The 72,089-nt window shown below is 44.2% G+C and overlaps 1 protein-coding gene and 4 non-coding genes across 5 annotated transcripts; 3 read left to right on the forward strand and 2 right to left on the reverse strand.

Annotated features, from left to right (window-relative positions):
* Positions 1-925: 925 nt before the first annotated feature.
* On the reverse strand, positions 926-1,032 carry LOC147919924 (small nucleolar RNA R71). The gene has a single exon (XR_015594245.1). It is a non-coding gene; the product is annotated as a small nucleolar RNA R71 (small nucleolar RNA).
* A 20,642-nt stretch (positions 1,033-21,674) lies between these two features.
* Positions 21,675-21,781, forward strand: LOC147919925 (small nucleolar RNA R71). The gene has a single exon (XR_015594221.1). It is a non-coding gene; the product is annotated as a small nucleolar RNA R71 (small nucleolar RNA).
* A 7,158-nt stretch (positions 21,782-28,939) lies between these two features.
* On the forward strand, positions 28,940-29,398 carry LOC147919926 (uncharacterized). The gene has a single exon (XM_087504170.1). The coding sequence runs from the start codon at positions 28,940-28,942 to the stop codon at positions 29,396-29,398; it is 459 nt and encodes a 152-aa protein (XP_087360296.1).
* A 3,027-nt stretch (positions 29,399-32,425) lies between these two features.
* Positions 32,426-32,532, forward strand: LOC147919927 (small nucleolar RNA R71). Its single transcript, XR_015594275.1, has one exon. It is a non-coding gene; the product is annotated as a small nucleolar RNA R71 (small nucleolar RNA).
* Positions 32,533-57,820: 25,288 nt separating this feature from the next.
* On the reverse strand, positions 57,821-57,927 carry LOC147919928 (small nucleolar RNA R71). Its single transcript, XR_015594324.1, has one exon. It is a non-coding gene; the product is annotated as a small nucleolar RNA R71 (small nucleolar RNA).
* Between the last annotated feature and the right edge of the window lie 14,162 nt (positions 57,928-72,089).

Below are 72,089 nucleotides of genomic sequence, written 5' to 3' on the forward strand. Positions count from 1 at the left end.
ACAACTGCATAAGGGGAATTGAAACACCTTGCTTTCACCATTGTTCATCATCATATCATAACATTCACATTTCATTTCACACACCAAGAAAAATACTAGTTTCAATTTGGCGCTGTTGCCCATTTGAGTGTTTATTTGTGACAATTAGGATCAATAGAAGTCTAAGATTAAGTTCCTTTATCCCCTTGTTCGCTACTGATCTTGATTCTTCTACTGCTTGTTTGTGATTGAGTTTCAGGTACCAACTCGACCTCCAACTCGACCTCCACTCGACCGAGTGAGTGCTCGAGTTCGTGATCGAGTCAGAAGTCAGATACAAATAGACGTCACTTTCCAGTCAACTCGACCATCCACTCGAGCCTGCGCTCGACCGAGTGCTTGTCCGAGTCTGTACTCGAGTCTGTTGATGCAAACAAGATCCAAGGGTCATCACAATATTCAGAGACTCCTTGATCACATCAACCGACCACCAAAGGACCTGAGACAGCAGAGAACAAGAATCAATCAGGAACAAGAACAACAAGTGCTAATGGAGCAACAAGATCAACAAGCTCCAAGGGCAAGGAACATTGGTGCTGGGGATGCACCTAACACACACAACCAAAGAGCTGGTATTCTACCTCCTGTAGTTGCCAATAATAATTATGAAATCAAGAGTGTATTGATCTCCATGACACAAGCCAACAAATTTCATGGGTTGCCAATGGAGGATCCTCTAGATCACCTTGATGAGTTTGAGAGGATATGTGGACTCACAAAAATCAATGGAGTAAGTGAAGATGGCTTCAAGTTAAGGCTATTCCCATTTTCCATTGGAGACAAAGCTCATCTCTGGGAGAAGACTCTTCCTACTGGAGCAATAACCACATGGGATGCATGCAAGAAAGCTTTTCTGGCCAAGTTCTTCTCCAATGCAAGGACTGCTAGGTTGAGGAATGAAATTTCTGGGTTTGCTCAAAGGAATAATGAGAGCTTTTGTGAAGCTAGGGAGAGGTTTAAAGGATTCTAGACTCAGTGTCCTCACCATGGCTTCAGCAATGAGTCCCTTCTAAGCACTTTGTATAGAGGAGTGCTTCCCAATATTAGAATGCTACTTGATACAGCCTCCAATGGAAACTTTCTCAACAAGAATGTGGAAGAAGGCTGGGAGTTGGTAGAGAATCTTGCTCAATCAGATGGTAATTATAATGAAGATTATGATAGAACCATAAGGATCCCCTCCACTGATCAAGAGGACAAGTACAAGAAGGATTTAAAGATGGTCAATGAGAAGCTTGACAAGATTTTCCTAAGCCAATCAAAAACCATTCACTTCATTGGTGAAGAAGAAGCTCCAGTCCAAGAAGGAGATAGGGAGTTTGCTGAGTTGTGCTACATGCAAAACCAGGGTGGATTCAAAGGTTACAACCAAGGAGGATTCAAGAATAATAATCTCTCTTATAGGAGTAACAATGTGGCTAACCCACAAGATCAATTCTACCCCCCTCAACAGCCTCAAAAACCTCAACAACAACAAAACTATATACCCAAGCAGCAACAACAGGCGTTCCAGCCCCAATTGTCTCCCCCACCAGGGTTTCAGACTAACAAAGGCCAGGAACAAGACCTAAGAGCAATGATACAACAGCTGGTTATTGGGCAAACCAATGGGAAGATTGAGGCAGCAAACAGAATTGCTGAGTTGAACAAGAGGATAGAAGATATTTACAGTGAAGTTCATGCCAAGTTTGACACACTGACTTTCAGGATTATGACTATGGAAAATCAGCAAGCTTCTGCCCCAAAACATGACCATCACAAGGGCAAAGCTATTGTGCAAACTACTGAATTTTCCAATGATATCAATCTTCGCAGTGGAAGAGTCTTACCAACACGACGAGGAGCACATCCCAACACTGAGGATAGTGGAATTCAGGAAGGGGAGGGTTTCCAACAAGAAGAGACTCAGAATGAAAACACCGTTGAATTCGACGTACCACTCGACCACTCACTCGACCGAGTAGGTGGTCATGTACCCGATCGAGCAGCTTCTTAGGAGAAAATCAATCCATTTACTTCCAAAGAAAAAGAAGTCTGGTTCATTCCTCCTCCTTACAAGCCTCCACTACCTTTCCCAGGAAGATTTAAGAAACAGATGGTTGAAAAATACAAGGCATTGTTTGACAAACAAGTTAGAGAGATTGAGCTTAGGATGCCTCTAATAGATGTCTTTGTAATGATCCCTCCTTACCAAAAATTCTTGAAAGATGCTGTGATGGAAAGGATCAAAGAAGTTCAATGGATGGTGATTCTCAGCCATGAGTGTAGTGCCATAATCCAAAAGCAAGTGAACCCTCAAAAGCTAAGAGATCCTGGTTCCTTTACTCTACCTTGCTCTATAGGGCCCTTAACCTTCAATAGATGCCTTTGTGATTTGGGAGGTTCAGTAAGCCTAATGCCTCTATCATTTGCTAAGGGCCTAGGGTTTACAAGGTATAAACCATGCAACATCTCCCTGATCTTAGCTGATAGATCAATAAGATTACCACATGGTGTTTTGGAAGATCTACCAGTTAGAGTTGGAGCAGTGGAAGTCCCAACAGACTTTGTAGTCTTGGAAATGGATGAAGAACCAAAAGATCCTTTGATCTTGGGGAGACCTTTCCTGGCTACAGCAGGAGCAATAATTGATGTGAGACGAGGGAAGATTGATCTCAACTTGGGAGAAGACCTCAGAATGACATTTGACATTGTAGAGGCTATGAAGAAACCAACAATTGGAGGACAAGTCTTTAGGGTTGAAGAGTTGGACAAATTATCAGGAGAATTGATGGAAGAGCTAGCAGAACAAGATCACCTTAGAACTGTTTTGACCAAAAGTGGAAAGGAAGGGTTCATCCATAAAGAAACCAAGGCCTATGAAGATATATTGGACTCCTATGGAGAATCACACCATCCAGAGGTTTTTGAGGGGTTACCAACATTAAGAGAGGAAGTCTGGTCAGTTCAAACAACAAATACAGATAGCTCGACCACCTACTCGAGCATACACTCGACCGAGCACCAACACTACTCGACCGAGTGCACTGCCGAGTCCTCCACAGACGATTGGTCTGAACTGAAAGCACCAAAAGTAGAGCTAAAACCTCTCTCATCTGGGCTAAGGTACGTTTTTTTAGGTGAGAACTCTACTTATCCTGTGATAGTAAATGCTAACTTGGGTAGGGAAGAGCTTGATTTGTTAGTTGTTGAGCTAAGGAAGTTTAGAAAAGCTATTGGTTATACTTTGGATGACATTAAAGGAATTCACCTAATCTCTGCATGCATAGAACCTCAAAGAAGGCTTAACCCCAACCTAAAGGAAGTAGTCAAAAAAGATATTCTAAAATTGCTTGGATCTGGTGTGATCTATCCTATTTCTGATAGTACTTGGGTCTCACCAGTCCATTGTGTCCCTAAAAAGGGAGGAATCACTGTAATAAAGAATGATCGTGATGAGTTAATTCCCACTAGAACCATAACAGGACATAGAATGTGCATTGATTATAGGAAGCTTAATTCTGCTACTAGGAAAGATCATTTTCCTCTTCCATTTATTGATCAAATGTTGGAAAGATTAGCCAATCATACCCATTACTGTTTCTTGGATGAATATTCTGGATTTTTCCAAATTCCTATTCATCTCAATGATCAAGAGAAGACAACATTCACATGTCCATATGGTACCTTTGCATATAGGAGGATGTCATTTGGATTATGTAATGCTCCAGCTACCTTTGAAAGGTGCATGATGTCAATCTTCTATGATCTTATTGAGGATGTGGTTGAAGTTTTTATGGATGACTTCTCTGTCTATGGAGATTCCTTTTCTTCTTGTCTTACTAATCTATGCAGGGTTTTAAAGAGATGTGAGGAGACAAATCTAGTCTTGAATTGGGAAAAGTGTCACTTCATGGTTGAAGAAGGGATAGTTCTTGGTCATAAGATTTCAGAGAAGGGTATTGAAGTTGACAAAGCAAAAATTGAGGTCATGGTTCAACTTCAACCACCAAAAACAGTCAAGGACATAAGAAGCTTTCTTGGTCATGCTGGATTTTATAGAAGGTTCATCAAGAATTTCTCAAAGATAGCTAGGCCATTAACAAGGTTGCTTTGCAAGGAGACTGAGTTCAACTTTGATGAAGATTGCTTGAAGGCTTTCAAGGAGATCAAGGCTGCTTTGATATCAGCTCCAATAGTCCAAGCTCCAAACTGGGATCTTCCATTTGAGATTATGTGTGATGCTTCAGACTTTGCAGTAGGAGCAGTTCTGGGACAAAAGAAAGATAAGAAGCTGCATGTTATTCACTATGCAAGTAGGACCTTGGATGAAACTCAAGGAAGATATTCAACAACAGAGAAAGAGCTTCTTGCAGTGGTCTTTGCCTTTGAAAAAATCAGAAGTTACTTAGTAGGGTCCAAGGTAATTGTGTACACTGATCATGCTGCTTTGAGGCACATCTACTCAAAGAAGGACACAAAACCAAGGTTGTTGAGATGGATTTTGCTTCTCCAAGAGTTTGACATGGAAATAGTTGATAAGAAAGGGATAGAGAATGAAGTAGCTGATCATTTGTCCAGAATGAGGATAGAGGAGGAGATTCCAATCAATGATTCAATGCCTGAGGAGAAACTGATGCAAATTGGGACAACTCGGCCTCCAACTCGACCTCCTACTCGAACAAGCACTCGGCCGAGTATGTTTGGGCACTCGATCGAGCAGGATGAGATGGAGGAGTGGATGGCACTTGAAAGTGAAGATCTACCTTGGTATGCTGACATAGTCAATTACAAGGTGTGTGAAGAAATCCCAGCAGATATGGACCCTTATAAGAAGAAAAAGCTCCTCAAGGACATCAATGGATACTATTGGGATGAACCTTACTTATACAAAAAGGGATCAGATGGGCTGTTTAGGAGGTGCATAGCAGAAAATGAAGTTGAAGGAGTGCTAGGGCATTGTCATGGTTCTACTTATGGAGGCCATTTTGCAACTTTCAAGACAGCCCATAAAGTCCTACAAGCTGGTTTATGGTGGCCTACATTATTCAAAGACACTCACAAGTTCATCACAAAGTGTGATGCTTGCCAAAGAATGAGGAATATCACAAGAAGGAATGAGATGCCCCAAAATCCAATTCTTGAAGTTGAGATATTTGATGTGTGGGGAATTGATTTCATGGGACCTTTTAATCCTCCTTCAAATGGGAATGTCTACATATTAGTGGCAGTGGACTATGTTTCCAAGTGGGTAGAGGCTATTGCCAGCCCTACTAATGATCACAAAGTGGTTCTTAAACTTTTTAAGACCATAATCTTCCCAAGGTATGGAATTCCAAGGGCTGTGATTAGTGATGGAGGAACACACTTCATCAACAAGATCTTTGAAGGAATGCTAAAGAAGTATGGAGTTAAACACAAGGTGTCTACAGCCTACCACCCTCAAACAAGTGGGCAAGTTGAAGTGTCAAACAAACAAATCAAGGCCATTCTATCAAGAATAGTAGGAGCAACAAGAAAGGATTGGTCTAGTAAACTTGATGAAACACTTTGGGCCTATAAAACAGCTTTCAATACACTTATAGGAAGAACCCCATTCCAACTGGTCTTGGCAAGTCTTGCCATCTCCCAGTTGAAGTTGAGTACAAAGCCCTGTGGGCAATCAAACTTTTGAACTTGGATCTAGAGACAGCACAAGCTAAGAGAAGCCTTGAATTGCATGAGCTTGAGGAAATCAGATTGGAAGCTTATGAAAACTCCAAAATCTACAAGGAAAGAACTAAAGCCTTCCATGATAAGAAGATTCTCATCAAATACCTACATGCTGGAGACCAAACTTTGCTTTACAATTCAAGACTCAAGTTATTCCCTGGGAAGTTGAAAAGTAGATGGGGAGGCCCTTTTGAGATAAAGGAGATCCTACCATTTGGAGCTGTCACACTTCTCAACAAAGATGGTAGTGAGTTCACAGTCAATGGTCAGAGAGTTAAGAAGTATTTGGGAGAAAAGGAAACACCTGAGAAGTGCACAATGCTTCTCCAGGATGCTCCTCAAGCCTAAAAAGGCATTAAAAGTCAAGCTTAGTGACTTTAAACAAGCTCACTAGGGAGGAAGTCCCTAAGGTATCTTTGTTTATATTGCTTAGGATTTGTTTTGGTATTTTGATTTGTGTTTTGGTGTTTTCATGGTCAGGGAAGCAAGGGAGTTTAATTAGAAGAAGAAAAGGAGACTCGCGGTCCAGCTCGACCCCCCCCACTCGAGCACGTACTCGACCGAGTCCCAGTCGGTTCCCATCGTCGAGCTGCCCCAATCACCTTCTCCAAGTCGCCAACCATACCCCAACTACACATTTGACAGCATGAATGAGGATGTGGACAGTTTCTTCTCTAATCCTTGAGGTACCACTATCACCTTCACTTGTAAATATCATAGCATTTGACATTGTGTTTTGTTTTTGGTCTTGAATCCTCTTACAAATTTCTTTCACACAGAGAACTGTGTGATTTAAGTTTGGGAGAGGGTTTGAGATAGCATTTGACATTGTGTTTTGTTGTCTTATTTCAAATTTTTAGCATAATCATGTTAGTATTTGCATATCATCTAATGCATAGAAAACCCCTAAAAATTTGAAAATTTTTGCAAAAATCTTTATAAAAAAAGAGTGTTCATGTAGTTTGCATTGCATAATAGCATCTTGTTTAGCATGTTTCATGTAGGACTGTTAATTATTTGCATTAGGGATCTATGATGAGTTTTGCCTTGTTAGCTTGTTTAATTCACTAAACTAGGATCAATGCCCAAGTTAATAGTACTTTGATGCTAGTTGAGTAGTTAGAAGCATAAAATTGAACCAAGCCTTGAATTCCTGCATTGCATTTGGTCTAAATTGAAGCATGTTGTGATTTGATGCCATTTCCTATTTATAAAAACCTAATATTGACTTGTAATTATCAGTTTGTGCATTGCTTTAAACTCATGGATACCATATACATATTTGGATCATCTTTCTCCTTTTTACCAGTTGATCCAAGTAGCTGATTGAATCATTAAAATCAGTTTCCAATACCCTTAACCAACCCTTCTTTCAAGCCATGTTTATTCTTGAGTGTGTAAGGCCTATTTTGGGATTGAGCTTGGTAGAAAGTGTTAGGTTTGAACTAACAAGAATAATGCCTTGTGTAGTTCTAGTTTTCATTTTCTAAACTAGATAGGACTAGGTGATTTCATTGTTGGGTTTGGGATTTGGTTGTTTGAAAAAGAAAGAAAAGAAAAGAGGAAAAGAGAAAGAAAAGGTTAGAGTCTTTAGGAGGGGAATGTGTTTAAGTAAAATCAAAGTCTAGTGAAAGAATGGGAAGTATGATATTGTTTAAAGATGGTTTCAGTCAAAGAAAAGAAATAAAGAAAAAGAAGAGTATAGCAAAATGCTTTTATGTCTTAAGAATAAAAAGCAAAGAAAACCATAGCAAAAAAGTAAGAATCTCCCATTCCACTAGAAAGATCAAATAAGAAACCTCTCCTAAGACTTTAAAATCAAAAGAGAAAAGGGTGAAAGAGAAGAGAAGAAGTTAAAGGATAGCACTAGGATCAATTGGGTTTAGATTGATAGGATAAACACTTAGGGTGCCTTTGGGTAGACAAGGTTTTGTTCTTGTATGTATCTAAGTGTTCTTACCTTTAGCATTCTTCTAAAGCTCAATCCATTTTTATGAGAGAACCTTGATATTGATAAGCCCCACTCTAAAGAGAGACCATCATTGTCTCTAAACCTTTTACTACCAAGCCAAATGAGATTAAGCATTGCATAGAATTGATTCATGTTCTTGATTAATGAATGTTAAAGGAAATGGTTGATTTGAATGCATGTGGACATCTAAGGCTCAAATCAGTAAAGATTGTGATATGCTTGTCTAAAATCTTTAAGTACAGCTCATTCAACTTGCATCATAGTACTAGTAACTTGGACATTGATTCTAGATGGTCTATTCGCAAGCTTTAGGAGTTGAGATCCCACTTTCAAACCTCACCTACCTTCTTATGTCTTGTTCATTTGCTTGAGGGCAAGCAAAGACTAAGTTTGGGGGTGTTGATGTTCATATATTTTACCCTGTTTTCCCTTAATATATTCACATATTTTGCATCTTTTGCTATCCATTTGACCATTATTGCATAGCTTTAGGACTGTTCTTGCATTAGAGTTTAGTTGCATTGCATATGCATCTTTTCATGCATAAACAGGTGATTTTGGAGCTTAAGGAGCATGGAAGCAATGCTGAGGAGAAGTGAAGCAATCATGAGGAGAAAACAAGAGAGTTAAGGCTGAAGAACCAAGGTCCGGAGTCCCACTCGACAGCCCACTCGACCAGACACTCGACCGTGTGCAGAGAGGGACTCGACCGAGTGGAAGGAGCATAAGAGGAGCCAACTCGACCGGTCACTCGACCGAGCACCGGGTCGAGTTGGCCGAGCCGCCTAGCTATTTTGTCTTTTAGCATTTTTAGGGCTTCCACTACTTTTTCTATTTAAAGGCCTTGTACCAGCAGCCACAAAAGAGTCCAGCTTTTTAGAGAGTCAAAAACCTAGTTTTTAACCTTTTGGGGATTATTCCTTTTGCACTTTTATTTTTAGATCTTGTACCTCCTTGAAGGAGAAAAACATAAGATTCTTGGATTTTGTTGGTTCCATAACTTTCAAGATATTAAGAATTCGTGTTTGTTTCCTTCTTCAATATTGTAGATCTTTCCTTTATCTTTCGATTGATGCAAGTTTCGGTTTTTTCTTGGTTTATTACTTTGTTGTTCATCATGTGTTCTTGTGAGTAGTTGCTTAGGATCTTGAGGATGGATTAGGCTGGGTTGTGTTTGAGGTTTGTTTGATTTGGTCAAGCTTGATTGTTGTAGATCTCTTCTAGGCTAGATGTTCTTAATGCTGGTCCTATAACCGAGAGGGTAGGATCTGATCTCAAACATCTTAGCATCACACCAATGTCTAAGGAGCATAGATAAGGCTAGATCTAGAGACTATCATTAGGCTTGCTAAGAGATTAGAACTCTTGTTTGGTATTTGACATATTGTTTAATGCCTGCTTGTGTAGATTCTTTACTTTGTGAGAACAAGTCTAGAGATGCATGAGTTTGATTGTTTCTTGCCATGATAGTGGATTAAACATGTCTTAGAAATATATGTCTAGAGATTAGCTCAAGTTGTTTGAGATTTGTTGACCAAGTTAGATGACCTCAATCATTAGTCCAGCCCATGAATCCCTCCTCAAGACCTTCCTTGTTTATTGATTTCCTAACTTAAATCCTTTCTTGGTGTGTGAAATGAAATGTGAATGTTATGATATGATGATGAACAATGGTGATAGCAAGGTGTTTCAATACCCTTTATGCAGTTGTAGTATAAGAGGTGTCAATCCAATCTGAGTGTTTGCAAGCAATCAGGATGTGCATAAATGTCTAAGTCAAGCCAAATGTAAAGGATGTTTGTCACTAACAATCCTATTGATGAAATGTAAAATGCAGAAAGTAAAAACTACTAAGATAGATGCTAAATGTAAAGAGAACAGACTAATCAAAGATATGATGAACCAAGAACAGAAATAGAACTATGATAATGCAAGTAATGAACTAATGCAAGACAAGTAATGAACAGGACACTAAGTGAATGCAGCAGAAATGCAACTAAAATGAAACAGGAAACATGACAGGACAACTACAAAGCATAAACGAGAATTCTGGGGATGAACTCGAGCAAGCACTCGATCGAGTGTAGATCGAGTGCAGGGTCGAGCTGGACAAATACGGAAAACAGAGCAATGCAAGAAAAACAGAGCAATACAAAAGCGAATCAAACAACGATCAACAACAAGATTTAAGCTAGGAAATCAATAAACAAGGAAGGTCTTGAGGAGGGATTCATGGACTGGACTAATGATTGAGGTCATCTAACTTGGTCAACAAATCTCAAACAACTTGAGCTAATCTCTAGACATATATTTCTAAGACATGTTTAATCCACTCTCATGGCAAGAAACAATCAAACTCATGCATCTCTAGACTTGTTCTCACAAAGTAAAGAATCTACACAAGCAAACATTAAGCAATATGTCAAATACCAAACAAGACTTCTAATCTCTTAGCAAGCTGATAGTAAGATTTTACTACTCTACTGAAGTTCAATTCCCTAAGCACTTAAAATGTCATTGTAGTACAAAGGGTGTCAAACCAAATGGGTGAGCTATTAACCACAAAAGATGCAATCAAATCTAGCTAAGTCAAGCGAACCTTAGTTTTGATTTTCTAACAACCTAAGTGAGCAAGCAACAAAAGAAAAGGAGAACTAATAGCAAAACTAAGCAGTGACTAACAAAGCTAAGCAGTGACTAACAAAAGTAAGCAGTGACTAACAAAGCTAAGCAGTGACTAACAAAAGCTAAGCAGTGACTAACAAAAGTAAGCAAGCTAAGCGAAACAAGCAAAACGTAAACTGATGCAAACAGATGATAAAAGAGAGCTCGTGAGGCTGGGTATCAATGATCCATGAAGTAACTTAGTCTTAATACAAAGATTCGATAAAACTTTAAACAAAGCTATCCCTAGACGAAAGATTCAACAACAGTTCAATCCACTCTCGTGACAGAGACCCTCAAGCCAAGTTACCTCCAGACCTAAATCTCTTTAGCGAAGCATAACAAGGCAGGCATTAACAACCAATCAATCAATGTCAATAAACACCCTAGACAACTAATCTCTTAGGCTAGGCACGTAAATTTCTGGTATTAGCTAGATCAGACATTTCACCAAGCCCTCTCGGGTGGAAATGCCTCGGGTCAAGCTTCAGATGATCAGAAAGAAGCTAGCATGAAGAACACTAATCCAGAAGGGATCTAAAAGATTTAAGCATCAAAACCCTAGAAAAGACTAAGAAAACCTCATGGATCTCATCCAACCTCAAGAACTCTAAGAACACTACTCAGAAATCATGAAGCTCAAGAACCCAAACCCAGAAAATTCAATAAGCAACATTATGAAAAGAGATTAAAGAGAGATTAACAAGATTATATAAACTAAAGCATAAAAGAGAGATGTAAAACTATAAAAACTTGAAAGATTAAAAGAGAATTTGAATTACAAAGCCTTAAACACGTTTTGTTTCTTGAGAGAAGTTCTAGAAATAGCTAAAAAGGAGATTTTTTAGCCTAAACAAATGAGACATATTTATACTAAACTTGTGAAAACCCTAGTCAAAGTCAACGATTTGTAAGTCGGTTGATGCTTAGCACGATCTCGCTCTCCTCTGCTTCCAACAGCTCGATCGAGTTATGCTTTCTCCTCTTGTCCAGCTTTGGTTTCACGTTCTACTTCAGCTCGATCGAGCTCTTCTTTGTCTCAGACAGCTCGACTGTCTTTTCTTTCAGTCAGCTCGATCGAGCTCTGCCTCTTGTGTCAGTCGCTCCGCCTTGTCTTCTGCTCTGCATGCGTTAGGCTAGATTCCGCTTCAGTTGGTCATTCTGCCTTGGTTCGACTTCCTCTGCTTCACTTCGTCTTCCCAGCTCGATCGAGCTCTCTTTCGCCTTGCACTCTGCTCAGCTTCGTGTTCCCAAAAGCTCTCCAAAACCTGATAACAACTCCATATGCAACAATGTATGCAATGCTAATGGAAAACTACTAAGTGAGTGAATTTATGCAAGAATGAGACGCAAATGCTACAAACACAGGATAAAATGATGCTAAAGTGAATGCAAATGAGGATCTAAAACAAGTAAAATGCAGATACATCAACTCCCCCAAACTTATTTCTTGCTTGCCCTCAAGCAAATAATCAAGATTAAGCTTGAAGAAGAGGTTTGAAAGTGGGGGCTCAGAACCAAAACATGCTGAGAAAATAGGTAAAATCAATGTCCAAGTTAGTAATTGTAAAACGCAAAGAGAGAGAGAGTCCTACTTAAAAACTTTAGCCATGCTCTTCCTTACGCACCTTAGCCTCTGTTTCAACTTTGACATGCATTCAAATCAACCTATCCCTTTAACATTCATTGAATTGGAACCGTGAATCAAGCTTAAACACTGCCTATGAACTCATTTGATTTGGTAAGAAAAGGATGGAGATAAAGGTGATCTCCTTTAGAGTAGGTTCATCGTTTTTGATCAGGGTTCTCTCAAGAAAATGGATTGAGCTTTTGGGAGAAGGCTAAAGGTAAGGACCAACAAATGCATACAGGAATAAAACCTTGTCTACCCGAGAGTACCCAAGCGTTTGACTCCTAATTCTCTAAACCCAGATTGTCCTAACTCTACCCTTCAGCTTTTAGCTCTTTTCATCATACCCATTCACCTTTTTGTACCAAATCTCAGGAGAGGTTTCTTTTTGATTTTGCCTAGCAGATTTGGGGTTTCTTTTCTAAGACACTATGGTCCTCTTTTCCTTCTTATTTCTTAAGACTTCAAAAGCTTTTGCTATACATTCTTTGACAACTTTCTTTTCTTTTCTTAGAACCATCTTTTTTTTTTTTCTATACTTTGCATTCCCCAAATCCTTTACTAGACTTTCATATTTAGAGACAGATTACCCCTCCTAGAGACTTTATCCTTTCTTTTCATTCTTTTCTTTTCCTTTCTGCACACATTGAATCCCAAACCCCTGTAACAAGTTCCCACCTAGTCCTATCTAGTCCGGATAACGCGAACTAGAACTACACAAGGTTCCATTCCTGTCGGCTCAGACCTAACACTTTCTACCAAGCTCAATCCAAAAAATAAGGCCTCACACACAGAGATAATTTTGGCTTGAAAGGAGGGTAGGCTAATGGTGGGGGAAACTGTTCCAACAATGGGAATCAGCTACTTGGATTAGCCAAGAGTGGTATAAAGGTGAAAGAAAATCCAAGTATGTATATTGGTATCCATGAGTTCAGATTCAGTGCTTAAAACATGATAATTATGAGTCAAGATTAAGTTCAAGTAAATAGGGAAGGCATCAGATCGCAACATGTTTCCATCTAGACAAGAATGCAGAGTTGTGAATTCTAAACATGGTGCGGTTTTAATTCAGGTTCGCTAGATCATGCGTTAGACAACTAATAACTTGGGCATTGAATTTATCTAGTAAATCAGCATGTCTACGAGGCAAACTCATCACATACCCCTAACACATATGCACAAACTACTGCATATGTACAAACTACTAAAAAGAAAGCAAGACTTAATCTAAAATGCAACTACAACTATATGAACACTCTTTTTCTTTTTTTTAGAAAATTTAAAAATTTTTCAAAATTTTGTTTGGGTTTTCTATGCCTTATATGTATGCAGACTCAATGATGCAAAATTTGAAAATAAGAGACAAAGAAAACAAGTTATATACATCTCAAACCCTCCCCCAAACTTAAATTACACAGTCCCTTGTGTAACAAAAATTTGAAGGAGAGTTCAAAAGACAAAGAAAACAAACTAAATGAAATGCAATGGTATAAACAGATGAGTGAGGAGTGTTACTTGGTCGTTTAGGAGAACTGGGAGTCAAGGTAGGCCTCCATGCTCTCCAGGGTGTAACCAGCGGTGGGAGGGTAGGATGATGGATCGTGTTTGGTCGAGCTGGCGTGTTCATCTTCGAGATCCAGTGGAACAGGAAAGCCTCTCTTCAAGCTTGATGGTGGTTTAGCTGCTCTGCGCTTTCTCTGGTTTTTCTCAAAGGAACTGGTTCTAGCAGGTTCGAAGGAACTAGCTCGAGCAGGTTCAAAGGTACTAGCTCTGGCTGGCTCAAAAGAACTAGCTCTAGCGGGTTCAGCTGGGTTGGAGCCTCGCCTGAGTAGGCTTGCAGAGTTGCTTCTCGGGAGCACATTACTCAATGAGGGTGGAGGTGGAGGAGTTCTTCCCTCTTCAAGTTTAGTGACCCGAAGCGTCAATCCTTTCACAGAATTTGTTAACTCCTTCACCGTTCCTCGCAGAGCTTTGTAAGATTTATCCTGAAGTTTGTTCCATCGCTGCAGAAGGCTGATATTCCTGTTGGTGCCTTTCATGTGCCTGCTCTACTTAGGAGAAGGAGGCTGTGTGAACCAGAACTGCTGAGGTGACTCTTTTTCAGATATGTCCATAGGCTACGGGTCAGGCGAGTTAACAGCTTCTGCCGTGTCAGGTTGAGTGCCTTCAGGGTAGTGGAGATCCGCAGGGTTTGGGAGGAACCAGATGTTGTGAATGTCCTCCAGTGTAGTGAGAGTTGGGTTAGGAAGTAAGACCCTAGCGTCACCAATGCGTGGGTGATGGAAACGAAACATAAGCTTGTCTTCATGCACTCCATGGTCAAGAAACAGTGCTTTCTTCAGATACCCCATATCCAACGAGCGAGGTTCATGAAGATCTGAGCGCAAGGGGACACCACGATTGGATAGGATAGGAGTGATTATCCCGCCAACAGTCAACGTGTTATTCTTCTTCCCCCAGTTTTTGACTACCCAATCGCGGTAGGCTAGGAACTGCCTTAACAAATATACGGAAAGAGGTGTGTCTGAACCGTCTCCCCGAAGCACAGTGCCATCTGTTGTGGTTGGGAGGAGGCTCTGAAGAGCAAGATCAATCATCTGAAGCTCACTCTCGTTGACTGTCCCGGTAGCTTGGCGCGCAAAGAAAGTGCTTGCAACACATTTGTGAAAGTATCTGATGGCCGGACTCCTAATTTCGTTCCTCTTGCTTCTCGAGGATGTGTAACCACCATTGCTGATAGTTTTCCAAAGTGCCTTCAACTCTTTCTGGTCAAAGTCAGGGCAGGTTTCCGTCCCGCTAGGGAAACCAAACAACTTCTCTAAGTTGGTGATGCTGCAAGAGTAGCGCTTTCCGTGGATCGTGAATGTAAAATAGCCTAGCCCAGACTTGTCTTCATCGCTTTCTTCATAGTAGTACACGTTGAGAGAAGCGAGGAACTGGCAGGTTTCATCTTTGTATGCTTCACGGTTACACCTCATAAAATTTCCAAGACCACAGTTTTTGAATAGGAGCTCAACGTCCTCTTTAATTCCAAGCTTGCGCATGGTAGAGCGATGCGGGTATCTTGTTGCAGCGAAATCGCATTCCATGAAGAGGTTATAGTATTCTTGTGGAGTGAGCTGCTCCCCTGACGGTGTGGCTGGCGGTGTGTATTCCTCTGAATCTGTTAAATCCTCCAGAATCTACCTTACTCACCCCACTGGTCTTTTTCCTTGAGCTATTTCAGCTCTCCTACATGACGACTCCCCAGAGCTAACAACTCGATCCTGAGTTTGTGGGTTTCTATCGTGAGACAGTGACCGCCGTGGATGGATTGTTCGTCGAGCTGTTGTATCCAGTGATCTCCTAGAAGGTTGCAATGGCTCCACGTTTTGTACGTCGTCTACTTGAGGTTCGGCTGAAGCGCGTGACCCTCTAGCTTTGGCAAGCCTTATTACTTTCGCTGCAACTTCCTTTCGTGTCAGACGCGAACCCTCTGCTTCTTCTTCTGCCTCAACCACTGGTGGTTCCTCCTCTTCTTCCTCTTCTGCCTCAATGTATCTCCGCCTCTTGTCAGTGATGCTTCTAGCTAGCTCAGCATCAAGTGGCTTGGTACTGCAATGCGAAGAATAGGAATGAAAAAGTGTTAGAGCTGTTAAGGTGGAGCTCGATCGAGCTCCTCTATGCGAAAACCAAAACCGCTTCTTCTATCAACCTAGCGGCGATTCTCAAGCTTTCTCTTCTAAATGCTATTTCAACCGAGCTTGTAGACACTAATTGCAACAAAACAGAGCTCAAGCTTAAGAAACAGAGAAACATGGCACGACGAAAATAATACAGCTCGACCGAAACGCGAAGCCAAAAAGATGAGCTCGATCGAGCTCTAAAAAAAAAAAAAAAAAAATTGCGAATCATGGTTTCTTTCATCCCTAGTAATTTATCTCAAGCTTTTTCTCTCTAAGTGTGAAGTTAAAACAAACTTAGAAGGGACTTAACAAGAACTTGAGCTTGATCGAAAATAAGAACAGAGAAACGCGTAACCAGAAATAACGAGCTCGATCGAGCTCTTAATTTCCGCCAATGAAGCGAAATCATCTCGCAAGGAAAGTACCTGGGTTTCCATCTAAGCTTGTTAAACATGGTGAGAAACAGAGATGAAGCTTAGAGAACTTGAGAGAGAGCAAGAATCGCAAAAGCTAAGGTTGATGAAATGTATGGCTAAGCTTAAACGATTTAGAGAGAGAGATGAGATATGCAAAGTTGAGTGAAGAAGAGTGTGACTTAGTCTTTTGTTTATAGTGGAGAGATGATAGAACTTGACTTGATGGGTGAGAGGAGACAGCTTTGTGTTGTCTTGTGGGAGACATGGTGGAGTTGGAGGAGACATGTGGTGGGACCGAGCTTGAGTTTGGTGGACAAGATTTAAAACGTGTTTTACCCACTTTTAGGAGCTGTGCGAAAATGGGAAGGAATCCAATGCTGCTCTGTTGACTTGTGTTGACTCCGTCTCCAGCTCGATCACCACGCTGCGTTGGGCAAGCTACATAGTGTACGAACTTGATTTTTCTTTTAAAAACCTGAGAAAATCATAAAACTAACAAAAACAACCTAAATAGCAATAAAAAGATATATATACAGGGATAAACATGGGACTTCCTCCCAAGTGAGCTTGTTTTAAGTCTCTAAGCTTGACTTCCTGTTTCTTTTAGGCTTTTGGAGGATCACAGAGAGGCACAGAGGACCCCTCCGGAATCGTTTGATCTGCAAGGTACTTCTTGACCCTTTGTCCATTTACTGTGAATTCACTACCATCCTTGTTCAGCAGAGTTACTGATCCGTATGGCAAAACCTCTTTAATCTCAAATGGTCCAGACCATCTTGACTTGAGCTTGCCAGGAAACAACTTAAGTCTGGAGTTGAAAAGCAAGACTTGATCTCCAGACTTTAGTTCCTTCACAACAATCTTCTTGTCATGAAAAGCCTTGGTTCTCTCCTTATAGATTTTGGAGCTTTCATAAGCATCAAGTCTGATTTCCTCAAGCTCATGTAGATCAACAACTCTCTTGGCTTGTGCTTTGTCAATGTTCAGATTTAACATCTTAATATCCCAAAGCGCCTTGTATTCAACCTCCACAGGAAGGTGACATGCTTTACCATACACCAACTGAAACGGTGTTCTTCCAATTGGTGTCTTGTAAGCTGTTCTGTAAGCCCAGAGAGTCTCATCCAGCTTCATAGACCAATCCTTCCTAGACAACCCAACAATTCTTGACAGGATCCCCTTAATCTGCTTGTTGGAGACTTCTACTTGCCCACTGGTTTGGGGGTGATAAGCAGTCGCTACTTTGTGTTTCACCCCATACTTCTTCAGCATACCATCAAAGACCTTGTTGACAAAGTGACTTCCTCCATCACTGATTACAGCTCTTGGTACTCCATACCTTGGGAAGATGATGCTTTTGAACAGCTTCAAGACAACCTTATGATCGTTGGTGGGACTTGCAATAGCTTCAACCCACTTAGAAACATAGTCAACTGCCACTAAGATGTATTCGTTGCCATTTGATTTAGGGTTGAAGAGACCCATGAAGTCAATCCCCCAGACATCAAATATTTCCACTTCCAAGATTGGGTTCTGAGGCATCACATTCCTTCTTGTGATATTACCCATCCTTTGGCAAGCATCACACTTGGTGATGAATGTGTGAGCATCCTTGAATAGAGTAGGCCACCAGAGACCTGCTTGTAAAACTTTCTGGGCCGTCTTGAATGCAGCAAAGTGTCCTCCATACGTTGACCCACAGTGCTCAAGCACACCCTGCACTTCCTCTTCTGCTATACACCTTCTGAACAGACCATCAGACCCTCTCTTGAACAAGTAAGGCTCATCCCAGAAGTAGTGGTTGACATCTCTGAAGAACTTCTTACTGTTGTAGCTGTCCAAACTCTTGGGAGCCTCTCCACAGATCAAGTAGTTGGCAAGGTCTGCATACCATGGAAACTTGTCTTCCTTCAGTGACAGTGCTTCAACCATCTCCAACTCTAACCCGGTGTATGTACTCTTATTCAAAGTCTCAAACACCATTAGTTGCTCTTCAGGCATTGAGTCATTAATGGGGACCATGTCTTCAATCCGCATTCTTGAGAGGTGATCAGCGACTCCATTCTCAATCCCCTTTTTATCGAGGATCTCCATATCAAACTCTTGCAAAAGAAGTATCCATCTCAGAAGTCTAGGCTTGGTGTCCTTCTTTGCGTAGATGTACCTCAGTGCAGCATGGTCCGTGTAGACAATCACTTTTGAACCAACCAAGTAGCTCCTAAACTTCTCAAATGCAAACACTACCGCCAGCAACTCCTTCTCAGTGGTGGCGTATCTTCCTTGTGCGTCGTCAAGGGTCCTGCTTGCATAGTAGATGACATGCAACTTCTTAGCAATTCACTGTCCTAGAACAGCTCCAATTGCGTAATCAGAAGCATCGCACATGATCTCGAAAGGATAGTCCCAGTTAGGTGCTTGGACTATTGGAGCAGATATCAGAGCTTCCTTGATAAGCTTGAAGGCTTCCAAACATTCATCATCAAAGATGAACTCTGTCTCCTTGCAGAGCAACCTGGTAAGAGGTCTGGCTATCTTGGAGAAATCCTTGATAAACCTTCTGTAAAACCCTGCATGCCCAAGGAAACTTCTGATATCTTTCACATTGGTTGGGGGTTGCAAGTGCATCATAACCTCAACTTTGGCCTTATCAACCTCTATCCCTTTCTCGGAAATCTTGTGCCCAAGGACTATTCCTTCTCTGATCATGAAGTGGCATTTCTCCCAGTTCAGCACCAAGTTTGTTTCCTCGCACCTGGTAAGTACCCTGCACAGATTCAACAAACAGGAGGAGAAGGAGGAGCCATACACAGAAAAGTCATCCATGAACACCTCCACCATCTCTTCTATCGAATCCAAGAAAATAGAGGTCATGCACCTCTGAAAAGTAGCAGGTGCATTACAAAGACCAAAAGGCATTCTCCTGTAGGCGAATGTGCCATAAGGACAAGTAAAAGTGGTCTTTTCCTGATCATTTGGATATATAGGGATTTGAAAGAATCCACTATACCCATCAAGGAAACAATAGTAAGGATGATTAGCCAATCTTTCTAACATTTAATCAATGAAAGGCAATGGGAAGTGATCTTTCCTAGATGCAGCATTCAACTTCCTATAGTCTATGCACATTCTATGCCCTGTAATGGTCCTAGTGGGGATGAACTCATCTTTTTCGTTTTTCACTACAGTTATCCCACCCTTCTTAGGAACACAATGTACAGGTGAAACCCATTTACTGTCAGAGATAGGATAGATAATACCAGCATCTAGCAACTTAAGGATTTCTTTCTTGACTACCTCCTTCAGGTTTGGGTTTAATCTACAATGGGGTTCTACACTAGAGTATGCTTCATTTTCAAGATGAATCCTATGTGTGCATAGACTAGGAGAAATCCCTTTAATATCATCTAGTGAATACCCTATTGCCCTTCTAAACCTTTTCAGTTCAGTTAACAACATTTCCAATTCATCATGGCTAAGCTCAGCATTTACTATGACAGGGTAAGTAGAGTTAGGGCCTAAGAAAGCGTACCTTAGCCCTTTTGGTAGAGGTTTGAGTTCTACCTTTGGTGCTTTGAATTCAGTCCAGTCATCAGGCGCAGGACTGCTTGTAAAGCTTTGCAGGTCGAATGAAAGCATCAAACCTTGATTTTCTGCTTGGTCTGCACTCTTGACATTCACTGCTTGTAGAGCTTTCAAGTCCTCAAAGACTGCAGATCCTTCTTCCTCTTTGTGAGAGTCCAAAGTCTTCTGATAAGATTCAGTTTCCAAGTGTAGGTACCCATCTTCACCATTCTTTGTCAAAGCACTTTGAAGATGATCCTGTTCATTGAGCTCTTCAAGTAGCTCATCTGCCAACTGATCCATCCTTTCTATGTAGAACGGTTGCCTTTCTATGGTAGGCTTCTTCATGACATCTTTAATGTCAAAGTTCATCTTGAAGTCCTTACCGAGGTTCAGCTCTATCAGACCTTTCTTGCAATCAATGATTGCTCCAGCTGTTGCCAAGAATGGCCTTCCCAAAAGCAGAGGATCCTTTGGTCCTTCATCCATCTCCAATACTACGAAGTCAGTAGGAATCTCCACATCTCCAACTCTGACAGATAAATCCTCTAAGATACCATTAGCATACCTCACAGACCTGTTAGCCAAAATCATAGCGATATTGCATTGTTCAAACTTCGTGAATCCTAATCTTTTAGCCAAGGAGAGTGGCATCAAGCTGATAGATGCTCCAAGATCGCAGAGACAATTATTGAAAGCGAATGGACCAAGGGAGCATGGCAGAGTGAAGCATCCTAGATCACCGAGCTTTTCCATGACAGCCTTCCTTTGTATGAGAGCACTACACTCATGAGTTAGTACCACCATCCCCTGAGTCTCCTTGATTCTTTCATTTACCAGATCTTTCAAAAACTTGTGGGACTGAGGTATGAGAGCAATAACATCGAGTAAAGGCATTTTCACTTCGATCTCCTTCATTTGTTTATCAAAAAGCGCTTTGTACTTCGCCACCAACTCTTTCTTGAACCTTCCTGGGAATGGAAGTTTAGGCTTGTAAGGAGGTGGGATGAACACTGGCTTCTTTGCTTCAGGAACTGTTGCTTTTTCAGTCGAGGGTTTAGCTTGTAACTCTGGTTGAACTTGGATCTTGTCTTCCTCTTCCTTCTGCTCAGCTTGAATCTCTGGTTCACATAAGTCCTCCCCATCTTGTTCATCATTGTCCACAGTGATTGCAGTAGGTCCTATTTGAGATGGGAGTTTTCTGCCACTGCGAAGGGTAATACTTTGAGCTTGGTGGTACTCTTTCGGGTTTTGGATAGCTTTTCCTGGAAGTTGGCCTTGAGGCTTTGCAGAAGAAGTTGTAGCGTGGTTGCTCTCTAGGTACTTCACTTTAGAGTTCAGTGCCTCAACTTTGGTGTTCAAATCGTGAAAATTATGTTGCACTTCAGAGAACTTCTTGGCAACATCCTGAGCACCAGCGGCTTGTCCTTGAAGAAGTTGCTGAAGCATAGTTGTCATATCGGGAGGTGGTGCCTGAGGTGGAAAACCTGGAGGTGCACTCATGTTGCTCTGCTGCTGTGGTTGAAAGTACTGCTGCTTCGGAGCAAAATTCTGATTCTGGTTGTAAGGAACGAAGGGCTTGTGCGGCTGCTGCGCCTGCTGTTGTTGAGGTTGTTGTGCTTCTGTAGGAGAGATTCGGGTTAGCTCTGTAGTTGTTGAAACCTCTATTGTAGCCACCTTGGTTCTGCATATAGCATAACTCCTCAGTTGGATCAACCTCCCCATCTGGGACCTGTATCTGCTCAGCTTTACAGACAGAAATAACATGCTTCTGTTGACCCAACAAAATCCTGTCAAATTTCTCATGAAGAGCCTTGATTTCCTTCCTGGTGTTGTCATCAGTATCGTTGTTGCTCCTAACAGTCCTATCATAATCCTCATTGTAGTTCCCGTCAGATTGAGCTAAGTTCTCAACAAGCTCCCAACCATCTTCAACATCCTTGTTCAGGAAGTTGCCATTGCTTGCATTGTCAAGCATCATCCTGAACTTAGGCAGAACGCCCCGGTAGAGAGTACTAAGGAGGGATTCCTGACTGAAACCATGGTGAGGACATTTAGTAGTGGAGCTCTTGAATCTTTCCCAAGCTTCACAGAAGGTCTCACCATTTTTATGAGCAAAGCTGGAGATTGCATTGCGGAGCTTAGCAGTCCGCGAGTTAGAGAAGAACTTCGCAAGAAAAGCCTTCTTACAATCATCCCAAGAGGTGATGGATCCCTGAGGTAAAGCTTTTTCCCACTGATGTGCGTTGTCACCGAGAGAGAATGGGAACAAGCGCAGCTTGAATGCATCTTCGCTGACACCATTGATCTTTGTGAGGCTGCAGAGCCTGTCAAACTCGTCCAGGTGATCAAGAGGGTCTTCCATCGGCAAGCCATGAAATTTGTTGCCTTGAATCATAGAGATGAGACTACTCTTGATTTCAAAATTATTGTTTGGGATGGAAGGAGGCACAATTCCCTGACGCTGCGTGTGGGTGTTAGGAGCATCACCAGCGCCAATGTGCCGTGGTTGGCGTGGCATATTGTTTTGTGCACCAGGTGCATGAGGGTCGTGTTGTTGGTTATCCATACCAACGTGATCTTGTTGATCTAATCCGACTTGATTCCTTTGCTGTCTCAACGCGCGGGGTAAATGATCGATGTCGTCACAGAAAAGGAGATTATGACTGCCTTGGGAGCATGTTTGCATGCAAGAGAGAACTCAACAGCACTGCTCGAGCTGTGTGTCGAAGGAGTGTTCCTGAAGCAAACAGATAGACAGCCAACAAGTCAGTAAACGAAAATAAAAGAAAAACAGCTTGATCTTAAGAGATCTGAAATCTTAAATGTAACAGACAAACACCCAACTGGCAACGGCGCCAAATTGATAGTAAGATTTTACTACTCTACTGAAGTTCAATTCCCTAAGCACTTAAATTGTCATTGTAGTACAAAGGGTGTCAAACCAAATGGGTGAGCTATTAACCACAAAAGATGCAATCAAATCTAGCTAAGTCAAGCGAACCTTAGTTTTGATTTTCTAACAACCTAAGTGAGCAAGCAACAAAAGAAAAGGAGAACTAATAGCAAAACTAAGCAGTGACTAACAAAGCTAAGCAGTGACTAACAAAAGTAAGCAGTGACTAACAAAGCTAAGCAGTGACTAACAAAAGCTAAGCAGTGACTAACAAAAGTAAGCAAGCTAAGCGAAACAAGCAAAACGTAAACTGATGCAAACAGATGATAAAAGAGAGCTCGTGAGGTTGGGTATCAATGATCCATGAAGTAACTTAATCTTAATACAAAGATTCGATAAAACTTTAAACAAAGCTATCCCTAGACGAAAGATTCAACAACAGTTCAATCCACTCTCGTGACAGAGACCCTCAAGCCAAGTTACCTCCAGACCTAAATCTCTTTAGCGAAGCATAACAAGGCAGGCATTAACAACCAATCAATCAATGTCAATAAACACCCTAGACAACTAATCTCTTAGGTTAGGCACGTAAATCTCCGGTATTAGCTAGATCAGACATTTCACCAAGCCCTCTCGGGTGGAAATGCCTTGGGTCAAGCTTCAGATGATCAGAAAGAAGCTAGCATGAAGAACACTAATCCAGAAGGGATCTAAAAGATTTAAGCATCAAAACCCTAGAAAAGACTAAGAAAACCTCATGGATCTCACCCAACCTCAAGAACTCTAAGAACACTACTCAGAAATCATGAAGCTCAAGAACACAAATCCAGAAAATTCAATAAGCAACATTATGAAAAGAGATTAAAGAGAGATTAACAAGATTATATAAACTAAAGCATAAAAGAGAGATGTAAAACTATAAAAACTTGAAAGATTAAAAGAGAATTCGAATTACAAAGCCTTAAACACGTTTTGTTTCTTGAGAGAAGTTCTAGAAATAGCTAAAAAGGAGATTTTTTAGTCTAAACAAATGAGACATATTTATACTAAACTTGTGAAAACCCTAGTCAAAGTCAACGATTTTTAAGTCGGTTGATGCTTAGCACGATCTCGCTCTCCTTTGCTTCCGACAGCTCGATCGAGCTATGCTTTCTCCTCTTGTCCAGCTTTGGTTTCGCGTTCCACTTCAGCTCGATCGAGCTCTTCTTTGTCTCAGACAGCTCGACCGTCTTTTCTTTCAGTCAACTCGATCGAGCTCTGCCTCTTGTGTCAGTTGCTCCACCTTGTCTTCTGCTCTGCATGCGTTAGGCTAGATTCCGCTTCAGTTGGTCATTCTGCCTTGGTTCGACTTCCTCTGCTTCACTTCGTCTTCCCAGCTCGATCGAGCTCTCTTGTGCCTTGCACTCTGCTCAGCTTCGTGTTCCCAAAAGCTCTCCAAAACCTGATAACAACTCCATATGCAACAATGTATGCAATGCTAATGGAAAACTACTAAGTGAGTGAATTTATGCAAGAATGAGACGCAAATGCTACAAACACAGGATGAAATGATGCTAAAGTGAATGCAAATGAGGATCTAAAACAAGTAAAATGCAGATACATCACAAGCCTAATGATAGTCTCTAGATCTAGCCTTATCTATGCTCCTTAGACATTGGTGTGATGCTAAGATGCTTGAGATCAGATCCTACCCTCTCGGTTATAGGACCAACATTAAGAACATCTAGCCTAGCAGAGATCTACAACAATCAAGCTTGACCAAATCAAACAAACCTCAAACACAACCCAACCTAACCCATCCTCAAGATCCTAAGCAACTACTCACAAGAACACATGATGAACAACAAAGTAATAAACCCAGAAAAAACCGAAACTTGCATCAATAGAAAGATAAAGGAAAGATCTACAATATTGAAGAAGGAATCAAACACGAATTCTTAATATCTTGAAAGTTATGGAACCAACAAAATCCAAGAATCTTATGTTTTTCTCCTTCAAGGAGGTACAAGATCTAAAAATAAAAGTGCAAAAGGAATAATTCCCAAAAGGGTAAAAACTAGGTTTTTAACTCTCTAAAAAGCTGGACTCTTTTGTGGCTGCTGGTACAAGGCCTTTAAATAGAAAAAGTAGTGGAAGCCCTAAAAATGCTAAAAGACAAAATAGCTAGGCGGCTCGGCCAACTCGACCCGGTGCTCGGTCGAGTGACCGGTCGAGTTGGCTCCTCTTATGCTCCTTCCACTCGGTCGAGTCCCTCTCTGCACACGGTCGAGTGTCTGGTCGAGTGGGCGGTCGAGTGGGACTGCGGCCTTGGTTCTTCAGCCTTAACTCTCTTGCTTTCTTCTTATGATTGCTTCACTTCTCCTCAGCATTGCTTCCATGCTCCTTAAGCTCCAAAATCACCTGTTTATGCATGAAAAGATGCAAATGCAATGCAACTAAACTCTAATGCAAGAACAGTCCTAAAGCTATGCAATAATGGTCAAAATGGATAGCAAAAGATGCAAAAGATGTGAATATGTAAAGGGAAAACGGGGTAAAATATATGAACATCACTGTCCATTTCCTTGAAGAGGAAGCACATGACTGGTGGGTGACAGTTATGAAATGGAAAGGTGGACAAGTCATAACCTTTGCGAACTTTGAGAGGGAATTCAACAAGAAATTCTTTCCTCCGGAGGCTTGGGACCGACTGGAAAGTGCGTACCTTAACCTGGTACAAGGGGATATGACGGTACGTGCATATGATGCTGAATTCAGTCGCCTTAGGCGCTTTGTTGGGAAGGAGATCAAGGATGAGAAAGCACAAGTCCGTTGCTTTATCCGCGGACTAAGGGTGGACATCCGCAACCATTGCGTGAACGGTGTTTGTAACTCGATCGTGGAAGTGGTAGAAAGGGCAGCCATGATTGAAGCTGGGCTGGAGGAAGAGAGACAGCTTAGACGCGAGAGGGTTACTTCGCGTTCGACCCACCTAGCCAAAACCATCGACCGAAAAAGGAAATGGGACAAGGTGGATAACGCAAGGTCCTACGCAAGGTTTGGGGAGTGCAGGACTTGCGGAAAACACCACAATGGTACTTGCTGGAAGGACGTTGGTGCATGTGGTCACTGTGGAAGCAAGGACCATGCGATCCGGAACTCTCCGAGGATGGAAAATGGCGATGGGCCAAGTTCTTGCTACTTGTGCGGAAAAGAGGGACATTTTAAGAGGGAATGTCCGAAGCTTGATGAGGGAAGACAGAACCACCAACGTGGGAACCGGAGTGAGTAATCTTTACCGCCACTACCAAAGAGACAGGTCGTTGCACCATGCGTGTACGAGCTATCCGAGGACACTACAGCTGGAAATTTCAGGGCGATTACTGGTATGTTACGAGAACCTTTGTAAATTCAATTTGTGCATTACATAAATAATAATGCATGTGAAAGGGGGATATGGGTACTTATCATTCTAGAGGAATGTGTAGGGACCTTAAGTATAGGTGGTGTGGAAACGCACACCTTGTTTGATTCGGGGGCCACACACTGTTTTGTGAGCCCTGAAATGATAGGGAAAGGTGGGTTCAGGCAGGAACCAAACACCGGATATGGAACGGTCCGAGCAGCCGGCGGGCAGGCGATGTACCCGTCCGGAATGGTTCGAAGAATCTCGGTCATTGTCAATGGTGTTGATATGCCTACTGACCTGATCATTGTTCCACTCATGAAACACGATGTTATCTTGGGAATGGACTGGTTGGGAAAGTACAAGGCTCACATTGACTGTCACTGAGGGCGAGTAAATTTTGAGAGAAAGGAAGGAACGTTGAAATTCCACGGAATAAGATCAACTTCAGGAAGTTTGATTATCTCAGAAATCCAGGCGGAAATGATGCTGGAGAAAGGTAGTGAGGCATACTTAGCCACAATAACAACAAAGGAAGTTGGGGAAAAGGCGGAATTGGATGATATTCCAATAGCCAACGAATTTGCCGATGTGTTTGAAGCGGTACGGAGAGTGCCGCCGGATAGGTCAGATCCGTTCACCATCGAGCTAGAACCGGGGATGACCCCTATATCTAAAGCACCTTACCGGATGGCACCAGCAGAAATGGCGGAGTTAAAGAAACAATTGGGAAAATTGTTGGAGAAAGGATTTATCAGACCAAGTAGTTGTTTGTGAAGAAAAAGGATGGTAGCTTCAGGTTATACATTGATTACCGTGGGCTGAATGGGTTACAGTGAAAAATAAGTACCCATTGCACTAGATAGACGAGTTGTTGGATAATCTCTGAGGTGCAAAGTGATTCTCGAAGATAGACTTGGCCTCAGGGTATCATCAAATTCCGTTAGATCCAACGGACATTCGGAAAACAGCTTTCCGAACGAGGTACGGCCACTTCGAGTTAGTTTTCATGCCGTTTGGACTAACCAATGCACCGACAGCCTTCATAAAGATGATCAATGGTATATTCCAAGAATTCTTGGACAAGTTTGTCATCATCTTCATCGATGACATACTTGTCTACTCGAAGGATTAGGAGACTCATCAGAATCACTTAAGGGCAGTCTTGGAGCGGTTAAGGGAGTATAAGCTTTTCGCGAAGTTAAGCAAATGCTCGTTTTGGCAAAAGAGTATCTCGGATTCCTTGGACACATTGTCTCGGACAGGGAGTGTCCGTGGATCCGGAAAAGATAAGGTCGATAAAGGACTAGCCACGGCCGAAGAATGCCACCGAGATAAGGAGCTTTCTCGGGTTGGCTGGATATTACCGAAGGTTTGTCAAAGGCTTTGCAAGTATGTCTCAGCCAATGACACAGTTGACGGGAAAGGACACTAAGTTCCAATGGTCGGAAGAATGCGAGAAAAGTTTCTCGGAGTTAAAGGCGATGCTCACAAGTGCTCCGGTACTGGTGCTGCCGAAAGCAGTCGAGCCGTACGTGGTGTACACTGATGCCTCAATAACGGGGCTAGGCTGTGTGCTGATACAAAAGGGTGCTGTAATCGCATATGCTTCAAGGCAATTGCGTAAGCACGAAGGGAATTACCCTACGCATGACTTAGAGATGGCCGCGGTGGCGTTCACATTGAAGATTCGGTGTTCATACCTCTATGGAGCCAAAGTTCAAATCTTCACTGACCACAAGAGTCTAAAGTACATATTCACCCAGCCGGAGTTAAATCTAAGGCAAAGGAGATGGATGGAGTTTGTCGTGGACTACGTCTTAGACATTGCGTATCACCCGGGAAAGGCAAATCAAGTCGCAGATGCCTTAAGTAGGAGACGTGGTGATGTGGAAGCCGAGAAAAATCAAGAAGCTTTGGTTTACATGATTGGGACTTTGCATTTAAATGCACTGTCTAAGGAGTTTAAGCCACTAGGCCTGGGAGCGGCTGATCAAGCGGATTTACTTAGTAGAATTTGCTTGGCTCAAGAAAAGGACGAGGAACTTAAGAGTTGGGCGGAGAATAATAAGACGGAGTTCCAGACATCGAACAATGTTACCATTGTGGTGAATGGACGAGTATGTGTGCCGCAAAACAAGGAGATAAGGGAGGAAGTTTTAAAGGAGGCGCACCAGTCTAAGTTCTCGATCCACCCTGGTTCGACCAAGATGTATCGCGACCTGAAAAGATACTATCACTGGAAGGGAATGAAAAGAGATGTGGCCGCATGGGTTGCCAAGTGTAAAAACTGTCAACTCATCAAGGCCGAGCATCAAGTGTCGAGTGGATTGGTCCAAAGTCTGCCCATGCCAGAATGGAAATGGGATCATGTGACGATGGACTTTGTGACCGGATTGCCTATGAGTAGACTAAAGCATGATGCGGTTTGGGTTGTCGTGGATAGATTAACCAAATCTGCACATTTCATCGCAATCGCGGAAACAGATGGTGCCGAGGTAATCGCGAACCGATACATCGAGGAGATTGTACGATTGCACGGAGTGCCAGTGAGCATTGTCTCGGACCATGATACGCGGTTTACCTCACATTTCTGGAAAGCTTTTCAAAAAGCGATGGGGACAAGGGTGAACCTAAGTACGGCCTACCACCCACAAACTGATGAGCAGTCCGAGAGAACAATTCAGACACTTGAGGACATGCTGCGAGCTTGTGTCCTGGATTGGGGCGGCAGCTGGGAAAAGTACTTGGTGGAATTCGCATACAACAATAGCTACCAAGCTAGTATTGGAATGTCGCCTTATGAAGCGCTTTATGGCCGGGCATGTAGAAAGCCATTGTGCTTCACGCCGGTTGGTGAATGGACGCTATTCAGCCCGAAGATTGTGGACGAGATGGCCAAAAAATTGAAGTTCTAAAAAATCAAGCTGAAGGAAGCCCAATACCGACAGAAAAGTTATGGGGACAAACGTCGGAAGGAAATTTTGTTTGAATTGGGCGACCTAATGTATCTTAAAGCGATGACATACAAGGGTAAAGGTCGATTTACCAAAAGGAAAAAGTTGAGTCCAAGGTACGTTGGCCCGTACAAGGTGATTGAACGAGTAGGTGCGGTGGCTGACAAACTGGACTTACCACCGAAGTTGGATGCCTTTCATAAGGTTTTCCATGTATCACAATTGCGGAATTGCCTAAGTGAGGAGGACGAAGTGGTCGAGGATGTGCCACGTGAATTGCGAGAAAACCTGACGGTGGAAGCAACGCCTATTCGAATCATCGATCAAATGGAAAAGGGAATGCACAGGATAAAGATTAACATGGTGAAGATCTTTTGGAACGGCGGTGGACATGAAGAAGCTACTTGGGAGACTGAGAACAAGATGAAGTTGGATTATCCTAAGTTGTTTAAGGAGATGAGTGAAGACCAACTTGATCCGGATTCGGGGACGAATCCCTTTCAAGGGGGGGGAGACTTGTAACGCCCGCGATCCTGAATAGGATCGTAGGCTGTGGCTTGATCCGGGATGGTAGGGAGATCTCGGACAAGTCGGGGAGAGCTACTCGTTAGCTCGGTCAACGGGAAAAAAACGAGTCAAGTATGGGACAAAGATCGATCAGCTTCGGACAGCTCTCGGCCAGCTGCGGACAGTTTCCGGTCAGTTGCGGACAGCTCGACCAGCTAGTGTCAGTTAGACTAGCTGCCAGGGAGCTCGACCCAGCTCGACCCAGCTCGACCGAGCTCGACCCAGCTCGACCGAGCTCGACCCAGCTCGACCAGCTGGACGGTAGTGGACGGTGAACAGGTCAGCTGGGGAAGCTCGTGACCGAAAGGGCACGGCCGAACGGCCATGGCCAAACGAGTATGGCCGACCGTACACAAGCGAACATGAGCGATTGAACGGATTCGTCCGAAGGGTGCCTTTTGGGGCCAAAACCGCGGCCCAGGACCCTATATAAAGAGGGCATCTTTCTCATTTAGAACACACCATCGGAAACAGAAAATCATACAGTAAACTCGAGAGTGCAAGTATAATATCAGGAAGATAGTTCCGAGAGATAGAGAGTTCAGCGAGTAAGACCTAAGGGTCGGAGGTATGGTACAGTACCAACCTTATGGTTCTGGGAAATGGGAAGTTGCATCTGCATAAGCATATATAATGCTATGGATGGTCCAGTTGTGCGGAGGAAAGGGGGTGCGGCTCGGTCTTGATACGGCTGAACTGATGCGCATGCTACCTGCCTACCGATCAGCGTACCATCCAGGGTGTTCGAGTACGGACGGTTCGGACGGAGAAAAGTAAACACGGCTCGGCGGCTGGACGGGGATCTGTACAGATACCTTGGTACACCATCCAACTGATGCGCGGGATAACTCTCTACCGGCCAACCATTGTACTGGGCGGTTATTATGATCTTGCGTGCATTGCATGATACTGTATGGCCTAAGGGAAAGGTTATTGATGGTTACTTGGATTTCAGGAAGGGAGGGTGATCGCGGAAAGGGAACTACTTAGGCGCGAGACACATGGCCGGGAAGATGAGTTGTGGTGATATGGGTAGCTAGGATCGATTATACAACTTGTACTAGCTTATTATACAAACTCATAAGTTGTATCGAATCCTTTGATTATTTAATACAATACTCGAATGTTTGCTTTACTCTAAGTTACCATATAGACTCTAATTATTGAATCACAGAATGCGAAAATGAACCTTGTTTAAAGAATGGATCCTAAAATATGACTAAGTAGAGAGTAAAGGAAGAGAGAACCTCACCCGCCATTGTATGTCCGGGGTCGGGGTCTTTCAGTTTCCAAGAATGATCTTCCTAGGATAAATGGATCTTTTGGTTCCATATCCATGTCAAGGATCATGAAATCGGTAGGGATCTCCACTCTTCCAATCCTAAGAGACAAGTTTTCAAAGATACCAATTGGGTGCTTGATTGTCCTATCAGCTAGGACCAAATACAGGCTGCTTGGTTTATAACTGCTGAAACTCATCTTGTTGGCAACTGAAAGTGGCTTGATACTGACCGAAGCTCCCAAATCGCACAAGCAATCGTTGAAGATCTGGAAGCCTATTAAACATGGCAATGTGAAAGAGCCAGGATCCTCCAATTTCTCATTGATCCTCAGTTCAGGGTCTAAACACACTCCACTCCTCAAGATTGCATTCCCAATTTCTTTAATAGTTTCCTTCACCTCAATCTCCAGCTGAGCTGTTTCTTTGACGATTTCCTCTCGAAGAGCGTATGGAGGCAAGAGTTTAGGAGGTGGGGATTTTCGTTTGGAGATACGCTCTGCAAGCGAATCTAATTGGATATCAAGTGCTGCTCTGAATTTTTCCTCTAATTCCCCTTCTTCAGCTTCAGGAACTTGTGGTTGATCTGTCATCTGAACATCTACCTGATGGATCGCCCGATCACCATCGTCGGGTATGTCATCGGGTGCAGCCTCGAGTGGTGCATTGATTAGCGAATCTCGAACCCATGCTCGATTATCAACTCGATCAGTCTCCTCGAGTGGGGGAACGAGTTCATACTCTCATAAGTAGTACTAGTGCTCATACATCCCACTGTGGTCCATATCCTCCCCATCTTGAACATCATTGCCCTCAGTGAGGTAGTCATCAACATCTTCAAGAAAGATTGACTGGGCAGTAGCATAGTCTTTTGGGTTCTGAACAGCTTTACCCGGAAGTTGGCCAATTTTTGGTGTTGGTTGGGCGTTGTGATGGCTTTATAGGTATCTCAACTTAGTATTGAGAGAATGATACTTAGCGTTCAAGTCATTGTACCCATAATCGATCTTGTTGCTTATCTCTGCGAATTGTTTTACGTTATCCATTGCCGCCGATGCTTGACTCTGTATCACCTGCTGGATTAATCTGCGTAAGTCAGCCTCCTGAGATTGGTTATGTGATCCTTGTTGTTGTGGGAATCTAGGTGGTGCAATTGGCTGGTGGTAATTGTTGGGGTATTGCTGCTTAGGAGCATAACCTTGATTGTATTGGACAAAAGGCTTTTGCTGTCCCTAGTTACCTTGGACTGCGGATGGATAGATTTGGTCTTGAGGATTTACAACATTAAGGTTACGGTATGAGAGATTCGGGTTTGTTTTGTAGTTTTTGTACCCTTTATTGTAACCTCCTTGATTGTTGATGTAGTTCACATCCTCTAGCTGAGCATTCTCCCCATCTTGTTGCTGAAACTAGTCTTCCTCGAAGAAGGAATGAACATGTTGTTGCTGGTTGAGGAGTTTGTCCAATTTGTCATTTAGGGCTTTCATGTCGCGCTTGTACTTGGCATCATCCTCTTTAGAAGATCGTATTGTGCGATCATACTCCTCATTGTAGTGCCCATCAGATTGAGCTAAGTTCTCCACTAGATCCCAACCTTCATCAACATCCTTGTTGAGGAAATTACCATTACTAGCGGTGTCTAGCAACTTCCTTATATTAGGGACTACACCACAGTAAAGTGTACTTAACAATGAAGCATTGCTGATCCATGATGCGGGCATCTGCTGGTGTATCCCTTGAAACGTTCCCAAGCTTCACTGAACGTCTCATTGCTTTTCTGAACAAAGCTGGAGATGTCATTTTACAGCCTTGCAGTTCTGGAGTTGGAGAAGAATTTGGCGAGGAACGCCTTTTTGCATGCTTCCCAAGTGGTAATAGATTCCTTGGGAAGTGATTTCTTCCAAATGTGTGCTTTGTCACCCAAAGAAAATGGGAAAAGCCGGAGTTTGAATCTATCTTCACTAACTCCGTTGATCTTTGTTAGGCTACAGAGCCTATCAAACTCATCTAGATGGTCCAATGGGTCCTCCATTGGCAGTTCATGAAACTTGTTGCTCTGTATCATCTGGATGAGACTACTCTTGATCTCAAAGTTGTTGTTTTGAACAGCAGGTGGCACAATCCCATGTCTTTGAGTGTGAGTAGATTGAGCATCTCCTGCTCCTATGTTGGTCCTCTCTTGAGGAGCTGGTGGATCATTCTAATTATTCATGACCTCCTCAATTGTTGTTTGTTGCGGTTGTGGTACTTGTTGTTGACGGAGTAACCTTGGTATGTCGATGTTGTTGATGAAAGGACTCAAGTGTTGGCTACCATTGGATCATGTTTGCATGCACAATCTGTTAACCGAGTGAGTACACAAAGGTCTGCTTGATCCAGGTGATCGAGTGACGGGTCAGGTGGTTACTCGGGTTGTACCTGAAATGCAAAACAAACAAACACGAAAGTAAAAAAGTCAGTTCCGAACCAAAGTATAGAAAATAACTTGATCTAGCAAGTGCTGAAATCTTAAACGTAGCAAACAAAATTCAACCAAATGGCAACAACGCCAAATTGATAACAGGATTTTCACCTAGGTTGGGATGATCGGATCAAGAAGCCAAGGATGAACAGCTCGAAGATATACACGAAGCTGGTGATCGAGTACCAACTGGTGAGTGTTTGCGGCGTGCTAGGGAGAGAGGAAGAAGAGGGGGAGTTTATATATGGAAATCCTTTTAACCTAGTTGCTCAGTCCTTCCCACGGGTCTGCTCGAGGCGGTGCACGAGGTTGAAGTCAAGTAGTTCCTCGGGTAGGTCTTTGGGTTGTTCTTCCTGCTCTTAGATCCTCTTTGATTGGGTACCTGAACCTGATACAAGGGGATATGACGGTATGTGCATATGATGCTGAATTCAGTCGCCTTAGGCGCTTTGTTGGAAAAGAGATCGAGGATGAGAAAGCACAAGTCCGTCGCATTATCTGGGGATTAAGGGTGGACATCTGCAACCATTGCGTGAATGGGGTCTTTAACTCGGTCGTGGAGGTAGTTGAAAGGGCGGCAATGATTGAAGTCGGGTTGGAGGAAGAGAAACAGCTTAGACGTGAGAGGGTTTCGTCGCGTTCCACTAACCCAACCAAAACCATCGACCGAAAAAGAATATGGAACAAGGTGGATAACTCAAGGTCCGACGCCAAGTTTGGGGAGTGTAGGACTTGCGGAAAATACCACAACGGTTCTTGCTGGAGGGCCGTGGGTGCATGTGTTCGCTGTGGAAGCAAGGATCATGCGATCCGGAACTGTCCGAGGATGGAGAATGGCGATGGGCCAAGGTCCTGCTTCTTGTGCGGAAAAGAGGGACATATTAAGAGGGAATGTCTGAGGCTTGACGAGGGCAGACAGAACTATCAGTGTGGGAACCGTGGCGAGGAATTTTTACCACCACCACCAAAGAGACAGGGCGATTACTGGTATGTATGAGAACCTTTGTAAGTTCAATTCGTGCATTACATAGCATCATAATGCATATGAAAGGGAGGATATGGGTACTTAGCATTCTAGAGGAATGTGTAGGGACCTTAAGAATAGGTGAAGTGGAAACGCACACCTTGTTTAATTTGGGGGCCGCACACTGTTTTGTGAGCCCGAAAATGATAGGGAAAGGTGGGTTCAAGCGTGAACCAAACACCGGATATGGATTGGTCTGAGCAGCCGGCGGGAGGTGATGTACCCGTATGGAGTGGTTTGTGGAATCTCGGTCATCGCCAATAGTGTCAATATGCCTACTGACCTGATCATTGTTCCACTAATGAAACACGAGGTTATCTTGGGGATGGACTGGTTGGGAAAGTACAAAGCTCACATTGACTGTCACGGAGGGCGAGTAAATTTTGAGTGAAAGGATGGGACGTTAAAGTTCCAGGGAATAAGATCAACTTCGGGAAGTTTGATTATCTCGGCAATCCAGGCGGAAAGGATGCTGGAGAAAGGCTGTGAGGCATATTTAGCCACAATCACAACAAAGGAAGTTGGGGAAAAGGCGGAGTTGGACGATACTCCAAAAGCCAATGAATTTGTAGATGTGTTCGAAGCGGTACAAGGAGTGCCGCCGGATAGGTCAGATCCGTTCACCATCGAGCTAGAACCGGGGACGACCCCTATATCTAAAGCGCCTTACCGAATGGCACCAGCAGAAATGGCGGAGTTAAAGAAACAATTGGGAGAATTGTTGGAGAAAGGATTTATCAGACCAAGTAGTTCACCATGGGGTGCACCGGTCTTGTTTGTAAAGAAAAAGGATTGTAGCTTCAGACTATACATCGATTACCGGGAGATGAATCAGGTGACGATGAAGAATAAGTACCCATTTCCCCAGATAGAGGAGTTGTTGGATAATCTCCGAGGTGCAAAGTGGTTCTCAAAGATAGACTTGGCCTTGGGGTACCATCAAATTCCGATTGATCCAGTGGACATTCGGAAGATGGTTTTCTGGACAAGGTACGGCCACTTTGAGTTTGTGGTGATGCCGTTCGGACTGACCAATGCACCGACAGCTTTCATGAAGATGATGAACGGTGTACCGAGAAGTCTTGGACGTTTTTGTTATCATCTTCATTGATGACATACTCGTTTACTCGAAGGATTGGGAGACCCATCAAAATCACTTGAGGGCAGTATTGGAGCGGTTAAGGGAGCAAAAGCTTTTTGCGAAGTTAAGCAAATGATCGTTTTGGCAAAAGAGTGTCGGATTCCTTGGACACATTGTCTCGGACCAAGGAGTGTCTGTTGATCCGGAGAAGATTTAGTCGCTAAAGGACTGGCCACGTCCGAAAAATGCCACAGAGATAAGGAGCTTTCTCGGGTTGGTTGGATATTACCGAAGGTTTGTCAAAGGCTTTGCGAGTATGTCTCAGCCAATGACACAATTGACGGGAAAGGACACTATGTTCCAATGGTTGGAAGAATGCGAGAAAAGTTTCTCGGAGTTAAAGGCAAATCACGAGTGCTCTGATACTGGTACTGTAACGCCCGCGTCCCGCGATCCGAAAGGAGGGGCAGTTTATTTTAAGGAAATCGATAGCTATATGAGCTTAAGTAGCTAAGCTACTAGCTCAAATAGCTGGAATACGAGCTGAATGAGCTGAACAAGCTCCATAAACAAGTAGTTCAGCTGCGGACAGCTATTGGCCAGCTATGGACAGCTATCACCAGCTACGGACAGCTATAGGCCAGCTGCGGACAGCTATGGACCAGCTGCGGACAGCTAGGCCAGCTAGTATCAGCTCGTCCAGCTAGCGTCAGCTCGACTAAGCTCGGCAAGCTGGACGGTGGTGGACAGTCTCCGGGCCAGCTGGGGAGCTCGTGGACGAAAATGGGACGGCATAACCGAACGGGCATGGCCGGACAGGCACGGACGGACAGGCATGTCCGAACGTGCACGAATGAAGGGCCTTGATGGACAGGTGCCTTTTGGAGCCTAGACTTCGGCCAGGGCACTATAAATAGAGGGCAAGGCCTTCATTCTAACACACCATCATCCTTCCATCGTCCATTTAGGCCTAAGAAGAAAAGGGGGTGCGGCTCGGCGAGTTTGCTCGTCCGAACTGATGCGCATGCTACCTCTCTATCGAAGGTACGATGAGATGAGCGGTGGTTCGGCAAGCACGCCGATCCGATCGTAGGATAGGCGGCGGTTTGTCCGGGAAGACGAACTGATCGCAGGATGATCGACGGTTCGATCATAGAGTCGGACTGATCGAAAGGTCATCGATGATCCGCATCAATGGACGGATCGATCGAGAGTTGACCGGTGATTCAATCGCTAGTCGGATCGGGTGATCAAAGGATCGACGATACGAGCCGTAGGTTGGATTGATCGGTCGGGTGGTCAAGTGGTCGACAAGTCAGTCGGAAGTATCGGCCCAGGTGTGTGGTTGATCAGCGATTCGATTATGGGGTCGTATAGTTGATCGGACCTGGACCAGATACCAAGACCGATGAGTTAATCGGGGTATTAATGGTATGACCGATGGGTCATTTAAACGGTACGTCTGATACCGAGCTTTGGGTACGCGAGTGGTTCGGGAAGCCGATAGAGCAACCGTTCACCGTGCACCGAAGGGACTATATGTCCCCATCCCTAATATGTGCAAGCCAGTGGGGTTGGTTGGTTGTATGGCTAAACACAAAGGGATGGGTCAAGGTTAAAGTTATATTCCGCTGCGTAAAGGGGTCTACGAAGCAAGGCCATGAGCCAAAGCTTAGTGACCGAATCAAAGGATATTCGGCCGGGAATGGGGCCGAATGGAAGCCATGACCGCGGACGCTGGGACGTCCGGGTCGGGGTCTTTCAAGTTGGTATCAGAGCATGCGCGATCCTGTGAGGACGTATGCAATTATGCTATGTGTTCGGACGAAATGGAAATCTCTGATAAGACCGAAGACATGCTTGGGAACGGGAATGTGTTCGCCAAGATGTGCTCGTAAATCGAGTGATTGTTCAAAACATCGAACACATAGCATGTCGACCAGATGGTCGGGAACTACGATCCTGTTCAGGAAGGACCAGGGTCGGGAACTACGACCGCGTCCGGGAAGGACCAGGGTCGGGAACTACGACCGCGTCCGGGAAGGACCAGGGTCGGGAATTACGACCACGTCCAGGAAGGACCAAGGTCGGGAAATTGTCCTAGTTGGGATGAAACTAGGACAGGAACAGACTTGATCTATTCAGAGATTGTCCAAGATCAAGGGGAAAAGATTGCGTCGGGAAAGACGTAGATCTAGGAAAATGACCAAGTCCTAAAAAGAGCAAGATCAAGAATAGATCAAGTCTCAAGTGGACGAAGGTCGAGAATATCTACACCCACTGAATTCGAGGACGAATTCATTTTAAGGGGGGTAGACTTGTAACGCCCGCGTCCCGCGATCCGAAAGGAAGGGCAGTTTATTTTAAGGAAATCGATAGCTATATGAGCTTAAGTAGCTAAGCTACTAGCTCAAATAGCTGGAATACGAGCTGAATGAGCTGAACAAGCTCGATAAACAAGTAGTTCAGCTGCGGACAGCTATTGGCCAGCTATGGACAGCTATCAGCCAGCTACGGACAGCTATAGGCCAGCTGCGGACAGCTATGGACCAGCTGCGGACAGCTAGGCCAGCTAGTATCAGCTCGTCCAGCTAGCGTCCAGCTAGCGTCAGCTCGACTAAGCTCGGCCAGCTGGACGGTGGTGGACAGTCTCCGGGCCAGCTGGGGAGCTCGTGGACGGTAATGGGACGGCATGACCGAACGGGCATGGCCGGACAGGCACGGACGGACAGGCATGTCCGAACGTGCACCAATGAAGGGCCTTGATGGACAGGTGCCTTTTGGAGCCTAGACTTTGGCCAGGGCACTATAAATAGAGGGCAAGGCCTTCATTCCAACACACCATCATCCTTCCATCGTCCATTTAGGCCTAAGAAGAAAAGGGGGTGCGGCTCGGCGAGTTTGCTCGTCCGAACTGATGTGCGTGCTACCTCTCTATCGAAGGTACGATGAGATGAGCGGCGGTTCGGCAAGCGGGCCGATCCGATCGTAGGATAGGCGGCGGTTTGTCCGGGAAGACGAACTGATCGCAGGATGATCGACGGTTCGATCATAGAGTCGGACTGATCGAAAGGTCATCGATGATCCGCGTCAATGGACGGATCGATCGAGAGTTGACTGGTGATTCAATCGCTAGTCGGATCGGGCGATCAAAGTATCGATGATACGAGTCGTAGGTTGGATTGATCGGTCGGGTGGTCAAGTGATCGGCCCAGGTCTGTGGTTGATCAGCGATTCGATTATGGGGTTGGATAGTTGATCGGACCTGGCCCTGATACCAAGACCGACGAGTTAATCAGGGTATTAATGGTATGACCGATGGGTCATTTAAACGGTACGTCCGATACCGAGCTTTGGGTACGCGAGTGGTTCGGGAAGCCGATAGAGCAACCGTTCACCGTGCACCGAAGGGACTATATGTCCCCATCCCTAATATGTGCAAGCCAATGGGGTTGGTTGGTTGTATGGCTAAACACAAAGGGATGGGTCAAGGTTAAAGTTATATTCCGCTGCGTAAAGGGGTCTACGAAGCAAGGCCATGAGCCAAAGCTTAGTGACCGAATCAAAGGATATTCGGCCGGGAATGGGGCCGAATGGAAGCCGTGACCGCGGACACTGGGACGTCCGGGTCGGGGTCTTTCAGGTACTACCGGAGGCGGACGAGCCGTACGTGGTGTACATTGATGCCTCCATAACCGGGCTAGGTTGTGTACTAATGCAGAAGGGTGGTGTAATCTCATATGCTTCAAGGCAATTGCGTAAACACGAGAGAAATTACCTAACGCACGATCTAGAAATGGCCGCGGTGGTGTTCACATTGAAGATTTGGCGTTCATACTTCTATGGAGCCAAAGTTCAAATCTTTACCAACCACAAGAGTTTAAAGTACATATTCACCCAGCCGGAGTTAAATCTAAGGCTAAGGAGGTGGATTGAGTTTGTCGCAGATTATGACTTAGACATCGCCTATCGCAGATTATGCCTTAAGTAGGAGACACTGCGATGTGGAAGCCGAGAAAAATCAGGAAGCATTGGTTTACATGTTGGGGACTTTGCATTTAAATGCATTGTCTAAGGAGTTTGAGCCACTAGGCCTGGGAGCGGCCGATCAGGCGGATCTAGTTAGTAGAATTCGATTGGCTCAAGAAAAAGACGAGGAACATAAGAGGTGGGTGGAGAAAAATAAGATGGAGTTTCAGACATCGAACAATGGTACCATTGTGGTGAATGAACGAGTATGTGTGCCGCAAAACAAGGAGTTAAGGGAGGAAATTCTAAAGGAAGCGCACCAGTCTAAGTTCTCGATCCACCCTGGTTCGACTAAGATGTATCGCGATCTAAAACCATACTATCACTGGAAGGGAATGAAAAGGGATGTGGCCGCGTGGGTTGCCAAGTGTAAAACCTGTCAACTCGTCAAGGTCGAGCATCAAGTGCCGAGCGGACTAGTCCAAAGTTTACCTATGCCGGAATGGAAATGGGATCATGTGACGATGGAGTTTGTGACTGGATTGCCTATGAGTAAGCTTAAGCATGATGCGGTTTGGGTAGTGGTGGACAGATTGACCAAATCTGCACACTTCATCGCAATCCCATAAACAGATAGAGCCGAGGTAATCGCTGTCAGGGACATCGAGGAGATCATTCGGTTGCTCGGAGTGCCGGTGAGTATTGTCTTGGACGTGATACACGGTTCACTTCACATTTCTGGTAGGATTTTCATAGGGCGTTGGGAACAAGGGTGAACCTAAGTACGGCCTATCACCCACAAACTGATGGACAATCCGAGAGAACAATTCAGACACTCGAGGACATGTTGCGAGCGTGTGTACTGGATTGGGGCGGAAGCTGGGAAAAGTACTTGAACTTGGTGGAATTCGCGTACAACAATAGCTACCAAGCTAGTATTGGAATGTCGCCTTATGAAGCGCTTTATGGCCGGGCATGTCGAACGTCGTTGTGCTGGTCGCCGGTTGGGGAACGGACGTTATTCGGACCCGATATTGTGGACGAGACGGCTGAAAAGTTGAAGCTCTTGAAAATCAAGTTAAAGGAAGCCCAAAACCGACAAAAAAATTATGGGGACAAGCGTCGGAAGGAGTTGGAGTTTGAAGTGGGCGATTTGGTGTATCTTAAGGCGATGACCTATAAGGGAAAAGGGCAATTTACCAAAAGGAAAAAGTTGAGCCCAATGTACGTTGGTCCGTACAAGGTGATCGAACGGGTAGGCATGGTGGCTTACAAGTTGGAGTTACCACCAAAGCTAGACGCCTTTCACAAGGTTTTTCATGTATCACAATTACGTAAATGCCTAAGTGAGGAAGACGAAGTGGTCGAGGACATACCACCTGAGTTGCAAGAAAACTTCACGGTTCGAGCCACGCATATTCGAATCATTTAACGAATAGTAAAGGGAATGCGCAGGAAAAAGATTAACATGTTGAAGATCTTATGGAACTGCGGTGGACACGAAGAAGCTACTTGGGAGACTGAAAACAAGATGAAGGCGGATTATTCTAAGTGGTTTAAGGAGATGAGTGAAGATCAACTTGATCCGGATTCGAGGACGAATCCCTTTCGAGGGGGGAGACTTGTAACACCCGCGATCTTGAATAGGATCGTAGGTCGTGGCCTGGTCCGAGATGGTAGGAAGATCTCGGACAAGTCGGGAAAAGAGCTATGCATTAGCTCGGAAAAGGAGGGAAACAAGCCAAGCATGGGACAAAGATCGGTCAGCTTCAGAAAACTCTCGGCCAGCTGCAGACAGTTCTCGGTCAGCAGCGGATAGTTCTCGGCCAGGTACGGCAGCTCTCGGGCAGCTGCGGATAGTTCGGCCAACTACGTCCAGCTCAACCAGCTGCCAGTCAGCTCGATCCATCTCGACCCAGCTCAGCCAGCTGTACAGTAGTGGACGGAGTTCAGTTCAGCTGGGGAGCTCTGGACCGAACGGGCATGGCCGAACAGACATGGATGAACAGGCACGGCCGAATGGACATGGCCGAATATGTGCGATCGGACGGATGTGTCTGATAGGTGTCTTTTGGGGCCAAAACCGCGGCCTGTACCCTATAAATAGAGGGCGTGGCTCTAATTTCGAATACACGATCGGAAACAGTAAAATAGAGTAAAACTCGAGAGTACGAGTATAAGATAGGGAAGAAGGTTCCGAGAGAAAGAGAGTTCGGCGATAAGGCTTAAGGGCCGGAGGTCCGGTACAGTACCGACCTTATGGTTCTGGGAAATGGGGTTGGTTCGGTTGGTCGGAGGAAAGGGGGTGCGGCTCGGCCGGGATACAGCCGAACTTATGCACATGCTACCTCTCTAGCGACCAGCGTACCATCCGGAGTGTCCTAGTACGGACGGTATGGACGGAGAAAAGTAAACGCGGCTCGACGGTTGGACAGGGATCTGTACAGATTCCTCGGTACACCGTCAAAACTGATGCGCGGGATAACTCTCTACCGGCCGACCGCTGTACTGAATGAATATTAGAATTTAGCGTGCATTGCATGACATTGTACGGCTAAGGGGAAGGTTATTGATGGTTACTTGGATTTCAGGAAAGGAGAATGATCGCGGGGAAGGAAGTGCTTAGGCGCGAGACCCATGGCCGGGAAGATGAGTGGTGGTGATATGGGTAGCTAGGATCGATTATACAGCTTGTACTAGCTTATTATGCAAACTCATAAGTTGTATCGAATCCTTTGGTTATTTAATACAATGTTCGAATGTTTGCTTTACTCTAAGTTATATCATATAGACTCTAGATATTGAATCACAGAATGCACGAATGAACCTTGTTTAAAGAATGGACCGTATAATACGACTAAGTAGCGAGTAAAGGACGAGAGAACCTCACCGGCCATCGGATGGCCGGGGTCGGGGTCTTTCAGTTTGCCCTAATCCTTTTTATTACTGCTCTCTCTTGCACTCTCTCAAACTGAACTGACTCGTCACTCCTTGGTTGAATCTTCTTCGAACTTCTTCATTTGTCTGATCGCTCTTTGTGGTGTCTTACATGAATCATCAATCAATCATGGTAATCCATTGCAAGTTAATTAATAAAAATTAACTATGCAAACCTACAAGATGCTAAAGCAATCAAAGCAAGCAATTAAACAAGCAATGATTAGCAAGCAACACACAAACAAGTAGATAACCACGGCTAGGATATTAACACAAGTATTTTACACCCAAAAGATAAAATAAATGATTTCTTCCTTCACCTAGCCTTCTACTACAAAGGGTTCGGATCTGCCTAGACAAGATACACAACTAAGGGTTAAGTCTAGCGGTTAAACAAAAAGAAAAACCTATCTCACCCTTACATAAGCCCCAAAAGAAAACTTCCCTTTCCCCAAACATCCTATTGGTTTTGGCGGCTCCTACACTCCTCACACGTGCACACGCATAGCCTAGTCAGCTCCTCAGCAGACGATGAAGTTCTGGCTTGGTCCAACGGGTTCTCCTGTACGCACGACTTGGTCTAACGGATTCACCTCCGCTTGGACAACTTGGTTTGGACAGCGATAAGCAAAGTTTCCACGCACTCCACACTCAATGCACACGACATGCTCTGGGGATAACAATTTTGGGAGCGTCGTCCTCCAACATTCTTTGGTTCGGTGTCCTAGTCCTTCACACACGTCACTGCAGTAACTGTTCCTGATTTGAACGCGGTCTGGGCAAGTCACCCTCTTTCGAGCGGTAGCTCTGGTCCTCAGACGACCTCTCGGCTGCATAGTCACGGTCTGCGTTCCATGGTTATCTGTCCTTCGCCTCTTGGTACTACTCTCTCCTACCTCAAATTTGACACAATCTCGGTTCAGCCTCCTTGCTTCGTCCATCTTGTCTGTCATCTACATCATCGGGTCCCTTGGTACTTCCTCCATCTACCTTAAGCGGTTTAGCGACCTCTCATTACTTAGGTCCTCCTCCAGCATTCCCGGATCCCACCTTCCATAACTCGGAAACTCTCCTTCCTCTTGATCGGTTTACGGCTGCGGCAACACCATCCGCAATGCTATGGCTCGAATCGGACTGATTCGCTCTGGTACAACTCAGTCTGAACTGCTTTGCTCCTGCACATCTTGGCCTGAAAGGTCTTGCTCCGACACAACTTGATCTGATCTGCATACTGGACTAACATTGTCCATTGGCTCAATAGTTGGTTCGGTCTCCGGTACTGGGTCTTGCAGCACATAGTCTTGGTTACTCCTCAGCTCGGTCACTAGTGTCGGTATGTCATCCATATCGTCCAATGATATAACGATCACCTCCACATGGTCTTCCTCCTCCGATGTTGGCTCATAGGACTTTGTGTTCCCATCGCTTGAGTTCCGGTCTCTCTCGGTCTCCGGTACCACTTCATCACCACCAGCTTTGTTTATTGAATACACCTTAGACATAAAGTCGAGAATTCTATCGATCGCCTCTGGGTGTGCTCTCAAATAGTCCAAGGCACTTGTGTCGTCAATCTGATCTTCTACAAGGTCCAACAGCAGATGTTGCAACTTATCAGCGATCTCGGCATCTTATCTCCATGGTCGTCAACTGGAACAGTTTGAAAGTTTCCTTGCGCGTTCATCCTGACTTGGATACGACTCGACTCTCCAATCTCCAACACCATTGTCTGATCGTCTTGATCCACTTCCATCTCCTCCGATCCTTCTAGATATTCTGGTGGATCAGACTCAATAGACGGGTTAACATCATCTTCATCAAGTAAACCTTCTAAGCTCCAAGTATCTGGGTTACTGCTCTCTGATTTGGTCGACAAGTAACCGTTGTGATTCTCTTGATCCCCACGTCTCGGCCACTCTACTCCTGAACCATCCCCATGTCTCGGCCACCCTCCTCCTGAACCATCCCCGCAACCTGATTCACCTGAAGACATATAACACACACAAGGGTAGGTAAGTTGCTAGTCAATTCTAAGGTTTACACTCAAAACTAGACAAGCAAACTACCGGAATCTAATTTTTGTTTTTGCGACGCAGTTACTCGATAGAACATTGAAAAGCACAAGTTCCCGTGGGTTCAAAACACCGCTCTGATACCACCGTTGTAACGCCCCCGAACCGTCCTATGGCCCAGATGAGGACACGGACAGCCCGCGAAACGCTACGTATGGGAGATCGCACCGGGGTGGTCAGACCGAGGGACGGAAGCTGCAGCTTTCTGACCAGTCCTCCTTGGCACGACTCCGCCCGCGGCCGAGTTTTGCTTAGGCTTTGCAACCCTCGCGGTCCTGTCGCGTTGTGTTTGCCCGAACAAGGCCAATGTATCAGATGCAACTTGCCTTGTTTCCCCAAAAACCGAATATATTACTTTAATAAATTATTACATTGAAAAATAAGTTATCAAAGCAATATACATAAATAGTCGGATACTTTCAAGAATACATCTTAGGATAATATAGGGTTTTACAAAAACACAGAAAACAATCCCTATCCGGCACCCTAAAGTTTGCTCCAGCTCTAGACTCTTCCTAGAATTCCTGCAAGACAAATAATTATCATGAGTAATCTAAGATTACTCAGTGAGCCTGGGTAGCCCTTTCCTAAACATGCTTCTACTATTCCCCACCCCGACTACCCCAACAAGGAAGGAAACAAGCAAGGCAAACAATCAAAGCTACGCAGCAGAAACCATAGCGGAAGCAAATAACAAACAGGCAAGCAAAGAGGGTTAGTTCAAGCAAGACTTGACTCGATTAACCTAGACTCTTTACTCCTATGCAGCGAACAAAGACAACTAGAATACAACAAGGGTAACTTGAATACTCTAGACTATTTCACCTAAACAACACAAGACGACTAGAATAATCAAGGATTACTCGACTACCCTAGACTCTTCACCTATGGGCCCTCGATAATCTGTTCCTTCCTTACCTCTGCCGATGCGGAACCACAAAGGTAACCCGCATGAACCATCCAATGCTACGACGTCAAGTAGCTGTTGCTCTAGTAGCTAGCTAGACACGACCGGTGTAAGTGGTCGTTGAGAACTTCCCACAAGACAACCTTTCAACAATTGGAACTGAAGATAAACTACTCTATCCTAGCTACGACTCAAGAAAGATAACGAATATAATTCAAGAGACTAGCTAAAAAAAGTACTAAACTTCTAAGAGTAAAAACGCAAAGAATTTAGTACTAAAGCAAGCAATTCAAGCATAACAAGCAAAAAATCAAGCAAGAAAATCACACAACAATCAACAGGAAACGAGAATAATAATTAAAGCAACCTAGATTGTTCTACATGCATGCAACCATTTTAATCCGTTTTTTAAGCAAGAAATATTGCAATTAAAAATCCACCAATTTAATTATGCATGCAAGTCCATGGTCCAAATTTTAAGCAACTCAAATTGCTACAAATGCATCAAGTTCATCATGAAAATATGCAGTTCAATTCTCATCAATTCTCAACATGCATGGTGATTCCGAGCATAATTCTATGTGACTTAAACATGAATTCTAGCATGAATCCTACCAATTTATGCATGCAACATTTAACTGATCGTACCATGATCCTAGTCTAAATGCAACACACAATGGGTAGGTACATGGTCCATAGGAACCATGCAGCATCCCACACAAAACTACCACAGAACTCACAGTGATTCAGCAGATTGATGATCGGACTTCACAGCACCAACAGCGTCCGACTGCGTCTCTGAACTACGACTCTGACAGCATCCAACAGCGTCCATGAACAGCATCTCTCCTCGACCCGAACAGCGTCTCTCCTTGACCCGAACAACATCTCCGATAACGTCCAACTCCGGTCTCCCTCTCCGTCTTTGAGAGTACAAACACTTAGAGAGAATTTTGAGTTTTTCTTTGAGTTGAGAATGTCGAAAATGAGAAGGGAGAACTTCATTATATAGAGGTTTTTGGGCGGTGCTACTCGCCAATGCATGGCGAGCACACATTTGCTTTCTCTTCCACTACTTTTAGGCAACACTTGGCGCGCAAGTCACTCTAGATCAAGAGAATATATCCTTTTCTCTTGCATGTGTGCGGATTGGCTGATGGAGAAAATAGAATCTCCTTTTGTCTCCCACTTTTGGTGCATGAACTCCCATTAGCCAACTTCCTTAAGACACAATGATTATGTCTCTTTTTTGTGTCTTCAACAACACAATGATTACTCCTCAAAGTTGCATGAAATTCCATTGGTTGATTCAAGAGAAAGAGGAAATTTTCTCTTTTGCGCCGCCAGACAAATGCTCCGCAAAATCCAGAATGCTGTCGGCTCTGGGCACTGCGTCCGTCTATCGTCCACTACATCCGCAATTTCTCGGTCTCGTCTGCAACTCCTTCATCAGTACCGCAACTTATCGTCAGTACCGCAACTTATTGTTCTTTACCGGCTATACTCGTCCTTTACCGTCTCCACTCCGCATGCGTCCGTCCTTTCCGTCTTTACTCGGTCCATGCCGTCTTCGTCCGTGTACGTCTGACCTGTGCATATCGTCTCCATCCGCATACGTCTGATGTGTCTGTACCGCCTCCAACCATGTACGTCTGTCCGTACCGTGTCCGACCATGTACGTCCGATGTGTCCGTACCATCTCCGACCATGTACGTCTGTCCGTACCGTACCTTGGCCTTTTTCTGATTTTTGACTTGGCCATTCTTCTTCTTCGACTTCCTATTGAACTTAGCCTCTTGACCACCGGCCATTGGCCATCTTTCGACTTGTTGATTTTTCTTTGGACTTCTTTCGGTCGTTCTTCTTATTTTTCCGGGTCTTTTTCTCCAAAATTTTAATTTAGATTTTTACTCTTAGTGAGGGTCATTATAACTACCGTCCAACTGGCTGAGCTGGGTTGAGCTCCATGGCAGCTGGTTGAGCTAGTGGTAGTTAACTAGCAGCTGGCCGAGCTGACGCTAGCTGACCGGCAGCTGATTGAGCTGTCTGTAGCTGGCCAGGACCTGGTCGAGAGTTCGTCGATCCTAAGTCCCATACTTGGCAATTTTCCCTCAATTTCCAAGCTATCGAATAGCTCCTTCCCGTCCTGTCCGAGATCTCCCTGCCATCTTAAACCAAGTCACGGCCTATGATCCTATTCAGGATCGCGGGCGTTACAAGTCTCCCCCCCCCCCCCCCTTGAAAGGGATTCGTCCTAGAATCCAGCTCAAGTTGATCTTCTCCCATCTCCTTAAACCACTTAGGATAATCTGCCTTCATTTAATTTTTCGGTCTCCCAAGTAGCTTCTTCGCGTCTATTGCAGTTCCACAAGATTTTCACTATGTTAATCTTTTTCCTGTGGATCCACAGACACTCCTTGATCCGAAACAATATGTCCAAGGAATCCTATGCTCCTTTGCCAGAACGAGCATTTGCTTAACTTTGCAAAAAGCTTGTGCTCCCTTAACCGCTCCAAGACTGCCCTCAAGTGACTTTGATGGGTTTCCCAATCCTTCGAGTAAACAAGTATATCATCAATGAAAATGATGACAAACTCATCTAGGAATTCTTGGAATACACCATTCATCATCTTCATGAAGGTTGTCGGTGCTTTGGTCAGTCCGGACGGCATCACCACAAACTCGAAGTGGCCGTACCTCATTCGAAAAGCCGTTTCCGAATGTCCGATGGCTCTATCGGAATTTGATGGTACCCCGAGGCCAAGTCTATCTTCGAAAAGCACTTTGCACCTTGGAGATTATCCAACAACTCGTCTATCCGGGACAATGGGTACTTATTCTTCACCATCACCATATTCAGCCTCCGGTAATCGATGCACAGCCTGAAGCTGCCATCCTTTTTCTTTACAAACAAGACAGGTTCACCCCATGGTCAACTAGTTGGTCTGACAAATCCTTTCTCCAACAATTCTTCCAATTGTTTCTTTAACTCCACCATTTCTGCCGGTGGCATCCGGTAAGGTGCTCTAGATATAGGGGTAGTCCCCGGTTCTAGCTCGATGGTCAACATATCAGAGCTATCTGGCGGCACTACCCGTACCTCTTCAAACACATCAGCAAACTCACTTGCTATCAGAATATCTTTCAACTATGTATTTTCCCCAACTTCTGTTGTTGTGATTGTGTCTAAGTACGCCTCACATCCTTTCTCCACCATCCTTTCCGTTTGGATTGCCGAGATGACCAAACTTCCCGAAGTTGATCTTATTCCTTGAAATATCAATGTTCCTTCCTTTCTCACAATATTTACTAGGCTTTTGTGACAGTCAATGTGAGCCTTGTACTTCCCCAACTAGTCCATCCCCAAGATAACGTGATGTGTTATGAGTTGAACAATGATCAGGTCAGTAGGCATATCAACACCATTGGAAATGACCGAGATTCCTCGAACCATATCGGACGGGTACATCGCCTGCCCGCCGGCTGCTCAGACCGTTCTATATCCTGTGTTTGGTTCTTTATTGAACCGACCTTTTCCTATCACTTCAGGGCTCATAAAACAACGTGTGACCCCGAATCAAACAAAGTGTGCGTTTCCACACCACCTATATTTAAGGTCCCTACAGATTCCTCTAGAATGCTAAGTACCCATATCCCCTAAAAGACCCGACCCCAGAAATGTGATGGCCGGTGAGGTTCTCTCATCCCTTACTCGCTACTTAGTCTTATTTTATGGTCCATTCTTTAGACAAAGTTCATTCGCACATTATGAGATTTCAATACTTAGAGTTTATATTATATAAACTTAGAGTAGGGAAAACATTCAGATAATGTATTAATAATCAAAGGATTCGAGACAACTTCTATATTTTCATATAAGCTAGTACAAGCTGTATAATCGATCCTAGTTACTGTTAATACCACCACTCATCTTCCCTGTCATGAGTCTCGCGCCTAAGCAATTCCCTTTCCACGATCACTCTCCTTTCCTGATTACCAAGTAGCCATCAATAACATTTCCCTTAGGTCGTGCAAGGCCATACAATTTCATGCAATGCATGCTAAGTCATAATATCTGCCCAATACATTGTCACCCTACTCAGTCCCCGATAATCAATATATGTACTGAAGCTACCATCCTTTTTCTTTACAAACAAGACCGGTGCATCCCATGGTGAAGTACTTGGTCTGATAAACCCTTTCTCCAACAATTCTCCCAATTGTTTCTTTAACTCTGCCATTTCTGCTGGTGCCATCCAGTAAGGCGCTTTTGATATAGGGTTTTCCCTGGTTCCAGCTTGATGGTAAATGGATCTGACTGATCCGGTGACACTCCCCGTACCGCTTCAAACACATCAACGTACTGATTTGCTATTGGAATATCTTTCAACTCAGCATTTTCCCCAACTTCCGTTGTTGTGATTGTGGCTAAGTACGCCTCACATCCTTTCTCCAGATTAATTTCCGCTTGGATTGCCGAGATGACCAAACTTCCTGAAGGTGATCTTATTCCTTGGAATCTTAAATATACCTTCCTTTCTCTTAAAATTTACTTGCCCTCGGTGACAGTCAATGTGAGCCTTGTACTTCCCTAACCAGTCCATCCCCAAGATTACTTCATGTTTCATGAGTGGAACAATGATCAGGTAAATAGGCATATCAACACCATTGACAATGACCAAGATTCCTCGAACCATACCAAATAGGTGCATCTCCTGCCCGCCGGCTGTTCGGACCGTTCCATATCCGGTCTTTGGTTCTTTATTGAACCCACCTTTACCTTTCATTTCAGGGCTCACAAACAATGTGTGGCCCCCGAATCAAACAAAGTGTGCTTTCCCACACCACATATACTCAAGGTCCCTACACATTCCTCTATAATGCTAAGTACCCATATCTCCCTTTTCACATGCATTTTGATGCTATGTAATGCACGAATTGAACTTAGAAAGGTTCTCGTAACATACCAGTAATCTCCCTGAAATTCCTAGCAGTAGTTTCCTATGACATCTTGTACACGCATGGTGCGACAGCCTGTCTCTTTGGTGGTGGCGGTAAAGAATCCTCACCACGGCTCCAACGTTGGTGGGTCTATCTCCCCTCATCCAGCTTTGGACATTCCCTCCTAAAATGTCCCTCTTTCCGCACAGGTAACAAGTCCTTTGCCCATCGCCATTTTCCATCCTAGGATAGTTCCGGATCACATGATCCTTGCTTCCACAGTGACCACACGCACCCACGACCTTCCAGCAAGAACCGTTGTGGTGCTTTCCGAAAGTCCTACACTGTAACGCCCCCGGACCATTCCTATGCCCCGGACGAGAGCACGGACAGCCACGGGACGCTACACTGGGAGATCGCACCCTGGTGGTCTGGCCAAGGGACGGAAGCTACAGCTTCCCGACCAGTCCTCCTGGACTCGACTCCGCCCGCGGCCAAGGTTCGCTTAGGCTTTGCAACCCTCGCGGTCTTGGCGCGTTGTGTTGGCCCGAACAAGGCCAAATGTATCAAATGCAACTTGCCATGTTTCCCCAAAAACCGAATATATTACTTTAATAAAATATTACATTGAAAATAAGTTATCAAGCAATACATAAGAGTCGGATAATTCCTTAGAATACATTTTAGGAAAATATAAGGTTTTACAAAAACACAGAAAACAATCCCTATCCGGTACCCTAAGTTTGCTCTAGCTCTAGACTCTTCCTAGACTTCCTGCAAGACAAATAATTATCATGAGTAATCTAAGATTACTCAGTGAGCCTGGGTACCCCATCCTAAACATGCTTCTAATTTTTCCCCACCCCGACTACCCCAAACAAGGAAGGAAACAAGCAAGGCAAGCAATCAAAGCTACGCAACATAAACGATAGCGGAAGCAAATAACAAACAAGCAAGCAAAGAGGGTTAGTACAAGCAAGACTTGACTCAAACAACCTAGACTCTTTACTCCTATGCGATGGACAAGACGACTAGACTATAACAAGGGTAACTTGAATACTCTAGACTCTTACACCTAGACAACACAAAGACGACTAGAATAATTAAGGGATACTGAACTACCCTAGACTCTTTTAACCTATGGGCCCTCGATAATCTGTTCCGTTCCTTACCTCTGTCCATGTGGAAACCACAAAGGCATCCCGCATGAACCATCCACTGCTACGACGTCAAGTAGCTGTCGCTCTAGTATCTAGCTAGACGCCGACGTTGTACCGCGTAAGTGGTTGTTGAGAAGTTCTCACGAGTCAATTTTCAATAGGTGGAACAGAAGATCGACTACTCTATCCTACCTACGACTCGAGACAAATAACGAAATATAATCCAAGAGACTAGCTAAAACAAGCAATTCAAGGTTTGGACATTCCCTCCTAAATGTCCCTCCTAAAAGTCCTTGGCCCATCGCCATTTTCCATCCTAGGGTAGTTCAGGATCGAATGATCCTCGCTTCCACAGCGACCACATGCACCCACGACCTTCCAGCACGAACCATTTTGGTGCTTTCCGCAAGTCCTACGCTCCCCATACTTGGCGTCGGACCTTGCGTTATCCACCTTGTCCCATTTACTTTTCTAGTCCAAGGTTTTGGCTGGGTGGGTCGAACGCGAAGAAACGCTCTCGCGACTTAGTTGTTTCTCTTCCTCCAGCCCAACTTCAATCATAGCCGCCCTTTCCACCACTTCAACGACAGAGTTAAATACACCATTCACATAGTGAGTTAAAAACGACGAACTTGTGATTTCTCATCCTCGATATCCTTTCCAACAAAGCGCTTGAGGCGGCTGAATTCAACATCATATGCACGTACAATCATATCCCCTTGTACGAGGTTCAGGTACGCACTTTCCAGTCGGTCCCATGCTTCTGTGGGAAAGAATTTCTTATTGAATTCCACCTCAAAGTCTGGAAAGGTTAGGACTTGACCAACTGTCCGTTTCTCCACCGTCAACCAACAATCATGTGCTTCCTCTTCAAGGAAAAGGACGGCAATGTCCTTTTGATACTCCTCTGGGCAGCGAGTGGTGTTATAATTCCTTACAAGTCGATTCCTCCACTCGTCAGCCCCAATCAATCCCTTCTCTTTTTCGGAAAATTATCAGGAGTTACTTCGGTGGTCTCCGTAACAATCTTGCTATGCACTGCTGGTACCATAGGATCCGGTACCAATGCCTTTGTGAGCACGTCCAACTGTGCCATCATGGCCTTCATTGTCTCCCATTGCTCTTGGGACGATGGTACCGCATTTGGTTTCACATTTGTGTCAGTTGCACCACTACTTTCCGGAATATCATTATTCGTTTGCTTCCCTCCAGCCACAGGTCCAGCTGGATTCTGATCGTCCGAATTCCTTGCCCCCACATTGGCTACTGTCTCGGTGGCGTCAATGGTATCATCGGCCAGCCCCTTGTCCTTCTTCCTCTTTTCCTTGTTGCTCTTACCCATCTGCAAAACTCATACACTTTAGTCACATTTAAGTTAAATAAACCACTAATTGTAAGAACAACTACCGCGAGATCCCATTAGGCCGATGAGTGGTGCTACCAAAAACCCGCACTACCAGTACTAGAACCAAGCATGCTCTCATACCAACTTGAAACAAGGTTCATTCGTACATTCTGAGATTCAGTACATAAAGTATATATGATATAAACTTAGACTAGGGCAAACATTCGGATATTGTATTAATAATCAAAGGATTCGATACAACTTTTGATTTTGCATATAAGCTAGTACAAGCTGTATAATCGATCCTAGCTACCCTTAACACCACCACTCATCTTCCCGCTCATGAGTCTCACACCTAAGCAGTTCCCTTTCCACGATCACTCTCCGTTCCTGAATCGAGTCGCCGATCAACCATAGACCAGGCTGATACTTCTAAACGACTTGTCGACCACCCAACAAATCAATCCAACCTATGGCTCGTATCTTTGATCCTTTGATCACCCGATCCAACTAGCAATTCAATCACCGATCAACCCTCGATTGATCCGTCCATTGACGCCGATCGTTGATGACCTTTCGATCGGTCCAACTCTATGACCGAATCGCCAATCATCCTGCGGTCAGTTTGACTCCATCGTCGATCAGTTTGATCAGTTTGACCCGATTGTTGAACTGTCGCTCGTGTCACCGTACTATCGATAGAGAGGTAGCATGCGCATCAGTTCGGACGAGTATCGAAGTACTCGCTGAGCCGAACCCCCTTTATTTATAGATGGACGATGGATGGATGATGGTGTCTGGGAATGAAGGTCACGCCCTCTATTTATAGTGTCCTGGCCAAAGTCTAGGCCCGAAAAGGCACTTGTCCGACAAGGCCGTTTGATCGCTCATTTTGATCGTGCACGTTCGGCCGTTCCTGTCCAGCCGTGCCTTTTCGGCCATGACCGTTCGTCACCGCACCCCATGACCGCGCACGAGCTCCCCAGCTGACCCAAACACTGTCCACCACCGAGCTCATTTAGATATCTTTTTCCTTTAGGATCGCGGGACGCGGCCGTTACAAGTTGATAGATCCCCCCTTTAGGATCGCGGGACGCGGGGGTTACAAGTTGGTAGACTCCTAGGTGAGGATCTTTGCCCAAGGACACACTTTGCAAGGTCTTCAAGAGGGATGAACGAAATGATGAAGATGAATGGGTTGAAGATACAGCGGAAAGGAGAGATGAACGGCGGAGAAGGTGAAGGGGTGGAACGAAGTGTACTTCTAAGAGAGATGGAGATCTCTTAGACTACAGGCTTGATTACAAATTAGATATGACACACTAAGAAGTAAACAAGTTGAGAAGATACTACACACTTCTCACATCAAACAAGTAAAAAGAAGGTTTTTGATTAAAATGTTTGATGGTTTGCAAAAGAGAAATACATGGTGTTTAAATAGAGAAGGGGGGACGAAAGAGGAGAGGAGAGAAGATAAGAGCATGCAAGAGGTGGAGCTCATGCAAGGTCATGCAAGAGTCCTCACTCATGCAAGCTCATGCACAATGTCTAGAAAATGGGCCAAGGCTTTGTAATGGGCCTTGGCCCACGACTTGGGCTGGCAAAGGGGTCTTGAAAATGTTACTTAGGCCTCATTAAAAAACTTGTCAAGAAAACCCAATGGGACAAAACTTGACAAGGGAAAAAGAGTGCATAAGCAACACTTTACCCTTTACCGAAGACCTTGAGCTGTGAGCATTGTCCAAATGGTTTGAGCCACGTCTTCCTGCTTCTAGGCCAGCTCCTTGATTAGTCCATTGATAGCTGGGTTGAACATCCTGGATCTTGATCTTATGAAAGGACCCGCCAGAACGATCAACGCTTCCTCCGATGCTTCCGCTAGTACAAGATGCTCGTCCGATGTTTCCTCTGGTATAAGCTGCTCCTCCAATGCTTCATCTGGTTCAAGCTACTCCTCCAATGCTTCCTCTGTTTCAAGCTGCTCCTCATTTCCATCTTCTTTGCTTGAGCTGTCCATGGTCTCATCACAAGTACTTGAATGACCCCGACCCAGAAGTCCTAAAAGACCCTGACCCGGATGTCCCACCGTCCGCGATCACGGCTTCCATTCGGCCCCATTCCTGGCCAAATATCCATTGATTTAACCCATTTACTAAGCTTTGGCTTGCGGCCTTGCTTCGTAAAGTTTATACGCAGCGGAATCTAACTTTACCCATGACCCATCTCTTTGTGACTTAGCCATACAACCAACCAACTGTAATGCCCGCGATCCTGATAGGATCGTAGGCTGTGGCTTGGTCCGAGATGGTGGGGAGATCTCGGACAAGTAGGGAAAGCGCTACTCGTTAGCTCGGGCAATGAGGAATCGAGCCAAGTATGGGAAAAAGATCGGTTATGTTCTCGGCCAGCTGTGGAAAGCTCTCAGCCAGCTACGGACAGCTCTCGGCCAGTTGCGGACAGCTCTCGGCCAGCTAGGAACAGCTCTCGGCCAGCTGAGAACAGCTCTCGGCCAGCTGCGGATAGCTCGCAGCTAACTGCGACCACCTCGACCAGCTCGACCAGCTCGACCAGCTGCCAATCAGCTCAACCCAGCTCGACCAGCTGGACAATTGATGTTCATATATTTTACCATGTTTTCCCTTAGTTTATTCACATCTTTTGCATCTTTTGCTAGCCATTTTCATCATTATTGTGTAGCTTTAGGACTAATCATGCATTAGAGTTTAGTTGCATTGCATTTGCATCTTTTCATGCATAAACAGGTGATTTTGGAGCTTAAGGAGCATGGAAACAATCCTGAGGAGAAGTGAAGCAATCTTGAAGGGAAAGCAAGAGAGTTAAGGCTGAAGAACCAAGGTCCAGAGTCCAACTCGACCAAGCACTCGACCGAGTGGGTAGATGGACTCGACCGAGTGGGTAGATGGACTCGACCGAGTGGAGTGTGCACGAGAGAAGCCAGCTCGACCATGGACTCGACCGAGCACTGGTCGAGTTGACCGAGCCGTTGACTACTTTGACTTTTTCTATTTTTAGGGCTTCCACCTCCTCACCTATATAAGGCCTTGTACCTGCAGCCACCAAAGTGTGCAACTTTTTAGATATTCCCTAAACCTAGTTTTTACCTTTTTTAGTTTTATTCCTTTTGCATTTTTATTTTTAAGATCTTGTACTTCCTAAAAAAGAAGACTAGATTCTTATATTTTGTTGGTTCTATAACTTTCAAGATATTGAGAATTTGAGTTTCATCCTTTCATCAATATTGAAGATCTTTGTTTAATCTTTCTAATAATGCAAGTTTCAATATTTTCTGGGTTTTTGACTTTGATCATCATGTATTGTTGTGAGTAGTTTCCTTAGGATCTTGAAGATGGGTTAGGATGGATTGATCTTGTGGTTTGTGTGACTTGGTCAAGCTTCATTGTTGTAGATCTCTTCTAGGGTAGATGATCTTAATGTTGATTCTATATCTGAGAGGGTAGAGTCTGATTTCAAGCTTCTTAGCATCACACCAATGTTTAGGAAGCATAGATAAGGCTAGATCTAGAGCTTACCATTAGGCTTGCTAAGAGATTAGAGGTCTTGTTTGGTTTGAGATGTATTGCTTAATGCCTGCTTGTGTAGATTCTTTACTGTGTGAGAACAAGTCTAGAATTGCATAGGTTTGATTGTTTCTTGACCATGAGAGTGGGAGAAACTTGTCTTAGATTAATATGTCTAGAGGTTAGCTCAAAGTTTGCTTGAGATTTGTTGACCAAGTTAGATAACCACAATGATTAGTCCATCCCATGAATCCATCCTCAGGACCTTCTTTGTTTATTGAAATCTTAGTCTTAATCTTGTTGCTTGCTTGTTGTTTGATTGGATTTAGCATTACTCTGTTTTTATTGCATTGCTCTGTTTCTGCGTCTAGTCTAGCTCGACCACCCACTCGACCTACACTCGGTCGAGTGCTGCTCGAGTTCATCCCCAGAACTCTGTGTCTATGATTTGTGTTTGTCTTGTTTCATTCCTGTTTCATTCCAGTTGCATACATTTAGTTTTCAGTTCAATACTTATCTTGCATTAGTTCATTAGTAGTAGTCTCTGTTTCTGTTCTTGCTTTATCACTGTTTCAATCATTCAGTTTCATTTGCATCTAGTTGTTAGTTCTTGTAGTTTATTTTCTGCATTTTACATTTTCTTCTTAGGATTGTTAGTGACAAACAATCTTTACATTTGTCTTAACTTAGATTCATATGAATATCTTAATTGTTCACAAACACTCATTTAGGATTGATACCTCTTGTACTGCAATAGCATAAGGGGAATTGAAACACCCATCCATCATTCCATTCATATCTCACCATTGCATACATCATCATTCACACCACAACATAAATCTTGTTTCAATTTGGCGCCGTTGCCCATTTGAGTGTGTTTTTGTGACATTTAGGATCCATATTAGTCTAAGATTAAGTTCTTTTATACGCTTGTGAGGTTGCTGTACTCGAATCTTCTGTTTCTGGGTTGAAGTTCCATTTCAGGTACCACTCGACCAGTCACTCGACCACCACTCGACCGAGTCGTGATCGAGCACCTGCTCGAGCCAGAAGCCGGATCTCTATAACCATCATTTTCCAGTCGACTTGACCTCCTACTTGAGCCTGTGCTCAGTCGCTTGCCTAGCAAAAATCGTTTGTGTCTGTTAATGCACACAAGGTCTAAAGGAAAGGACAATCTTCTTAGGCCTATTGACAACATCAACAACTAGACCAAGAGTTTAGGAGCTAAGCAAAGGAGAGTTGTTCAGCAACAACAAGAGGTTATAGTAGCTATGGATCACCAGGATCAGATTCAGAGACCAAGGAACATTGGTGCTGGAGATGCACCCAACACTCACAACCAAAGAGCTGGCATTGTGCCACCAACTGTTGCCAACAACAACTTTGAGATCAAGAGTGGATTGATCTCAATGATTCAGGCCAATAAATTCCATGGATTGCCTATGGAGGATCCACTATATCATCTTGATGAGTTTGACAGAATCTGTGGTCTTACCAAGATCAATGGAGTAAGTGAAGATGGTTTCAAGCTGAGGTTGTTCCCTTTCTCACTTGGGGACAAGGCTCATTTATGAAAAGACTCTCCCTACTGGTGCAATCACTACTTGGGATGCATGCAAGAAGGCTTTCTTGGCCAAGTTTTTCTCCAATGCTAGGACAGCAAGACTAAGGAATGAGATCTCTGGATTTGCTCAAAGGAGTAATGAAAGCTTTTGTGAAGCTTGGGAGAGATTCAAGGGATACCAAACTCAGTGTCCTCACCATGGTTTCAGTGTGGAGTCTTTGTTGAGCACATTGTATAGAGGAGTGCTTCCCAAGTTCAGAATGTTTCTTGACACAGCCTCCAATGGAAACTTCCTCAACAAGAATGTGGAAGAAGGCTGGGAGTTAGTAGAGAACCTTGCACAGTCTGATGGGAACTACAATGAAGACTATGACAGAACCATAAGGTCATCCTCAACTGATCAAGAAGACAAGTACAAGAAGGATCTGAAAATGGTGAATGAAAAGCTTGATAGGATCTTGCTAAGTCAGCAAAAGTCTATTCACTTTGTTAGTGAAGAGGAGCCTCCAGCTCAAGAAGGAGAGAATGAGTTTACTGAGTTATGCTATATGCAAAACCAAGGAGGTTTCAAGGGTTATAACCAAGGAGGGTTTAGGAACAATAATCTGTCCTATAGGAGCACAAATGTGGCCAACCCACAAGATCAAGTCTACCCTCCTCAACAGCCTCAACAGCACCAAAACTATGTACCCAAACAACAGCAACAGGTGTTCCAGCCCCAGTTGTGTCCCCCACCAGGGTTTCAGACTAACCAAGGCCAGGAACTAGACCTTAGAGCCATGGTACAACAGCTGTTGATTGGTCAAACACAAGGGAAGATAGAGGAAGCCAAACAGTTTGCTGAGCTAAACCAAAGGCTCACATCTCAATACAATGATCTGAATATGAAGTTTGAGGGTCTGAATTCCAGAGTCAAGTACATGGAGAGTAACATAGCCTCTTCTTCAGCTCCAAAACCCAACCAACTCCCTGGAAAAGCTGTCCAAAATCCAAGGGAGTTCACAGCCAAAGCCATTCAGGTTCATGAGGAAGAAGCCACTGAGGACAGTGCAGTTCAAGTTTGGGGGAATTCATTAGTTACTGAAGCCCCAAGTGATGTTTGTAACAAGCAATTGGAGCTCGCACCTGAGCTCGACCATGGACTCGAGCAGCCACTCGACCGAGTGCGTGCTCGAGTGGTCGATCGAGCTGGACAGTCTGAGGCTGACAAACCTGCCAAGTACATTCCTCCTGCCTACAAGCCTCCACTACCTTTCCCAGGATGTTTCAAAGCACAAAAGATTAAGGAGCTTAGGGAAATCATTGAGAGAAAGGAGATGATGGCTAGGCAACAAGAAGAAGAGAGGGTTTTAAAGGAAGAAGCTGTGGTTGAGGAAGTGTTGGCCATACAAGAGATCACCATTGCTTACCAAGAAGAAGAGAGAGGACCTGCCTTGGAACAGTATGATCCATATCCTCTCTACAAAGACTTTTTGCTTGACTTGTCAAAGAAGAAGGCTGAAGCTCAAGATGAGAAGGATCTTGAGGACCTTGGAGGAGTTATCATTCCAATCAAGCTTAAGGATCCTGGTCCATTTTATCTGCCTTGCACACTTAGCTATCTTCACTACAACCAATGCCTTTGTGATTTGGGAGCTTCAACAAGTGTCATGCCATATTCCATAGCTCAAAAGCTTAGGAGAACTGACTTCAAATCTACTAGACTCCATGTGTGCCTAGCTGATGGGACAAATAGAGAGGTAGTTGGGAGGTTAGAGAATGTCCCAATCAAGATAGGAAGAGCAAGGATCCACACTGACTTTGTGGTGATAGAGATGGACAAGGAGCCTGAAGATCCAATCTTACTAGGGAGGCCATTCTTAGCTACTGTTGGAGCAGTTATTGATGTCAAGGAAGGTCTTGTGACCTTGAACATTGCTGAAGATGTAGTTATGAAGTTCAATATCTACAATCCAACCAACCTTCCCACCATTGATGACCAGCCTTTTACTATCAAGGACAAAGGTGGTCAAGAAGGGTTAAGTGATAAGGCAACTCCAAAAGCTGAGCTCCCACTTCAAGAGGATTCTGTGGAAAAGCTTAAGAGGTCAGTTCAAGAGTTGACTATTATGGTTGAGGATCTTCAAGTAAAGCTGAACAAGAGGTCTTTGAGGAAAGCAAGACCAAGGCTCAAAATCAAGAAGAAATATGGTTTGTGTGCTAAGGGTGAGGTGATCAAGGATCAACTTCACAGTGACCAAGAGGTTCCAGGGAGGATTTCATCACCTCCTTGGTATCTAGATCAAGTCTAATAAGGAAATCAAAGTCAAGCTTAGTGACTTTAAAGAAGCTCACTAGGGAGGAAGTCCCTAAGGTATCCTTTGTAAATATGGTTTAATTTGTTAGTAGTTTTGATGTGTTTTCTTTTATGTTTTTGTTGGACAGGCTTTTTATTAAGAATGTAGTTGGGTAAGAAGAGATTTGGTCTTGGGCAAGAGGTTCGCAAGCCCACTCGACCAGGCCACGAGAAGTACTCGATCGAGCTGGGTAAGGATTAAGGCCCATTTGGTTTCCAAAGCCTCTAGGACGATCGAGTGGAGGGAGAAAAGGAAGAAAAATTTTGAAACTTCAAATTGGTCAAGGAGCTCGACCACGTGCTGGTCGAGTGTGGGGTCGAGTGGTAGCGAAAAAGCAGGTCAAAGATTCCCATTTCAAATTTGAATGGGATGGACGCTCCATCCTTGTCTCCTTGTCCCCTTAGCTTCTTTATATACTCCTAGCACGAGATCACACCTCTCACACTCTCTCATTTGCTCAAAATATCTAAATTCAAGCTTTAAAGTCTCTCTCAAGTTCATCTTTTGCTCAAAGCTTAGTTCTTTCTAGTTTTTGGGTCACTAACCTATTAACCTTAAGCTTTGAGTTTATTCCTCTCAGTTTTTGTTCAAAAATGTCCTCCAAGATCACTAAGAAGTCCAAGCAAGCAGCTGCAATCTCTAAGGGTCGTCATGATGTTGATTTAGAATCAAGAGAGGGTGCTGGAAGGTCCACTCGACGTCCCACTCGAGCATGTACTCGACCGAGTGGCCGTCCGAGTGATCGACCGAGCCAGCGTGCGAGTTCCAGAAACCCAGCTGTTGAGGAAGATCCTGAGAGAACTGAATCAGAGGAGGAAAGGGAGCCAACACTCAATGAGTTTATGAGGAGAGCAAGGGCCAAAGGAAAGAGGCCAGCTGTTGAGGTTGAACAAGAGGGGAGTGAAAGTGAGAGTGAGGAAGAAGAAAGTGAGGAAGAAGAACTAATGGATGATGGAGAAGCTGAGTCTTGTGGATTGTCAAAGAAGCAGCTTTATGATGCTTTCATGAGGATGGAGTTCTTGGGAACCAGATATCCACATAAGGAGACCATGGAGAAGCTTGCCATTGATGAAGATGTGGAGTGTCTCTTTGAGAAGAGCAGCCTTACCAAGTTCATGGGGCTTTATATGGAGGGGTATAGAGAGGAAAGCTGTGAGTTCCTAGCCACTGTCAAGCTGCACACATATGTGAGGAAGGATGCTGTAGTAGGAGCTGGTCACATTTCTTTCATAATCAAAGGAAAGAAGCATGAGCTCTCAATGAAGAAGCTGGCTGATGTGTTTGGTTTTGAGGTTGGGAGCAATAGGAGCTTGATGGTTCCAAGAGAAGAACTGTATGCTGTGTGGGAAACCATTGGAGATAACAAGCTCTACTCATCCTCCAACTCCAAGAGCTCAAGGATTAGGAGCCCAGTCTTGAGGTACTACCACAAAGCTCTTGCCAACACCTTCTTTGCTAGGAAGGAAACTGAAAACATCAATGAGGGAGAGCTAAAGATGATTGACTTGGCTCTCAATGGAGTTCTTCTTCAAGCAAGGAATGGAACCATCATCCTTGGTAGCACTATGGAGACTGATCTTGCAATGGTGCTGATAGACCATATGATATATTTGAGAAGTTGGGTAGGCAAGCTTGCGAACAAGGGTTCAAGAGGAGCACTTACCATTGGAGGCATCATTACTCCAATTCTTCAAGCTGCTAACATTCCACTTAGAGGAGAAGGGGTCTCACCAAGATGGATTGATTCCAGCTACCTAACCTCTACACTCATCCTAGCCAAGGAGATGCATCAAGGAAACCATATCTTTAACTTTGAGCTGCCAACAGTTGGGAAGAAACAAGTGATCCTACCAAACAAAGAGCTTACTACCATTCAAGAAGGAGCCAACATTGATTTTTGGCCAGCTAATGAGTACTTATTTGATGGAGTAGTACAGCCTAGAGTTGATGCAGCTGGAGATGTAGAAATGGGTGATGGAGAGGAGCAGTTCTACTTTGAGAACTATGAGCCCAATCCAAGGGATAGTAGAGGAGTGAGAGAGCATAGCAAGAGGTTGACATTGCTGCAAAAGTGGAACAAATGGCATGGGAAGAGGTTTGACAAGCTCAAGAAGAAGGTGACCAACATGGCTAAGTCCATTAGAGGCCTGAAGAAGGAAGTTGCTGACTTGAAGAGTGGAAACTCTTCACCAACTCCATCAAGCCCTTTGAGGAGGAGTGGCTCAACTAGAGCACTTTCAAGAGTTGCAAACCCTGTGGAACCAGCTAGGACTTCAATGTATGAGCCAAATCAGAGGAAGAGGAGCTCAAGTACCCGAGAACAACAGTTTTCGAGGCACTCGACCGGGTCACTCGAGCACCCACTCGACCGAGCACCTTGGAGACACTCGACCGAGTTCCAGCCTAGACCACCATTTGGCTTCCACCTCCAGCTGCTTATCCAGGCTATCCAGGTTACCCCCCCCATACCACCCCACTACTTTATGGATCCAGCACAATACCATCACTACCAGCAGTACCAGACTCGAGATATGGAGACTCGCGGTCCAGCTCGACCCCCCCACTCGGACATGCACTCGACCGAGTCACGGTCGATTGGCATTGTCGAGCTGCCCGAATCACCTTCCTCCAGTCACCAGCAGGACCCCAGCTACAACTTTGATAGTATGCAGGAGGATGTGGACAGCTTCTTCTCCAATCCTTGAGGTAACATTATCACCTTACCATTGTACATACCATAGCATTTCATATGTTGTGTTTTGTTTTAACTCTTGAATCCTCAAGCAAATTTCTTTCACACAAGGGACTGTGTGATTTAAGTTTGGGGGAGGGTTTGAGATAGAATTTGATGTTGTGTTTTGTTTTCTTATTTCAAATTTTTATCATCATCATGTTAGCACTTGCATAATCATCTAAGGCATAGGAAAACCATAAAAATTTGAAAATTTTTTGCAAAAATCTTTTAAAAAAAAGAGTGTTCATGTAGTTTGAATTGCATAATTAAGTATTTTGTTTATCATATAGAACTTTTTGCATTAGGGATCTATGATGAGTTTTTCCTTGTTAGCTTGCTTAATTCACTAGACTAGGATCAATGCCCAAGTTAATAGTACTTTGATGCTAGTTGAGTGGTTAGAAGCATAAGATTGAACCAAGCCTTGAATTCCTGAATTGCATTTGGTCTAAATTGAAGCATGTTGTGATTTGATGCCATTTCCTATCTATAAGAACCTAATATTGACTTTCAATTATCAATGTGTGCATTGCTTTAAACTCATGGATACCATATACATATTTGGATCATCTTCTTCCTTTTTACCACTCTTGTTGATCCAAGTAGCTGATTTCACTTTTAAATCAGTTTCCCTACCCCTAACCAAACCTTCTTTCAAGCCATGTTTATTCTTGTATGTGTAAGGCCTATTTTTGGGATTGAGCTTGGTAGAAAGTGTTAGGTTTGAACTGACAAGAGTAAAACCTTGTGTAGTTCTAGTTTGCATTTTTCAAACTAGATAGGACTAGGTGGTTCACTTGTTGGGTTTGGGACTTGGCTGTCATGAAAAGAAAAGAGGAAAAAGAGAAAGAAAAGGTTAGAGTCTTTAGGAGGGGAATGTGTTTAAGTAAATTTAAAGTCTAGTGAAAGAATGGGAAGAATAAGTTTATCTAAGATGGTTCTAGTTAAAGAAAAGAAAAGCAAGAAAAGTGAAGTTTAGCAAAAAGCTTATATGTCTTAAGAATAAGAAGAAAAGAGAACCATAGCAATAAAAAAAAAAAAAAAAAAAAAAAAAATCCCATTCCACTAGAAAGATCAATTAAGAAACCTCTCCTAAGATTTTAAAACCAAAAGAGAAAATGGTGAAAAAGAAGAAAAGAAGTTAAAGGGTAGCACTAGGATCATTTGGGTTTAGATTGATAGGATAAACACTTTGGGTACCTTTGGGTAGACAAGGCTTTATTCTTGTATGTGTCTAAGTGTTTTTACCTTTAGCATTCTTCTAAAGCTCAATCCATTTTTCTTTATGAGAGAACCTTGATATTGATAAGCCCTACTCTAAAAAGAGACCATCATTGTCTCTAAACCTTTTACTGCCAAGCCAAATGAGTTTAAGCATTGCATAGAATTGATTCATGTTCTTGATTAATGAATGTTAAAGGAAATGGTTGATTTGAATGCATGTGGATGTCTAAGGCTCAAATCAGTGAAGGTTGTGATATGCTTGTCTAAAGTCTTTAGGTATAGCTCATTCAACTTGCATCATAGTACTAGTAACTTGGACATTGATTCTAGATAGTCTATTTGCAAGCTTTAGGAGCTGAGATCCCACTTTCAAACCTCATCTACCTTCTTATGTCTTGTTTATTTGCTTGAGGGCAAGCAAAGACTAAGTTTGGGGGTGTTGATGTTCATATATTTTACCATGTTTTCCCTTAGTTTATTCACATCTTTTGCATCTTTTGCTAGCCATTTTCATCATTATTGTGTAGCTTTAGGACTAATCATGCATTAGAGTTTAGTTGCATTGCATTTGCATCTTTTCATGCATAAACAGGTGATTTTGGAGCTTAAGGAGCATGGAAACAATCCTGAGGAGAAGTGAAGCAATCTTGAAGGGAAAGCAAGAGAGTTAAGGCTGAAGAACCAAGGTCCAGAGTCCAACTCGACCAAGCACTCGACCGAGTGGGTAGATGGACTCGACCGAGTGGGTAGATGGACTCGACCGAGTGGAGTGTGCACGAGAGAAGCCAGCTCGACCATAGACTCGACCGAGCACTGGTCGAGTTGACCGAGCCGTTGACTACTTTGACTTTTTCTATTTTTAGGGCTTCCACCTCCTCACCTATATAAGGCCTTGTACCTGCAGCCACCAAAGTGTGCAACTTTTTAGATATTCCCTAAACCTAGTTTTTACCTTTTTTAGTTTTATTCCTTTTGCATTTTTATTTCTAAGATCTTGTACTTCCTAAAAAAGAAGACTAGATTCTTATATTTTGTTGGTTCTATAACTTTCAAGATATTGAGAATTTGAGTTTCATCCTTTCATCAATATTGAAGATCTTTGTTTAATCTTTCTAATAATGCAAGTTTCAATATTTTCTGGGTTTTTGACTTTGATCATCATGTATTGTTGTGAGTAGTTTCCTTAGGATCTTGAGGATGGGTTAGGATGGATTGATCTTGTGGTTTGTGTGACTTGGTCAAGCTTCATTGTTGTAGATCTCTTCTAGGGTAGATGATCTTAATGCTGATTCTATATCTGAGAGGGTAGAGTCTGATTTCAAGCTTCTTAGCATCACACCAATGTTTAGGAAGCATAGATAAGGCTAGATCTAGAGCTTACCATTAGGCTTGCTAAGAGATTAAAGGTCTTGTTTGGTTTGAGATGTATTGCTTAATGCCTGCTTGTGTAGATTCTTTACTGTGTGAGAACAAGTCTAGAATTGCATAGGTTTGATTGTTTCTTGACCATGAGAGTGGGAGAAACTTGTCTTAGATTAATATGTCTAGAGGTTAGCTCAAAGTTTGCTTGAGATTTGTTGACCAAGTTAGATAACCACAATGATTAGTCCATCCCATGAATCCATCCTCAGGACCTTCTTTGTTTATTGAAATCTTAGTCTTAATCCTGTTGCTTGCTTGTTGTTTGATTGGATTTAGCATTACTCTGTTTTTATTGCATTGCTCTGTTTCTGCGTCTAGTCTAGCTCGACCACCCACTCGACCTACACTCGGTCGAGTGCTGCTCGAGTTCATCCCCAGAACTCTGTGTCTATGATTTGTGTTTGTCTTGTTTCATTCCTGTTTCATTCCAGTTGCATACATTTAGTTTTCAGTTCAATACTTATCTTGCATTAGTTCATTAATAGTAGTCTCTGTTTCTGTTCTTGCTTTATCACTATTTCAATCATTCAGTTTCATTTGCATCTAGTTGTTAGTTCTTGTAGTTTATTTTCTGCATTTTACATTTTCTTCCTAGGATTGTTAGTGACAAACAATCTTTACATTTGTCTTAACTTAGATTCATATGCATATCTTAATTGTTCACAAACACTCATTTAGGATTGATACCTCTTGTACTGCAATAGCATAAGGGGAATTGAAACACCCATCCATCATTCCATTCATATCTCACCATTGCATACATCATCATTCACACCACAACATAAATCTTGTTTCAACAATGGTGGATAGTGTGCATGCCAGCTGCGGAGCTTGCGAGCGGTCTGGACGATGGGACGCGGTGACCGAACTAGTACGACCGAACGGACACAGCCAAACGTGTACCATCATCGCGGTCAGTATCCTATATATTGAGGGCGTGGCTCTCATTTCCAACACATCATCGGAAACAGAAAAACATAGTAAAAGTTGAGAGTTCAAGTATAAGATAGAGAAGAAGGTTCCGAGAAAAAGAGTGTTCGGCGATAAGGATTAAGGGTCGGAGGTACGGTACAGAACCGACCTTATTGTTCTGTGGAATGGGGTAGTTGCATCTGCATAAGCATTTATAATGCTTCGATTGGTCTTGTTTGTCGGAGCAAAGGGGGTGCGGCTCGGCCGTGATACGGCCAAACAGATGCGTATGCTACCTCCCTACCGACCAGCGTACCATCTGGGGCGTCCGAGTACGGACGGTTCGGACAGAGAAATGTAAACGCGGCTCGGCGGCTGGACGGGCATTTGTACAGATTCCTCGATACACTGTCCGAACTGATGTACCGGCCGCCGCCGCTGCTGGACGGGCATTTGTACAGATTCCTCGGTACACTCTCTACCAGCCGCCGCTGTACTGGACGGATATTAGTACCTAGCGTGCATTGCATGACACTGTACGGCTTAAGGGAAAGATATTGATGGCTACTTGGATTACAAGAAAGGAGAGTGATCGCGGGAAAAGAATTGTTTAGGCGCGAGACTCATGGCCGAGATGATGAGAGGTAGTGATATGGGTAGCTAGGATCGATTATACAACTTGTACTATCTTATTATGCAAACTCATAAATTGTATCGAATCCTTTGATTATTTAATACAACACTCGAATGTTTTGCTTTACTCTAAGTTATATCATGTAAACACTAAATATTGAATCACAGAATGCGCGAATGAACCTTGTTTAAAGAATGGACCGTATAATATGACTAAGTAGAGAGTAAGGGACAAGGGAACCTTACCGGCCATCATTTGGCCGGGGTCGGGGTCTTTCAAGTTGGTATCAGAGCATTCTTGGTTCTCAGACCGGTAGTACGGGTTTTGGGTATCACCACTCATCGGCTTAATGGGATCTCGCGGTAGTTGTTCGTACTATTATTGGTTTATTTTCTTAACCGTGACTAAAGTACATGAGTTTTGCAGATGGATAAGAGCAACAAGGAAAAGAAAAGGAAGGGCAAGGAAGTGGCCGATGAGACCGCTGAAGCCGCAGAGACATTAGTCAACGCGGAGGGAATGAACAAAGACACCCAGAATCCAGTCGGACCTGTGGCTGGAGAGAAACAACCGGATCATGATAAACCGGAGAGTAGTGGTGCTACGGACGTAAATGGGCAACCAAATGTCGTACCATCGTCCCATGAACAGTGGGAAACGATGAAGGCAATGATGGCACAGTTGGACGTGCTGACAAAGGTGTTGGTACCGGATCCTTTGGTACCAGCGGTGCGTACGGAGAACATCAAAGTTAGTCCTGGAAATTCTTCGAGAAAAAGAAGGGACTACTTGGATGCGTTGGAGCATATGTCGAGACTGAAGACAAAACATTTTCCGGGAAGTTTGGATCAAATCGTGGCTGACGAGTGGAGAGCTCGACTTGTAAGGAATTTTAATTCCACTCGATGCCCGGAGGAGTATCAAAAGGACATTGTTGTCCATTCCCTTGAAGAGGAAGCACATGACTGGTGGGTGACATTTGTGAAACGGAAAGGTGGACAAGTCACAACCTTTGCGGACTTTGAGAAGGAATTCATCAAGAAAATCTTTCCTCCGAAGGCTTGGGACCGAATGGAAAATGCGTACCTGAACTTGGTACAAGGGGATATGATGGTACGTGCATATGATGCTGAATTCTGTCGCCTCGGGCGCTTTCTGGGAAAGGAGATCGAGGATGAGAAAGCACAAGTCCGTCGCTTTATCCGCGGGTTACGGGTGGAAATCCGCAACCATTCCCTGAACGATGTCTTTAACTCGGTCGTTGAGGTAGTGGAAAGGGCGGCCATGATTGAAGTTGGGCTGGAGGAAGAGAAACAACTTAGACGTGAGAGGGTTTCTTCGCGTTCAACTAACCCAACCAAAACCACCGACCGAAAAAGGAAATGGGACAAGGTGGATAACGCAAGGTTCGACGCCAAGTATGGGGAGTGTAGTACTTGCGGAAAACAACACAGCGGTTCTTGCTGGAAGGCTGTGGGTGCATGTGGTCGTTGTGGAAGCAAGGACCATTCGATTCGGAACTGTCCGAGGATGGAAAATTGCGATGGCCCAAGGTCTTGTTATCTGTACGGAAAAGATGGACATTTTAATAGGGAATGTCCAAAGCTTGATGAGGGAAGACAAAACCTGTAATGCCCGCGATCCTGAATAGGATCGTAGGCCATGGCTTGGTCCGGGATGGAAGGGTGATCTCGGACAAGTCGGGGAAGAGCTACTTGTTAGCTCGGTCAAGGGGGAAAAACGAGCCAAGTATGGGACAAGTATTGGTCAGCTCCGGACAGCTACGGGCCAGCTCCGGACAGCTCTCGGCCAGCTCTGGACAGCTTGTGGCCAGCTGCGGTCAGCTCGGCCAGCTAGTGCCAGCTTGACCAGCTGCCAGGGAGCTCGACCCAGCTCGACCAGCTGGACGACAGTGGACAGTTCACTGGCCAGTTGAGAGCTCGGGACCGAAAGGGCACGGCCTAATGGCCATGGCCGAACGGGTACGATGAGCGTACATGAGCGAACAGGAGCGAATGAACGGATTCGTCCGAAGGGTGCCTTTTGGGGCCAAAACTGCAGCCCAGGACCCTATATAAAGGGGGCGCTCCTCTCATTCCAAGGACACGATCGGATACAGAAAAATACACCAAAAACTCGAGAGTACGAGTAAAGATCAGGAAGAAGGATCCGAAAGAATAAGAGTTCGGCGAGAAGGGTAATAAGGGTCGGAGGTACGGTTCAGTACCGTCCATATAGGCTCTGGGAATTGGGGTAGTGCATCAAACATAAGCATAAGTAATGCTTCGGATGGTCCGGTTGGTCGGAGGAAAGGGGGTGCGGCTCGGAAGTGGATCGGGAACCGCCAGGTTCACCGTGAAACAACCGAACTGATGCGCATGCTACCTCCCTACCGATCAGCGTACCATCCGGGGTGTCCGAGTACGGACTAATCGGGCGGAGAAAAGTAAACGCGGCTCGACGGTTGGACATGGATCGGTACAGACCCCCAGTACACTGTTCGAACTGATGCGCGGGATAACTCTCTACCGGCCGACCTCTGTACTGGACGATTATTAGTACCTAGCATGCATTGCATGACATGTACAGCGGAAAAGGGAATGTTATTGATGCCTACTTGGTTTCAGGAAAGGAGGGTGATCGCGGGAAAGGAAGTGCTTAGGCGCGGGACTCATGGCCGGGAAGATGAGTGGTGGTGGGAAGGGTAGATAGGATCGATTATACAGCTTGTACTAGCTTATTATGCAAACTCATAAGTTGTATCGAATCCTTTGATTACTTAATGAATATCGAATGTTTACTTACTCTAAGTATTATATCATAAGGATTATGTATGAATCACAGAATGTGCAAACGAACATTGTTTAAAGGAATGGACCCTAAAATATGACTAAGTAGTGTAATGGGACGGGAGAACCTCTCCGGCCATAGATGGCCGGAGATGGGGTCTTTCAGAACCACCAACGTGGGAACCGTGGAGAGGAATCTTTACCGCCACCACCAAAGAGACAAGCTGTTGCACCACGCGTGTACGAGCTGTCGGAGGAAACTGCTGCTGGGAATTTCAGGGTGATTACTGGTATGTTATGACAACCTTTTTTAGTTCAATTCGTGCAATACATAGCATAATAATGCATATGAAAGGGAGATATGGGTACTTAGCATTCTAGAGACAATAAGTATAGGTGGTGTGGAAACGCACACCTTGTTTGATTTGGGGGCCACACACCGGATATGAATTGGTCCGAGCAACCGGCGGGCAGGTGATGTACCTATACGGTGTGGTTTGCGGAATCTCGGTTATCATCAATGATGTCGATATGCCTACTGACCTGATTATTGTTCCACTCATGAAACACGATGTTATCTTGTGGATGGACTGGTTGGGAAAATACAAGGCTCACATTGACTGTCACTAAGGGCGAGTAAATTTTGAAAGAAAGGATGGGACGTTGAGATTCCAGGGAATAAGATCAACTTCAGGAAGTTTGATTATCTCAACAATCCAGGCGGAAAGGATGCTGGAGAAAGGTTGTGAGGCATACTTAGCCACAATCACAACAAAGGAAGTTGGGGAAAAGGCGGAATTGGAAGATATTCCAATAGCCAACGAATTTACCGATGTGTTTGAAGTGGTACGGGGAGTGCCGCCAGATAGGTCAGATCTGTTCACCATCGAGCTAGAACCGGGGAAGACCCCTATATCTAAAGCGTCTTACCGGATGGCACCGGTAGAAATGGCGGAGTTAAAGAAACAATTGGGGGAATTGTTGGAGAAAGGATTTATCAGACCAAGTATTTCACCATGGGGTGCACCGGTCTTGTTTGTGAAGAAAAAGGATGGTAGCTTCAGACTATGCATCGATTACTAGGGGCTGAATAGGGTTACGGTGAAGAATAAGTACCCATTACCCCGGATAGACGAGTTGTTGGAAAATCTCTGAGGTGCAAAGTGGTTCTCGAAGATAGACTTAGCCTTGCGTTACCATCAAATTCCGATAGATCAAGCGGACTTTCGGAAAACGGCTTTCCGAACAAGGTACAACCACTTTGAGTTTGTGGTCATGCCGTTCAGACTGAGCAATGCACCGGCAGCCTTCATGAAGATGATGAACGGTGTGTTCCAAGAATTCTTGGATGAGTTTGTCATCATCTTCATCAATGACATACTAGTTTACTCGAAGGATTGGGAAACCCATCAAAATCACTTGAGGGCAGTCCTGGAGCGGTTAAGGGAGCAAAAGCTTTTCGCAAAATTAAGCAAATGCTTGTTTTGGCAAAAGAGTGTCGGATTCCTTGGAGATATTGTTTCGGACCAAGGAGTGTTCGTGGATCCGGAGAAGCTTAAATCGATAAAGGACTGGCCACGTCCGAAGAAAGCCACCAAAATAAGGAGCTTTCTCGGGTTTGCTGGATATTACCAAAGGTTTGTCAAAGGCTTTGCGAGTATGTCTCAGCCAATGACACGGATGACGGGAAAGGACACTAAGTTCCAATGGTTGGAAGAATGCGAGAAAATTTTCTTGGAGTTAAAGGTATTGCTCACGAGTGCTCCGGTACTGGTGCTGCCGGAGGCGGACAAGCCGTACGTGGTGTACACTGATGCCTCTATAACGTGGCTAGGCTGTGTGCTGATGGAAAAGGGTAGTTTAATCGCAAATTCTTAAAGGCAATTGCGTAAGCACGAGGGGAATTACCCAACGCACGACCTAGAAATTGTCGTCGTGGTGTTCGCGTTGAAGATTTGGCGTTCATACCTCTATGGAGCCAAAGTTCAAATCTTCAACGAACACAAGAGTCTAAAGTACATATTCACCTAGCCGGAGTTAAATCTAAGGCAAAGGAGAGGGATGGAGTTTGTCGCGGACTATGACTTAGACATTGCGTATCACCCGGGTAAGGCAAATCAAGTCGCAGATGCCTTAAGTAGGAGACGCTGCGATGTGGAAGCTGAGAAAAATCAAGAAGCATTGGTTTACATGATGGGGACCTTGCATTTAAATGCATTGCCTAAGGAGTTTAAGCCACTAGGCCTGGGAGCGGCCGATCAAGCGGATCTACTTAGTAGAATTCGATTGGCTGAAGAAAAAGACGAGGAACTTAAG

Source organism: Camelina sativa, chromosome 20 (assembly GCF_030686135.1).
Source record: "Camelina sativa cultivar CO46 ecotype springtype chromosome 20, ASM3068613v1".
NCBI classification, from domain to species: Eukaryota; Viridiplantae; Streptophyta; class Magnoliopsida; order Brassicales; family Brassicaceae; genus Camelina; species Camelina sativa.

Excerpts from the sequence above, each read along its gene's own strand:
- LOC147919926 (XM_087504170.1), top strand. The coding sequence starts at position 28,940 with ATGACATACAAGGGTAAAGGTCGATTTACCAAAAGGAAAAAGTTGAGT.